Genomic DNA, 72,089 nt, shown 5'->3' with positions numbered 1-72,089 from the left:
TGACAGGCTGCCCCAAGATGAACCCCTTTGGCATGAAGACTATTTTGAGTTAAAAAACAATCAAAACCCAGCAGATGTAGGAAAAGTTCTTTACCTGTGCCCCAACTACCTTGATCTCTGAAAAGCAACAAAATGAAATAAAATACACTATCTAACTTAATTAAAACATTTCAGACAAACATATTACCACTAATAGTAAATTTCCTATCCCTTTTCAATAAGCTAATGTTTTTATTTTTTAATATTATTTTATAATTTTTTTTATTTTTTAAGTTTATTTATTTGAGAGAGAGAAAGCACGAGTGGGGGAGGGGCAGAGAGAGAGGGAGAGAGAAAAGGAGAATCCCAAGCAGACTCCATGCTATGAGTACGGAGCCTGATGCAGGGCTCCAACTCACAAACCGTGAGATCATGACCTGAGCCAACGTCAGATGCTCAACCAGCTGAGCCACCCAGGTGCCCCATTAAAAAAAAATTTTTTTTAATGTTTATTTATTTTTGAGAGAGAGAGCAAGAGCTGGGGAGGGGCAGAGCCCAAGAGAGGGATAGAGGATCCAAAGTGGGCTCTGTGCTGACAGCATCAAGTCCAATGTGGGGCTCAAAGTCACAAACCATGAGACCATGACCTGAACCAAAGTCAGACAATCAACTGAGCCACCCAAGGGCCCCTAAGCTGATGTTTTAGATGTCTGACTCCATGGGAACAGGAAGGAGAGAACCGGCACAGAAATGTCAAATTTGCAACAGTTTGTGTCTCCTCCTCCTCCTCCGGCACCCATAGGGAATGAACCATTGTCATTATCTAAGATTTCAGAGCCAGAACTTCAACAAGAATTTAAGAAATTGTAAAAAATGTGACTTTCTTGTAGGTGAAGCTGACGTTGTAGAAAAAAGATTTGTAGAAAAAAGAAGCAAGTGAGGAGTGAAAAGAAGAATATGGGTTCTTAAGGAAAGAAAAAGACTAAAAATGCACTCCAGTTTTCCTCACTGAAGGTCATGAGTACCCTTGAGGTGTTTTGGTTAGTTTCACTTCTCATTACTGGTGATATTTACTTTGATAATTATAGTGTAGAAAGGTTTTTAAAAGGGAACATTTTTCGATTCCTGTATTTATCTGAGTTATTATCTCTGTATGAGCTTAGCTATTGTTTAAGCCTGTCTCAGCCAAGTTTATTGGCAATTGAAATCTATTTGCCAACAACTTAAGGAGCACTCATTTTAAACTAAAGTACACCCCAATCCTTAGACGCAATCCTGCCTCACGGTTCATAAAGCCGAATCAATAGAATCATTCAAATCCAAGGTTAACTCTTATCTTGGAACCAAGCTCATTCCTATTGATTAAACTTTTTCGCCTTATTATGAAGAACAAAAGGACCTTGGGAGGACTGTAGGAAGAAAAGCACCATAAACAATCAATTTACGTCCCTTTCAAATACCAATTAATTCATATAACTTTTACTTCCGTCTTCATTCCAAATATAATAGTGTATCTTATTATTTATAAGAATTATTTTTCATGATTGATGAAAGGCTTTTCAAATGCCAACTGTTACTAGTATTTACTAAAATTATTTCAGGAACAAGAGGAATGGAACTAAATCAGATTTATTGCACAGGAAACAGTCACATAGGTTGTTTTTTTTTTTTAATTTTTTTTAAGTTTATTTATTTATTTTGAGAGAAATAGAGAGCGTACACAAGTGCACATGATCGGGGGGAGCACAGAGAGAGGAAGAGAGGATCCTAAGCAGGCCTTTCTCTGTCAGTACAGAGCCTGATGCAGGGTTCGATCCCACAAACCGTGAGATCATGATCTGAGCCGAAATCAAGAGTCAGACACTTAACTGCCTGAGCTATACAGGCACCCCTACAGATGTTTCTTTAAAACTGAAGAAGGGGGGACCTTGGTGACTCAGTGGGTTAAGCATCCAACTTTGGCTCAAGTCATGATCTCGCGGTCTGTGAGTTCTAGGCCCACATCGGGCTCTGTGCTGACAGCTCAGAGCCTGGAGCCTGCTTCGGATTCTGTGTCTCCCTCTCTCCCCACCCCGCCAACTTGCTCTCTGTCTCTCTGTCTCTCAAAAGTAAATAAACATTAAAAAAAAAAAAAAACTTGGGGAAGAAAAAAGTGTATTTGTGGGTGCTTATTTCTAAGAATTAATCTGTTTTTAAGGAATTCTAATTTAAGTTAGAATTGTAATTGGCACTAAAAAAGTACTTCATATTTTTATTTTCTCTGTCTTTTCTCTAAGGGCATTCCAATATCCTTTTTATTTTGTCTTCATTGACAAAAGCAAATATACAGATAATTGTAAGGATTAAAGATTTTTGGAGCAAAACTAAAGTTTACCAGAGAAGAAGGAACTCTGGCTCAAGATGGTAACAAGGCTGCAACACCAAGTCTTGCTTGAGTTTACACCCTGCTCTAGAAATTTCAGGCTGGCTAGCTCCCAAAATCATATGAGCCAATTCCTTATAATAAATAAATATGCACACACATTCTCTGAAGAACTCTCACTGAAATGGTAGGAATACACTGTATTTCCAACTACAAACACATTTGCAAGAAATGTCAAATTCCATTATTTCTTATAAATCAAATTAATTCCAAGTTCCTATCCCATGAGCCAGCAGGAAATTCTTCTGGGTCCCTAAGATTTCACAAGCATCCATCCTCTCATCTTTCTTTATTGTATTGCCCTGTGATATCTTCCAAGGCCACTGGTTCCTGAAGACAGAGAACTCTACTCATTCCATGTCAGACTTGAGCACTAGAATCTTTGTCAAAGCTGGGAGTCCCATTGTCATGGACCAGCTCTCTGGGAGCACCACACAGATGCCTTGCCAGTTCCTGAGGGTACTGGCAGGGACTAGACTGTGGATCATCACTATTCTTGAGGTTCATGAACCTCCAGCCCCACTCTTGGGGAATTTCTCTTCTGTCATTCACTTCCCTCAAAGGGATTCAACTCTGAGCTATTCTTTAGAAGCTCAGTTCTCTCCATAAAACAAAAGAAGAAAACAAGCTGTTTGCAATTAATATCTACTTTCTATGAGGTAATACAGGTTCTTCTTGAGATGAGGAAGAACAAAGGCCAAACTATCTGCTTCTAATGGAGGGGAGATACAAATATAAGAGGAGAAAACACAAATTAATGTAATAAAAAATCATCATATTCATTGACATTTTGGTAAATACCTACAAACCAGCTCTCTGTGGGGGAAATGAGGGGAAGAGAGGGGAAAAAAAAAAACCTCTGCTTTGTAGGAATTGCCTATTTCCATGTTGTAAATATTCCCATTGTGGTTGGTTTCAAGCTAATCATGTGGCATGACTGAATACAGTTAGAAAGAGATGCACACTAGCACATAATCATGCAGTGTTGCCACCATACAGATATAACACATATAATCTCACGAGTGTGGAGAAAGCTGAATATTTAGTACTTATATATCTATTACTTTAATAATATATACCATTTGTTTGCAATACAATTTATTTAATTGTTAAATTTGTATAATTTAATTTTTTAAAAATGGCTGTGTTTAACACCTGTACACGTAATTCCTAAAAATTGATCAATCCACTTTTAGGAACTAATACAAGCTGTAAGAAATATCAAGAGTGGAGTGCCTGGGAGACTCGGTTAAGCATCCGACTTCAACTCAGGTCATGATCTCACAGCTCTTGAGTTCGAGCCCTGCATTGGGCTCTGCGCTGACAGCTCAGAGCCTGGAGCCTGTTTCAAATTCTGTGTTTCTCTCTCTCTCTCTCTCTCTCTCTCTCTCTCTGCCCCTCCCTTGCTCACACTCTGCCTCTCTCTCTCTCTCTCAAAAATAAATAAACATTTAAAATGTTTTTTAAAAATAAATGCCAAAAGCAAACAGCTGGCTGCAGCCCACCACTGATCCTACCGCACAGTGAAAAGCCCCAGGCCTGACATTGATGGGAATCCAACATAATGAAAATTGACTGAGCTTCTGCAAACAAGGGCAACAGACCCAAAGTTCATTTTCTCTCTTCAGGATAGTCAGAAACCTTATCTGTTCAACTTAGGACATCTAAGTTTTCCAGTCAGATCTGTCTTACTGGTTACCATGTACAACAGCAGTTCCCCAATTTGTTGGTCTCATGACCACTTTGTGCTCTTAAAAATTATTGAGAAACCAAAGACCTTTTGTTTAAGAAGGCTAAACTCTCAATATTTAACATAGTAGAAGTTAATTCTAAGAAGTTTCTTTAATACATATTCATTCATTTTAAAATAACACTAAACCTCATACATGTTAACATAAATAACATATTTTTATGAAAAATGACAATAATTACCAAGAAAACAAAAAATAACAATATTTATCAGAACAAAAAAATAAATGGAAATAGAAATATTTTTGTAAATTCCTTTAAATATCTGTCAATGGAAGATGCTTGGATGCTCATATCTGCTTCTTGATTAAAATATGTGATGAAAATTCAGTCTCACACAGATACACTGTTAGAAACGAGAAGACACTTTTCTTAAAAAATTATTGTAAAAAACATTATTTGATAATACACCATGACTCGACAAATGCTAGTTTTTTAAAAAGGTTAGTTGTAATGTGGAATCTGAAAATATATCAATAAATTTTCCTAATCTGTTACATTAAAATGATCCATCTTGCACTTTTTAAAGTTATTTTATCCACTTGTAATTTTGTTAATTCAGGCAGTCGCTGGTCTTTATGGTTTGTTTGTTTATATTTACTTATTTTTAAGAGAGAGAGTGTGAGCAGGGGAGGGACAGAGATGGGGCTCTGAGCTGACAGCAGCAAGCCTGAGGCAGGCAGAGCTGAAAGTCAGATGCTCAATCAAATGTGCCAGTGAGGCGCCCCAGGCACTGGTCTTTTTAAATAGATCAGTTCAGGGGTGCTTAGGTGATTCAGTCAGTCAGTTAAGCATCCGACTCTTGATTTCAGCTCAGGTCATGATCTCAGGGTTGTGGGATGGAGTGGGATCAAGCCCCACTTAAGGCTCCAGGCTGAGCATGGAGCCTACTTGAGATTTCCTCTCTCTCCTTCTGCCCCTCTTCCCCACTTGCGCTCTCTCTCTCTCTCTAAAATGAAGAAAAAAAAATATATCAGTTCAATCACTTGTGTCGATTTTCCAAATGTTCATTCTTTCTCAAGTTTTTATTTAATCCATTTACAGTTAATTAACATATAGTGTAATATTAGTTTCGGGTATAGAACTCAGCAACTCATCACTTACATACCAAACCCAGTGCTGGTTATAAGTGCCCTCATTAATACCCTTCACATATTTAACCCACCCCCTCACAATCCCCCTCCAGTAACCCTCATTTTGTTTTCTATAGCTAAGAATCTGTTATGATTTGCCCCCCCCTTAAATTCTGTTTTGTTTTGTTTTTTGTAAATTCCATCTATGAGTGAAATCATATAGTATTAGTCTTTCTCTGACTTATTTTGCTTAGCATAATACTATCTAGCTCCATCTATGTCATTGAAAATGGCAGGGGTGCCTGAGTGGCTCAGTCGGTTAAGCGTCCGACTTCAGCTCAGGTCACGATCTCGCACTCCGTGAGTTCAAGCTCCGCGTCGGGCTCTGGGCTGATGGCTCAGAGCCTGGAGCCTGCTTCCGATTCTGTGTCTCCCTCTCTCTCTACCCCTCCCCCGTTCATGCTCTGTCTCTCTCTGTCTCAAAAATAAATAAACGTTAAAAAAATTAAAAAAAGAAAATGGCAAGATTTCATTCTTTTTATGGCTGAGTAATACTCCACTGTGTGTGTGTGTGTGTGTGTGTGTGTGTGTGTGTACATATCATATCTTCTTTATCATTCATCATTCAATGGACATTTGGGCTCTCTCCATAATTAGGCAATTGTTGATAATGCTGCTATAAACATTGGGGTGCATGTATCCCTTCGAATTAGTATTTTGGTATCCTTTGGGTAAATACCTAGTAGTGCCATTGCTAAGTCCTAGTGTATTTCTATTTTTAACTTTTTGAAGAACCTCCATACTGTTTTCCAGAGTGACATTCCTACGAAGACTGTAAGAGGGTGCCCCTTTTTCTGCATCCTCACCAACATCTGCTTTTTCCTGTGTTGTTAATTTTAGCCATTCTGACAAGTGTAAGGTGATGTCTTATTGTAGTTTTGATTTGTATTTCCCTGATGATCAGTAATGTTGGTCATCTTTTCATGTATCTGTTAGCCATCTGTATGTCTTCTTTGGAAACATGTCTATTCATGTCTTCTGCTCATTTTTCAACTGGATTATTTGTGTTTTGGGTGTTGAGTTTGATAAGTTCTTTATAGATTTTTGGATACTAATCCTTTATCAGATATGTCTTTTCCAAATATCCTCTCCCATTCCATAGGTTGCCTTTTAGATTTGTTTATTGTCTCCTTCACTATGCAGAAGCTTTTTATCTTGATGAGGTCCCAATAGCTTATTTTTGCTTTGGTTTTCCTAGCCTCAGGAGACATGTCTAGTAAGAAGTTGTTATGTCAAACTTGCCAATGTTAAAGAGGTTATTACCTGTGTTCTTCTCTAGGATTTAATGGTTTCCTGTCTCACATTTAGGTCTTTCATCCATTTTAATTTATTTTTGTGTATTGTGCAAGAGAGTGGTCCAGTTTCATTCTTTCACATGTTGCTGTCCAGTTTTCCCAACACCAACTGTTGAAGAGACTGTCTTTTTACATTGGATGTTCTTTCCTACTTTTTTGAAGATTAGTTGACCATACAGTTGTGGGTCCATATCTGGGTTTTATATTCTGTGCCATTCATCTATGTGTCTGTTTTTGTGCCAATATCATACTGTCTTGATGACTATAGCTTTGTAACATAGTTTAAGTCCAGAATTGTGATGCCTCTAGTTTGCTTTTATTTTTCTAGATTGCTTTGGCTATTCAGGGTCTTTTTTGGTCCCATATGAATTTTAGGATTGCTTGTTCTAGCTATGTGAAAAATGCTGGTCATATTTTGATAGGGATTGCTTTGAATGTGTAGATTGCTTTGGGCAGTATAGACATTTTAACAATATTTGTTCTTCCAATCCATGAGCATGGAACATTTTTCCATTTCTTTGTGTCATCTTCAATCTCTTTCATAAATACTCTATAGTTTTCAGAGTACATATCTTTGGTTGAGAGAATCTTACAGGTTTTGGTGCAGTTGTAAATGGGATCAAATCCTTTATTTCTCTTTCTGCTGCTTCATTATTGATGTATAGAAATGCAACAGATTCCTGCACATTGATTTTGTATCCTGCAACTTTACTGAACTCATGTATTGCTGTAGCAATTTTTTGGTGGAATCTCTCAGATTTTCTACATACTGTATCATGTCATCTGCAAATAGTGAAAGTTTGACTTCGTCCTTGACAATTTGGATGCCTTTAATTTCTTTTTGTTGTCTAAGTACTGAAGCTAGGACTTCCAGCACTATGTTAAATAACTATGGTGATAATGTACACTCCTGTCTTGTTCTTGACCATAGAGGGAAAGCTCTCAGTTTTTCCCCATTGAAGATGATATTAGCTGTGGGTCTTTCATATGTGGCCTTTTGTGATATTGTATGTTCTCTCTATCCCTACTTTGTTGAGAGTTTTTGTCAAGAATGGATGCTGTACTTTGTCAGATGCTTTTTTCTGCATCTATTAGGAGGATCATATGTTCTTATCCTTTCTTTTATTAATGTGGTGTATCACATTGATTGATTTGTGAATATTGAACCACCCTTGCAACTCAGGAATAAGTAAATCCCACTTGATCATGGTGAATGATTTTTTTAATACACTGTTGGATTTGATTTGCTGGTATCTTCTTTTTAATGTTTATTTAATTATTTACAGAGAGTGTGTGCAAGTGAGGGGAGGGGCAGGGAGAGATTAGAGAGAGAATCCCTAGCACTGATAGTGTGGAGCCCTGTGCAGGGCTTGATCTCATGAACCATGAGATCATGATTTGGGCTAAAATCAAAAATCAGACACTTAACCAATTGCAGCCACCCAGGATCCCCTTGATTTGCTAGTATCTTGTTGAGGATTTTTGCATCCATGTTCATCAGGGATATTGGCCTATAGTTCTCTTTTTTAGTGAGGTCTTTGTTTTGGCAACAAAGTACTGCTGACTTCATAGAATGAGTTTGGGGGTTTTCCTTCCATTTTTAATTTTTGGAAAAGTTTGACAAGAATAGGTATTAGTTCTTCTTTAAATGTCTGATAGGGACACCTGAGTGGCTTAGTTGGTTGAGTGTCTGACTTCAACTCAGGTCATGATCTCACTCTTCCTAACTTCAAGCCCCACATCAGCCTTGCTGCTGTCAGCTTGTCAGTGCAGAGCCCACTCTCTCTGTCCCTCACCTGCTTGCACTATCCCAAAAATAAATAAATATTTTTTTTAAATGTCTGATAGAACTCCCCTGGGAAGCCATCTGGCTCTGGACTTTTGTTTCTTGGGAGATTTTTTATTGCTAGTTCAATTTCTTTGCTGGTTATGGGTCTGTTCAAGTTTTATATTTCTTTCTTATTCAGTTTTGGTAGTTTACATGTTTCTAGGAATTTATCTATTACTTCCAGATTTCCCATTTTGTTGGCATATAATTTTTCATAATATTCTGTTATAATTGTATTTCTGTGGTGTTGGTTGTTCTTTCACCTCTCTCAATTCTTTTATTTATTTGGGTCCTTTCTCTTTTCTTTTTTTTAAATTTTTTTAATTGTTTATTTATTTTTGAAAGAGAGAGAGGCAGAGTGCAAGTGGGAGAGGGGTAGAGAGAGGGAGAGACACAAAATCTGAAGCAGGCTCCAAGCTCTGAGCTGTCAGCACAGAGCCTGATGCAGGGCTTGAACTTGTGAACCACAAGATCATGACCTGAACTGAAGTTTGACGTTTAACCAATTGAGCCACCCAGCTGCTCCTCTCTTTTCTTTTTGTTGAGTCTGGCTAGGGGATTATCAATTTTATTAATTTTTTCAAAGAACCCACTCCTAGTTTCATTGATCTGTTCTACTGTTTTTGTTTGTTTGTTTGTTTCTATATTATTTATTTTTGCTCTGATCATTATTATTTCCCTTCTTCTGCTAGCTTTAGGCTTCATTTTTTGTTCATTTTCTAGCTCCTTTAGTTGTAAGGTTAGGTTGAATATTTGATATGTTTCTTGTTTTTTGAGGTAGGTCTCTATTGCTATATATTTCCTTTTTATGACTGCTTTTGCTGCATCCCAAAGTTTTTGAACTATCATGTTTTCATTTTCATTTGCTTCCATGTAATTTTTAAATTTATTCTTTAATTTTCTGATTGACCCATTCATTCTTTACTAGAATGTTCTTTAACCTCCATGTATTGGTGGTCTTTCCAATTTTTTTCTTGTGGTTGACTTCAACTTTCATAACATTGTAGTCTGAAAATATGCATGACATGATCTCAATCTTTTTGCACTCATTGAGGTCTGATCTGTGACCTAGTATGTGATCTGTTCTGGAGAATGTCTTACATGCACTTGAAAAGAATGTGTATTCTGCTGCTTTAGGATGAAATGTTCTAAATATATCTGTTAACTCCATCTGGTCCAGTGTTTCATTCAAAGCCATTGTTTCCTTGTTGATTTCTGCTTAGATGATCTACCCATTGTTGTAAGTGGGTAGTTCCCTTCTATTATTGTATTATCATCAATGAGTACCTTCATGTTTGTTATTAATTGTTTTATATATTTTGGTACACTCAAGTTAGGGGCATAAATATTTACAGTTGTTAGATCTTCTTGTTGGATAGAACCCTTTATTATGATATATTGCCCTTCTTCATCTCTTGTTACAGTCCTTTGTTTAAAATCTAGTTTTTCTGATATAAGTATTGCTACTCAGGCTTTCTTTTGATGTTTGTATGCATGGTAAATGTTTCTCCATCCCCTCAATTCCAATCTTCAGGTGACTTTAGGTCTAAAATGAGTCTCCTATAAGCAGCATATAAATGGGTCTTGGTTTTATACCCATTCTGACACCCCATATTTTTAATTGGAGCAATTAGTCTATTTACATTCAGAGTAATTATTGATAGATATGAATTTAGTACCATTTTATTACTTTTGTCATTGTTTCTGGAGATTTTCTCTGTTCCTTTCTAGTTTTTGTTGCTTTTGTTCTTTTTTCCCCAAAGAGTTCACTTTAATATTTCTTGCAGGGATGGTTTAGTGGTCACAAACTCCTTTAGTTTTCATTTGTCTGGGAAACTCTTTATCTCTCCTTCTATTCTAAATGATAACCTTGCTGGATCAAATATTCTTGGATGCAGATTTTTCTCATTCAGCACATTGAATATAGCATGCCACTCCCTTCTTGCCTGCCATGTTTCTGTGGAAAGATCTGTCACTAACCTGATATGTCTTCCCTTCTATATTAAGGGTTTCTTTTGCCTTGCTGCTTTCAGGATTATTTTCTTATCTCTGTATGTTGCAAATTTTACTATGATACATCTTGGTGTTGGCCTGCTTTTGTTGATTTTGGTGGGAAATCTCTGTGCCTCCTGCATTTGGAAGTCTGTTTCCTTCCTCAGATTAGGAAAGTTTTCAGCTCTAATTTATTCAAATAAATTATCTGCCCCCCTTTCTCTCTCTTCTTCTTCTGGGACTCCTATGATATGAATGTTATTACATTTTGAGTTCCCTAAATCTACTTTTGTGATCCAGTATTTTTTCTTTTCCTCTTTTGATCAGTTTCATTATGTTCCATAATTCTATCTGCTATGTCACTTATTGGTTCCTCTGCTTCTTCCATCCTTGTGGTCATTATACTCAGTCAGTTTCAAATCTCCATTATTGCATTTTTCATTTCAGCTTGCTTGGTTTTAAGCTCTGTTATCTCCATGGTAAGGGTATCCTTGATGTCTTCTATGTTTTTCTCAAGCCCAGATAGTATCCTTATGATTGTTGCCCTGAATTCTAAATCAGGCATCTTATTATATCTGTTTCAATTAGATCCCTGGTCATGACATTTTCTTGCTCTTTCTTTTGGGATGAATTCCTCCATCTTGGCATTTTGTCTGGGTCTCTGTCTTCTCCCGTGTATTAGGAAAGCCTGTTATGTTTCCTGCTCCTGAGAGTAATGGGTTTATGAAGAAGAGTTTGTATAGAGCCCTGGACCTAGCACTTCAGGAAATGTCACTGGTATATGCTATATACCTTTTGCTGTTGTATTATGGCTTCTCTATCCCTCAGGTTAGCCCTCTTCTTAGTTTTTCCTTGCCTGCAGTGAGGAGTGTACGGACCTTTGCCAAAGTGTAGCGAGTTTTAACTAGGTGTGCTCTGGTCTGCTTGTTAAAAAAGACTTGTGCTATTCCAACTAAAGCTCAAGCTTTGGAGAACTTTATGGTCAGTAGACATGGTGCATGCATGGGTTTGTGCTGGTCTTCTGAGGGAGAGGCCTCCTGGGCTAGTTCTTGGGCACACCTGCCCATGAAAAGCACTACTGGAAGAGCACTGCAGGGTAGGATTTTGTGTAAGCAATTTCAGTGGCTAGTGTTGGTACTGTACTGTTTACTGAAGTTAGTTTATGCTGACAGGAGGGGGAAGGATATAGCACCAGCCAGCTCCTTCGTGCCCAGAGAAAGGAATTTGTGCTCCCTGCTGTCAGGGAAATTGTCCCAGAAAAGGAAATAGTTTCCCCTCCTGAGTCCTAGGTGTTTTTCAGATAGCTGCTTACACACTGTCTGTGTCCAGGTTGTTTGCCTGCTGGGAACAACACAGTGCATTCTGGGCTCTATCCCATCCAGGCCAGCTGAGTTTTAAAGCTCCAAACTTTAGGGACCTGGTGTGGTGGGGACCTGTGTTGGTCTTCTAGGAGAGGGTCTCCACACTCTAGGGTTGATGCAAGTTTGACTCAGGAGGGCAGTTGCACCAAAGCTCAGGAGCATGCTGTTTAGAAGCAAAGTACATAAAAGAGCCAGTGTCCAGGTTAGCCACTCTTAGCAGGTGTCTTTGCACCTATGCTGAGAGGCAGGGAAGGAAAATGGCACCCACCAGTTCCTTTGTCCCAGAAAGGAAATTCCACCTTTCTCAGATGCACTCCAAAATGTGGGAACCATCTTTCCTGGAGCACTGCAGCACCCTCAGGGCTCTATACCAGCCATGTCATAGGTCTCTAAAACTCTAGTCTTTGAGCCCCACTGGTTGCAAAAACTCACAAAAATCAGCCCCTCTTTTTGTCCCAATCAGTGGTTTGGGGAAGTATTTTCCTTGTGCAAACTCCTGTGCATTCCTCTCACATGCGTGCACATGCATGTGCCTCTCTCCACAACCAGTGCTCCCTCCCCTCCACAACACCTGTGATCTGTTTCTCCCCCAAACCACAACTCCGTACCTCCAACCTTTTAGGATGTGGCCTTTTCTCTCCTCTTAGTTGTGTAGTTTGTTCTTTCTTAGTCCTCAGATCAGTCCCTTGGGTATTCAGAATGATTTGATATTTATCTGTCTGTGTTCCAGGCATAAGGCAAGCTTAGGGTCCTCCTACTACTCTGCCATCTTAGCTCTTCCCTCCACATATTTATTAAATTATTTTAATAATCACAAATCACATTTGTTAATATTACCACCATGTCATTAGAAAAATCTTTAAGTATTATAAAGTTGTCAAGCCCATGATGACAAATCCAAGTTTCTCAAAATTCTATATTTTGCATGAAAGATTGAATTTTATCATTGACAACACATAATGTCAATGATTTTCCTTGAAGCTATTTTCTCACTTAGTTGTTTTCCAAGAAAATATTTGCCAAATACCCAAAATCTGAATAAACGTAGTTCATCAGTACCTCTTTCTTTGTTTTTAGTTTATTTATTGTTAGAGAGAGAGAGAGACAGATAGAAAGAGAAAGCATGAATGGGGGAGGAAAAAAGAGAGAGGGAGAGAGAGAGAATCCCACTGTTCATGAAGAGCCTGATGTGGGGCTTGAACCAATGAACCATGAGATCTTGACCAAAGCCAAGAGTCAAATGCTTAACCAAATAAGTCACCTAGTCGCCCCATAACAGTCCCTCTTTCAAGCAAAAATTCTGTTCCATAAGAAAAGCAACTAATTCCTCTTTCAATCCTAACAGTTGCATAAATGCTTTTCTTTAAGACGACCATTGTATTTCGGTATGCAACAGAAAAGCATTATAAATACTTTTGATTTTGCCACACAGAATGCCACAAAGACATGGTTAGGAGTCAAACTTTAATAAAATTAATAGTTCGTAATGTTACCAAAAATTGCTTTTGCATTATATAGTACAGATGTTAACACATATAAAAAGCAAATAAATTCCCAACTTTATTATGAAAATAAATTTGACCTCATGGATCCCCTAAAGGTTTTGGAGACTCCCTGTCACTAACATCTATGTACCTTAATTTGAGAACTTCTAAGCTACAACATTAGAGTACCAGGAACCAAGGAATTGACACTGTTCTCCCATTTATCTCCTGGCAGAAGTGGGTAACTCATTACCAAATAACTGCAAATTTATGTATTAATCCCCATGCCAGACTAAGCAGAATGCAAAGGCCAAGTTTGTATAGAACAGATTAGAAGAAAACCAGGAGGAGGGCATTTGCAAGCATTCAAAAATAATCTAATAGGAGGTTGAACCTAGGGTAGTAAAAATCACAATAGAAAAAAGGAAAGATATTGAACAATTTAAGAAGAATTGGAAAAGTAAACATGTTAATAATGCCTTGGCTTTGAGAAAACATGGCAGAGATGAGGTAAAATACAATCAATTTCTCAAGTCCAACATTGGTGGTACAAATAGAATAAAAAGTAGAATCAGGAGAAAACAATGGAAAAGAAAAATAAAATAATAATAATAATTATAAGTGGCATTTACTGAACTTTTACTATTATATTAAGCTGTATTCTAAGCACTTTAGTTTTAGACACCTTTTAATTTTTAGATTGGAGCTTTAATTTTTTTTCTTAATGAGGGAGGATGCTAATAAACTGACAAATTGTAAAATTTCTGTCCTGCCTCTTTGCTAGTGCATCTTTCTTCTTTCTCTTTTACCATATTACCACTATAGTATCTGGCAACTGTGTCATAAACACTATTAGGCACAAGACAAAGGGTAACATTAAAATCTTAGCATTTTAAATCTTTAATGTATAAAAACAAAAGTACATGCTTATTTAGTAAAGGGAATGTGGATCAGTCAACACGTTAGTCTGTGAAATTATTGCTATTAAATTAATAAATACAGATTATGTGATGTTGATAAAATGAATATCAATGGTCCCAGGAACCCTCTCCTGGTATTCATGCCCTATGTAAGTCCCTTCCCTTGAATGTGGGCTGAACTTAGTGATTTGCTTCACAAATAGAATACAGGAAAAATGGCAGACTATCACTTCTGAGATAAGGTTACAAGTCTGAGGCATGCAACTTGTTCACCCTTTCTTCCTCTCCCCCTTGCTCATTCTGATAGAAGCCAGCTTTCATGTTGTGTGTCCAATGAAGAAACCCACCTAGTAAGGAATCTGAGGGAAGTCTTCAGCCCACAGACTATGAGAAACTCAGACACTAAGCCAAACAGCCCATAAGGATATGAATCCTGTCAAAAACCAGGGTGAGCTTAGCAGTAAATCCTTCCTTATTCAAGCCTTCAGATAAGATACAGCCCTGACCACCCCTTGACTTCAGCCACAGGACTCAGTAAGCCAAACTCAGATTTTGGACAAACAGAAAATGTGACATTGATAGACGTTTTTTGTGTTAAGCTGTTGTGTTACTGAGTTTTGGGGAAATTCATTAAGCTGCCATCAAGAACTAATACAGATGGGAATAGTTTCTCAGCATTCATTCATTTGTTCAGTGAGTATATATTGGATGTCTTTGTGCCAGTCACTAAATCAAGGAGAGGAGAAGGCAATAAGACAATGACATGGGCCCTGCCTTCAAAAAACCAGTCTGGTGAAGGAGATAAATAGGTAAATAGATAACATGCAATATCTATAATGAAGACATAAGAAAAAATTACATAGGACTATAAGAAAGAAAATAACTAACTCTATTTGAGAAGACTTCATTTAGTAACTGACATTTGGTCTAGATTACAAAGTCTAAGCACATTCAGATTCTATTACATGTACTGATTCTGTTGAAGCTGCTAATTCCAGAAACCAAACCAAGCTCACTGCATGTAGTCATTTTTGAGCCACTTACATACAGTTATTAGATAAAGCCATGACAGAGAATGAGACTTTTTCAGAGAAAAGCAAAGACTTCAAGACACATGTAGGTAAAATACGGGAAGACAATGTTTGATAAGATGAATAAAAACATGGTTATAAAGTGCTTGTCTGGGATGACTTTGGACAAAGACCAAATTTTTCCAAACTGGAAAAAGCTTTCTGAAGGAGGTGATAATTTTAGGAATTGTTCAAATCATTTAATAATGAAAAAAGTTATTTTTTTCAATATGAAGGGGGTTAGTACCAAAATCAGAAAAATTGATTACCAAATTAAAACAGTACACAAAAACAAGTACTTTTGCAAGAAACTAAACAGAGAGATATGTAGGTTTCTAATTAGTTTAAAACTACAAAATGAAATCTTAAATTATAATTTAATCATTTTAAAAATCAATTTCACCAAAATAAATAAAAGCACAGTACCAAAAGTATATGGCTCTCAGTATATACAGGTTAAACTGAAAACTGAATACCAGTAAAATCTGTGCTGCCTAGTTACATAAAAGCCTAGACTTTGAAGAAAAGGGTTCGTGACTCCTTGACTTACATAGGTGACTCTAGACAACTAATGTGTTTTATATAAGCCTAAATTTTTTACTTGAAAACTTGAGGTTATTATAACTGCATCTTTAAAACCATATCTTTTGTGAGCTCATATTAAGTAACATAAGTGAAAGCACTCTGCAAATGTTTAAACCACTAAACAATTCTTGTAGCTGTTCAAGCAAGGCTATCAGACCATAAGCACCAAGACTAATTTTCAGATTACAGCAACTTAAAACCCTACTTTCTAAGCAACTGACAAAAAAATGTATTTTGATTTTTAGCCTTGACATATGGAAATGAAACATGAATTACACATTGGATTCACACATAAATGTCAGCAAATTTCCTTGATTTTTTATATGAGAGTTACTCCATTTGGAGAATCTGTTGCATTTTCATAGGAAATCAATAACTTGATCGAAGCCATGAAATAAAGTTTGCTGAGTTTACACTGACTTCTTTCACACAATGGCTCTTTGAGATCTGGGTGTGCTACCTACCTTTGCCTCACAATATGGAAAGGAGACCATTTACTAAAGGAGACTATTTGCTCTGTGTATCTTGAGTTTTGTTTGCAGTTGACATTTGAATTAACATGTTCCAATTCTCACTCCAATTTACTTGAGTTTATTGTACCTGGTTAAAAAAAAAACCTGCAGGTAAGTCAGATAATAAACTGTGATTTACTAAGCCATTAATTTTCAGTAATAAGTAGGAGTCAGAAAGCTGCACACACTATTGGGCTATAGCATTCAATAAGACAACTGATAGTGAATTAACATGTCACTTCCTATATCCTATTCTGTATGCCTCAATGAAGCAACTGGCATTTTCTTCCTCTAATAGAAGTTAGATAACTTACTCCTTTTAAAGAAAAATCCTTACCTTACAAGAACATACAGAAAAGAATATATTTTAAACACATTAAAAACCCCAATGGTGGGGCGCCTGGGTGGCTCAGTGGGCTAAGCGTCTGACTTGAGCTCAGGTCATGATCTCACAGTTCATGAGCTCGAGTCCCACATCAGGATCTGTGTTGACAGCGCAGATCCTGGCACCTGCCTCAGATTCTGTGTCTCCCTCTCTTTCTGTCTCTCCCTGGCTTGTGCTTTGTCTCTCTCTCTCTCTCTCTCTCTCAAAAAATAAATAAAAGCATTAACAAAAATTTTTTTAAAGCCAGTGGCATGATTTTCTTCAGCAGTATTCAATAGGAGATGAACTGAAGAGGAAAGGTCCATTGTGGAAAGAGACAGAGCAAGGAAGGAAAGACTGGTCTGGAACGGCTGCAGAATGCTTCCCAGTGAACTCAAAAGTTACCTGCCTATCCACCCTGCTCTCTTTACCTTTACCCAATGATTTTTCTTTTAAGTGGACTATGGAAAAAAACTTAACATGTTTTTACCTTTACCTCCAAATACCTTTATTGTACCCATTCATACTCCATTTCTTCTGATTTCATAGGGACTAGTATTGTCCCAACCTTTCCAAAGAAAGCATGTCTTCCTATGTTCTCCATGCAATCATGTTCAGTCCCCTTGACTTTGACTAATTCACTTATAATGCTACATCTAGGCTGTCTTTGCCCTCTCAATCCATAAACACATTCAAGCTTCCCCAATATCTTAGATCGTTCCTTATTTTCATCATTCCCTCAATCTACATTTTTTTCTTTTACTGCCAATATCCTTAAGAGTCATTTATATTTATTGTCTTCATATTCTATTTGATTTTTCTGTTACTTTCATTATTACAAATGCTAATATAATGGATTTCATTTAGATCACCAGTGCCCTCCTAACTGAAAGGGCGGACCTACGCTGGCTGACTCCGTCTTGTTCCGTGTCCTCCACCTTGACCACCCTCCTCCCCTTGAGTAACCTCCCGCTCACCGGTTCAAACTTCCCGATCAAAACACGCCCAGTGACCTGTGTAACAAGACCCCGACACTTCCCCAGCCAATCGGCTAAGGCCACAGCCATTACCTCACCAACTGCCCCTAGACCCCAATAAAACCTTTGTGTTTTTGAAACTCGCTCTCTCTCCCCAGCATCTCACCACTGCGTCGGTGCAGGTAGGGGATTGAGCTCAAGCTAGCTCAAATAAAGGCTCTTTTGCTTTTGCATCAGACTCGGCTCCCTGGTGGTCTTTGGGGATCATGAATTCTGGGCATAACACTAACCAGAACCAAAGGCCTTTTCCAATTGTAGTACTTTCACCCATTGCATTTGACACTTCTCCTCCCAGAAATTATCTTCTTTTGGTTTTGTCAGCACTGTTCTTTCCTTGCTTTCCTTCAACCTCTCTGACAACTTCTTGTTGTCTTGTTTTCTTCAATGTCTTTGTATGTTATCTCTTCCTGTGTAATGAATCACCATAAAACTTAGAGGCTTAAAAGAATAAATTTTAACTAACTCAAAGTGCCTGTTGGTCAGGGATTCAGGAGCACCTTGGAGTGGGGGGATGGGGCCATTCTGGCTCAGGGTCTCTGATGAGAGGCAGTTAACACATTGACTGGGGCCACAGTCATCTAAAGGCTTGAATGGGCCTGGAGGATCCTCTTTAATGATGTGTCTTCCACATGGCTTTTGGCAGAAGTACTCAGTTCCTCTCCACTTTTTTCAGATGATTCAGTTCCTCACCAGCTGTGTGCTAGAAGCCTCAGTTCCTCACTACATGAGTCTTTCTGTAAGTCGCCTGAGTGTCTTCACAACATGGCAGAGGACTTCCCCCAGATCAAGCAAAGAGACAGACAGACAGACAGAAAAGCTGCAATACCTTTTATGCCCTAGTCTCTGAAGTTGTACACTGCCACTTTTGCTTTAATTCTATTTGTTGGAAGTTAGCCACTGAGCTCAGCCCAACACCCCAGAAGAGAGGAATTAGGTTCTACCTCTTGAAAAGTATCAGTTAATTTGTGGACATATTTTTATATTACCACAGACTTGTACATTTCATCCCTTGAATGTTACTGTTACCTAAGGGTTTCATCTCCATGCTCTTGCACTCTTGCTTTATTCGCTCTTTCTTGGTGATCTCAACTACTCCCATGGTTTCAAGTGCCGTCTATATTGTTGAATATATCTGTCTATATTGAATCTCAAATCATTATTTGAGATTCATTATTCTAGCACTGACCGCTCTTCCAAAACTTGTATTTGTAAATATTTATTTATTTATTTTGAAAGAGAGAGTGTGAGGGGGGTAGGAGCAAAGAGGGGTGGGGGGGAGGGAGAACCCAAGCAGGCTCAGCGTTCTCAGCGCCGAGCCCAACACAGGGCTCAGTCTCACAAATTGTGAGATCATGACCTTAGCAGAAATCAAGAGGAAGACACTTAACTGACTGAGCCACCCCGTTGCCCCCCAAAACTTGTGTTTGTAATGTCAACTGCCTATCATACATCACCAGAAAGCCAACTCAGCCTTAACAAAATCATATTTTTGTTTTCCTCTCTCCTTGCTTCCAATTCAGCTTTCTTCTGTACCTTCAACCCAGTTATCCAAAATAGAAAACATGAAATTATCCTCAATTCACACCTCTCCTCACCTCTTATATTCTTTGATATATTCTCATTGTTTATACCTCCTAAATAACTCTCGATTTATTTTCTCTATCCATCATCACTATCTCTGTAAAGGGTGCCATCATTTCTCTCCAAGACTACTACAGTAGTCTAATCATTGATCTCTATGTCTAGTCTCTCCTCTTTCTAATTTATCTTTTGTCAGATTTATCTTGGCTAAAATATATATCTGAGATCATACATCTCTATAAAAACCTTGAACGGCTCACTAATAACTTCAATTTAAAGTCCACGTCCTTTAAAATGATATACAAGGTCCTTTAAAATCTGATCCTAAAACGTTTTTAGCTTCATCTCTTGTCACTGTGTTAACACATCTTCACCAAATCATTGGTGTTCCCCAAAAGTGTCATCTGCTTTCACAGTCATATGTTTGCACATACTATCTTCTCTGTCTGAAATACCCACTACTCCCCACTCTGCTTGGTAAATTTGTATATTCAGAGTTCAAACAGCACCTCCTCTAAGCTCCTCTCTCTGACTTCTGAGGTGTGAAGTCATTTTTATCACACCATTACATCTTGCATATACTGATGGCATATCTTTGTCACCTATATATAATGAACGTTTTTAGGCCTGCTTCAATTTCAGATGTTCTGTCTTTATTTCTGTACATGAATAAATTTGTCAGACTATGTTTCCCACTTTTTAATTCAGAAAATGTTACTCCTCGTGACATTCCTTGTACCCTCTAGGAATTCCAGAATAACTAATTGCAGGAAGACACTTTCTCTCACAGAATTTTTGGAATATTGTTAGATTTTATGTTGCAGACATGCACCATTAAAGAGGCAAAGAGTCATTTCAAGCCCAGAGCACAAGTAAATATTTTATTAGCATTTATGCCCTTCTCCACATTGCCCATTCCCCATCTACCACAACCCCCAACACACCTTTGCAAACCCACATTTCATAATAAGCAGCTGAGATGTCATCAGGAGAACTGGAAGAAAGGAAGCCTACAAATGTGTCTCTATACCTAATTAAAGATGTTTATCTTCAGAAATCTCATCTATTAATTTTGTCCTTTTCTTGTGGAATGTTGGCATTTAGTGACATATATAGCACATCTCCATAATTACTGGAAAATTCCCCAGATGGAACTGGATGCTCAAAACATTTTGGCCCAGAGGCTTTTATTAAATTCATCTCCATAGATAAATACCAAAACTAAATTTACTCTTACAGAGAAAATGGGAAGGAACTCTCATCTCTCACCTTAGTTCTCAGCCATCATTTACTTTTTTTTTTAACACATTTACGGAGTTCCTTCTAAGAGACAGGTTGTGTTAGGCACTTTTAAGGCAAGAGACTCAGGATCCCTACTCCCAGGAAGCCTACATCCTGGGGCAAGAGACTAAGAAACCAATTAAGAAATAAAGAAACAAAAGCACAAAGTAATTACAGATTGTGGCAAAAGCTATTAAAGAATTGAGGACTAATGAGATAGAGACTAACTGGGAGCAGGGGATGGGAGCCCTTTGTATACAATGGTCACAGATAGCCATTTGGAGGAATTGGTATCTGAACTGAGACCTCTGCCATGAAAATGAGCCAGGCACGTGGAGATCTGGGAGAAGAGTATATATACCCCAAAGAGGGAACAAGGGCAACCATACCCTAAATGGTACCCTAACCACAAAATGCAGGTTACCAGCAGATGGCAGTATCCATATATACAAGAAAAGAAACATAGACCAAGACTGAAATATCTAACAAACATCAGAATTTCATGTCTTAAATTGAATGTCCAGTGCAATTCATCCTAACTCTAAACGTGTAGCCATATTTTTAAACCAACTCCAAAGTCAAAATTACCCTGTCGACAACCTCCTACATGAAAGATTCTTCTTCCTAAGTATCCCTGTCACAGTTACCTCTTCTCACTTTCCTCCCTGAGCTGCTTTTTCTATATTTGCCTTTTAAATGTTGTTCCCCTGCATTCCTATTATTTTTGCTATATATTCCCTCTCAAAGTTGTCTATTCCCATTGACACCCATATGTTCCAAAGTCTCTCCTGAGTTTCCAATATGTCAAATATCCACATGCCATTGGATTTCTCCGCATGAATGTCCTGCTAGCACCCAAAATTCAACAGAACAAAAACTGTGTACATTACTGCCTGCCTTGTCTGCACACTCCATGCATTACCGATGTAACCTACCTAACATCATAACTGATTATTTGGCCATGCTTGACACATGGAAATCCTCTCCTTACTTTCTGACTTCTTCCCCCTCAGCTCCCACACCTAGTAAGTAGCCCAATCTCTCAATTTTGCATTCCTAATATTTCTTGGAACAAATTCCTTTAGAAATTAATGAGTCAACACTAACTTACTTCTTTACACTATGACTTGGATCATATAGTAATATAAACTAATAATGTGCCTACTATCTGCCAGGCACTCTAATTCACATGCATTAGATCATTTCATCCTTCTAACAGCTTTATAAGCTACGAACAGTATTATTATTTCACTTTTATACATAAGGACACCGAAGCTTTGAGGCATTCAGCAATTTGCCTAAAATCACTTACAGAAGTGGAAAGGATGAGGTTTAACCCACACACTTCTGACTCTAAAATTTGATTTTTTAAACATTGTATCACAGAGAAGTAGAAAGCTAACTTTCATAACAGAAAAATCAAGCAATTAACTTGATGGTTCTTTCCAGGAACAAACTTAACACCTCAAAGGTTTTAGCATTCTGGGATAATTGGCACTAAAAGCAGATATGTAGGTGACATGGTATTTGATTAATTAAATCAGTTATTCTAAAATGTGTTCAGGTAGCAAACGTCTGGAAGTTGTGGTGTTATTTGGACAAGAACAAAAAATATATACATTTCACAAAAACCTAGATATGTGTCTAACAGAAAATAAGACTATTTTATATAATATCCTCAGATTATTTGTAATGTATACACAACATTCTTTCATCGCATGAAGTATTTTATCCATTACTACTTGTTGCCTCTTTGTTCATTTCATGATCTGCTAACTAAAAATGTAGCAATCTACTAACTTTTTAAGAATAAATGTGAAGGAGAAAGGTTGAAATTGAGAAAAAGACTTTCTTGCAACAGTTCAAGCAAGAGATGTGGCCCTGATATAAGGTAGTAAGGTGAGAAGGGCAAAATTCGAAAAATATTTAAGAGGTAGAGTAATTAGGACTTGACTGGATTTGGAGGCTGAAGGAGGAACCAAAGATAACTCACCAAAGTTTCTATTTATGGTGCTTGGAGAAAAGGTAGACAGTTTCTGTTACATACATAAGGCTATATATGAAAAGCTCTAAGAGTGTAGAGAATATATCAGATACAGAGGGGATAGGAAAAGTTGACCTAAAATGGAGAGTATAAACTGAAATAACCAGATGAAAAGTAGACACTCTTGAGCTGAGGAAAGTGTAGAATCCTCAGTATTGAATTCAGAGGGGCATGGGAAATCATCAGAAAGCTATTACTAGGGAAATGACATGATTGATGGGAAATGGTTTTAACTTCAATGAAGCAAAAAATATTTGGAAATTGTACATCTTGATATCTTGACAAATGCCATAATAACTATTATCAGAATGACACCAAGGAATATTTCAAATAGCAACAGATAAGTCACCCACACAAGTCACCCATTTAAGAAAATTTTATGTCAGTGTAGGTTGAAGTGAAAGTTTACAGAATTGAAACTCAAACTGACAAGTTAAAAGAGATTTTACATGCTCTATTGAAACATTAGCAAATCTTTTGTAATAGTTTATTATTTTGGAGAGAAAAAAATGTCTTAAAGGAAACTGCCTACATGTCAGAAGCTTTTTGAAGAATCCAACACTTAAATCAAAATACTTTCTAATATGTACTGCCTCAACTCATAAAATGCATCGGTAACTTACACGTCCAGATTAGTCTTGTCTTTATGACAAGACTTTATTTAGAAAAGCTAGCAGTCCTGTCTCTGCTCACCATCAAAGCAACAGCCACAGCATAGATCGGTCCTTTATCAGTCAGGGTCTATTGCTAGAGCTGCCATAACAAAATATTACAGACTGGGTGGCTTAAACAACATAAATTTAGATTCTTATGACTCTATAGGCTACAAGTCCAAGATCAAGGTATTGGTTTCTTCTGAGGACTCTTTCCTTGGCTTACAGATGGCTGCTTTCTCGCTGTGGACATGTGGTATTTTCTTTGAGTGTAGGCATTTCTAATACCTCTTTGTGTGTTCAAATTTCCTCATCTTATAAGAATACCAGTTAGATTGGTTTAGAGCCAACACTAACAGCCTCATTTTAACTTAATCGGATCTTTAAAAGCCCTAGCTCCAAATACAGTCACATTCTGAGGTGCTGAGATTAGTGTTTTTAACATATGAATAAAGGGGGTATAATTCATCCCACGACAGAGTCCTTAGTTGCAGACAACTAAAATCAAGTCTAACTTAAGTCAAAAGGGAATTTATTAGAAAGATTGCTCACAGAATTTAAGGAATCCTGGAAATCTTAGTAAATCAGAATCTTGGGAAGCCTAGAAATTAGGCTAGGAAAACAAAAGCAGCAAGAGATAATAGCAAAGAATGTAATTAAAGTCTAGTACAGATGTTGCCATTGGCCTACCACCACTGGACTTGTAATACATTTAATGCTCTTTAGGGGAAGAAAGGAAATGGGTCGGAGGGGAGGGATATAAGCTAGAGTTTGTCAAATATAACATCTTTTGTAGCTTTGCTTTTAGAGCCATGTAATTATTTTATAGTTATGAAACAAGGGTTGTGTCAAAATGGCTCGGGGGTAACTTTCAAAACCTGCCAAGGGGCCAATATGGGACAATTTGAGGATCAGTGCAAATTATAACTCTATTTGTATGAAATTATACCAAAATAAAAGTGAGTATCATTCAAAAAGAAACAAAACAAAACGAACTCAACGCTTCCAGAGTCTTGTCTCATTCCTTTGAGAGCAAAAGCCTTACGCATAGGTAGGAGATAACAGGAAGAATCTGCCTAACTCTAAATTATGTATCTAGGATTTGGTTGAGATAAGGGAAAAGGAAAAACTTGCCCCCTTTAGCTGGTAAAGTAGGAATTTTAATGTAATGGGGAATTTCTCGCTCACACATACACACACAGGGAGGACCTTTGCTTTGTTTTCGATCTTGGATCTCTACCCCTTTCTCTTTCTTCCCCCATTTTTATTGATACAAGTAGCATATAACACTGTGTAAGTTTAAGGTGTACAACGTGATTTATGCATACACTGTAAAGTGATTACTACTATAAAATTAGTTAACACATTCATCTCACCTCACATTCACTTCACATAGTTACTTCTTTTGTATGTGAGAGACCTTTTAAGATCGACTACTCTCTCAGCAATTTTCTTTTTTAAAATTTTTTTTTTAACGTTTATCTATTTTTGAGACAGAGAGAGACAGAGCATGAACAGGGGAGGGGCAGAGAGAGAGGGAGACACAGAATCCGAAACAGGCTCCAGGCTCTGAGCTGTCAGCACAGAGCCCGACGCGGGGCTCGAACCCACGGACCGTGAGATCATGACCTGAGCCGAAGTCGGATGCCCAACCGACCAAGCCACCCAGGCGCCCCCTCTCTCAGCAATTTTCAAGTATATCAACTATGGTCAGAAAGGACCTTTGGATGTTGGGTAGCAAAAAAAAAAAAAAAAAGAAAAGAAAAAAAAATTCTACTTCAATACCAAATCTCCTAGAGCCTAGTGACTCAGGTTTGAAAAATACATTCTGATGTCTTCTAAAGATGCAGTTTTGGGAATGATATCCAAGGCAGTAAATTCGCAGCCTGTCCCTCAAATCAGCCAGACATTTTTTGCATCTTTTTTTTTTTTTTTTTTTTTTGAGCTTTTTTGGTGGGCATTTACTTCGGGTTTGGTCCTGGTCCCACTATTCCCTAATGTATTTCACTCATCTTGACACCCAAGTTTATATCCCTGCCTTCTGGGCATTTGAATTTGTAACCCCAGACTACAACATTAAACTTCATTTAGTGGAAGTTCACTTTGAATTATGAAGAAGTAGAGTAGAAGGTCTAGAATCCCTACTCCTACTGCCATTTTCTATTAGAGACCGCAAACAAGAATTACCTTATTTCAGAAAATAGTGAATTCAATGACTGAGACTTATTTCTAATCTATGAAGAAATAACTATGAGAGGGAGAGAACTATCAGAGAAGATACCACATTTAGAAATGTATATATTTCCACCTGAGGCCAGGAAGGATCTTTTTTCTCTACATATCACAACTTCAGGGCAGAAACAAAAGCAAAGGCTATAGGCAGAAGGTATAATAAGAATTATGAGCCTGGGGGCGCCTGGGTGGCTCTGTTGCTTATGGGTCTGACTGCGGCTCAGGTCAAGATCTCACAGTTCATGGGTTTGAGCCCTGCATTGGGCTCTGTGCTGACAGCTCAGAGCCTAGAGCCTGCTTCAGATTCTGTGTCTCCCTCTCTCTCTGCCCCTCCCCTGCTCATGCTCTGTCTGTCTCTCTAAAATAATAAACATTTAAAAAAAAAAAACAGAATTATGAGCCTGGGGCGACTGTTATAATTTATGAGATTCTAGATTCTTTGTATTTTCCCTATACTTGTTACTTATTATTATTAATTAGTTTCATGATTGCCAGTAAAAATTCTTCAAAAAACAAAGGACCCAAAGTGTATCTTTGAAAGCACTAAAAAAAAAAAAAAAAAAAAAGAATAAATTAAGGCAACTACATTCCACCCCTACAGGAAGTCTTAAAGGAGAGGATCTCCAAAGAATCAAACTGACTATAACACTGAATAAAGGGGGAAGCAGGCTGGGTCCCTCTGTGCTCTAAGAACAACTACAAGAACAAAAGATAAACAAGGAAGTAAATAAGTAAGTAAAAGACAGCATAGTCCATCAACCTGAGACAGGAGACCAGATGAAGTAAATTTCATGAGTGTATACACAGACAGTCCCCAACTTATGATGGTTTCACTTACAATTTTTTGACTTTACAATGATACAAGACTGATATGCATTCAGCAGAAACCATACTTCAAATTTTCAGTTTTGATCTTTTCCCAGGCGTTTATGTGATAAGATACTCTCTTCTGAAGCTAGGCAGAAGCAGCAGCCACAGCTCCTGGTCAGCCACATGATCACGCCATTCTGTTTTTATGCTTTCAGTACAACATTCAATAGATCGCATGAGCTATTCAATACTTTATTATAAAATAGGCTTTGTATTAGATGATTTTGCCCAACTGTAAGCTAATGTAAGTGCCCTGAGCACGTTTAAGGTAGGCTAGGCTAAGCTATAATGATCAGGAGATTAAATACATTATGTGCATTTCAACTTAGACGATATTTTCAACTTACCATGGGTTTATCAGGACATAACCATAAGTTCAGGAAGCTCTGTATATACACACTTCAACATTATCTATCTTAACATAGAAAGCTACTATTCAAATAATCAATTGCACTAAGTAAGGAGATTCCTAGTTCTCTTCTTATGGAAATTAATGAAAAAGATTTTAATTTTTTAATGCTTTAGTTTTAGTTTTGAGAGAGAGAGTGCACTCGTGAGCAAGAGCAGGGGAGGAGCAGAGAGAGAGGGAGACAATGGATCTGAAGTGGGCTCTGCGCTGACAGCAGAGAGCATGATGCAGGGCTGGAACTCACCCATAGACCAACCCCAACCGTGGGAACATGACTTGAGCTCAACTTGGACGCTTAACCGACTGAGCCACCCAGGCACCACAAAGAGATTTAAAACCTTTATCTATAAAGATGACTCCGGGCACGACAATACTTCCTAACAAAAACAGTTTAATAATCATGGAACAATAACAGCCAAGCATTATATATTTTTTAAAAAATAGCATTTTGGTTTATATAAATATTAATGGGCACCAATCACTCATTCAAGTATTTTTTCAAACAAGACCACTTTTGTAATGTTAGTGATAGGAATTTAGACTTCAGAGTTTAAATCCCTGTCTCAGCCTTTACTATGATCTTGGGCATGTGCCTTCCTTTCTGCACTTCATCTATAAAATGCAAATAGTAACAATTCCTACCTCAAAGTCCTTGTAATAACTAAATAAAATAATGTGTGCAGTGTTCCCAGTAGTTCCCAGACTTTCGAGCACTTCATGAAAGCTGTTGAGATGTGCTCTTCACACACAAACTACGTTTGGTTAATTTCACATTAAATTTGGGTTTTTAGGTTTCATCTAGGCACTTTCCTAAAATCTGAAAATAACTTGATAAGTATTGGACATCAAAAGATTTCAAGTTCCCCTTCTCTGGGAGGTTACTCCTGGCGCCCTTCAAATGAAACTTTTTCATTTCTTTATAAACCTTCACAGGAACCTGAAGCATGCTGTGCTCGCCAGCCGACTGGCCCTGTTCCATCTGTGCACGAGAAGAAAGTAACTGCATAGTTTGGGACCTGAGTTTTGGTGGCTGCTCGGTGATCATTCAGGATAGAGACAGTAAGGGCGACCATTAAACAAGCAAGCAGGATAAAAGAATCTCCCATCTTCAGCGAAAAAGAACGCGAAGGAAGGACCCAAGCGCAGCCGGCACCAACCAGCTCGCCTCACTGATCCTGAGGCCTGCCACAACCTAGAGAGCCAGGTGGAGGAGCGACATCACAAGTGACGCCAAGTCATTTTCCCACGTCCCTTCCCTGCCCCCTCCAGGCCTGCCGCGGCACAAGCGCACGCGCAGCTCCACTTCCGGGCTCCGCTCTTCGCTACCCACCATGCTCTGCGGCACCGACCTGTCGCAAAGGCCGCATTTCTGTGGTGAGTGAGTGCCTCGCTTTCCGTGCGGTGCGGCGGCGACGGAGGCCCGTGTCCTCTTCCTCCTGCCGCGGGGCCAGATCCCCTGACGGTGTCCAGCTGCGCTTAAGTCTGGCCGGTGCCACCTCTCTCCGCAATGCCCCCCAAGAAACAGGCTCAGGCCGGGGGCAGCAAAAAGGCGGAGCAGAAAAAGAAGGAGAAGATTATTGAAGTGAGTACCCACCCCCCCTCCCCCACTCATGCTGCGAGCCCTCAGGGAAGCAGCCTCCTGGTCCCCCGCTCCATGGCTCCTGCTCGCGTCCTCCGGGGCGACGTGTCCCTCTGTTTGGCTCTGTGTAGCCCACTGCCCCTTCTCCAGCCCCGTGATGAAGCTCGCTACCTCTCATCGCTATAGTGACGCTGGCTGGCGCCCCCGCACCCAGCCTTTGCTTTGCTTCTCCGCCCACACGCCCGCCTTCGCCGACCCCGGTTCAAGAGGGCACCCCCACTCCAGTGCCCGCTCCAGGGATTTTGTCCTTCTCCAGTCCTTAAAATTGAAGACGTTTCTAGGCTTGTGTTTTTAAAAAGTACGCTGAATGGGGTCGGGCTAGACTCCTTCTAGCAGGCCGGCTCAGGACGAGCTTTGTGTTTTTTTACCTAACACTTAGGAGTACTAGTTACTTCTTTCGAGCCAACAAATTACCATTTCGTGGTTTTCCGATCCATTTCTAAACTGGTACAAGTTGCATAGAGAGTGTAGGTTTCTTTAAGGTCGCAGCCCACCGATTTGTACGTAGCTCTTGATATATACGTTGTAAATTACATCGACAGTGCTTGAAGAGATTACGTTTCAATGTCACTAGCTGTGTTGTGTCGTATCTGAATTTATTACATATATTCATTTAGCGCACTGAACCTATATAGCTCTTTAATGGCAGAGAATACTGTTGACGTTCTTGAATGTGTTGTATTTGCCTTCCAACGACTGCTAGTGAGTTTCTGAAGAGAGTGAACCATCAGTGAGTTTTAAGTAGTTCTTCCTGAGCTTTGGATGTAATTGGAAAAAAACATGACCATTTTTCTGCGTGTGGTGTACCGGAATAATGGACAGTCTTTGTGGAATCGTTACTTTTTACTACAGCCCGACCAAAATGCCTGTTGGGTGTTTTGAAATGATAAGTTTATTTATAAATGTTTACTATTTTTAATATTTGGTATTTACAGCCGTGAAAAATAGCAATGAAAGCGCTCAGGGCTGCATAGTATAAACTTAATCAGTACTTGTGTTTGTTTCTTTTCACATAATTTTTAAGGTTGCTGGTTTAACCTGCCTATAAAGAATTCTAGTAATCTTGGCCAAGTTCCAATTCTGAAGCAGAACCTGTATTCTAATTGCCAATTTGTACTATTTAGAACTGTGAGGAAGCAACATAGCCAGAACTTTAATTTTTTTAATTTAAAAAAATTTTTTTAACGTTTATTTATTTTTGAGACCGAGAGAGACAGAGCATGAATGGGGGAGGGTCAGAGAGAGAGGGAGACACAGAATCGGAAGCAGGCTCCAGGCTCTGAGCTGTCAGCACAGAGCCCGACGCGGGGCTCGAACTCACGGACCGTGAGATCATGACCTGAGCCGAAGTCGAACGCTTAACCGACCAAGCCACCCAGGCGCCCCAACATAGCCAGAACTTTAAAGGCAGACTGTCATCTTCACATCTGTGTCTAGTATTATCGTTTTGAACAATCTGGACTACTGGCACTTAAGTGGATCCCTGGGAATGGTGATCTGCTAGCATTCAGTGCTGTGTAAACCAAGGATATTTTAGGGATGACATTTTACTTGTCAGTTTTCTTTACTGAAAATGAATTAACATGATACAAAGTGAAATTTCCTTGTAGATAAGAAATTAAATGTTACCTGACAAAGTACCTCATGCATTATTGAGCTTTAACTCTATGAAGTTACTTGTTTCATTTGTAATTGGTAGGCGTATTTTTGTTTTAAGTAATTGTGAATGAAAGTCATTGATAGTATTTATCGACTAAGAATGTCGATAATGGCTTTGTTCATCTTGTACAAGGTTATTCTTAAGGTAAAGAGGAAGCAGCCTTAGTTTCATTAATGAAGACTTAGCCAAAGAAAAAAACAAAATTAAGACAGTTGCATTCTTTCATTCTTTAACTGACAAAAAAATACCCTAACAGAGTGGTGAACTTAGCCTGTCCCCCCCACTCCCATTTATCATAAATGATGAGCACCTTTTTAAAAATTTTTTTTATTTTAATGGATGTAAGGTTTTGCAGATGGAAGTGTGTTGCATGGATATTTACTACCACTCGAGAGGTACAACAATACTGTGAATTAGTGTTAAGTTTTATCATTTGTTGTAAACTAGATTTATAGAGAAAATTCTGTTACCCAGCCTAGTTAGGAAATAATATATTCCTTCTTGTTAAATACTATAATAGGTGCCTTTTTTTTTTTTTTAACTTTGCTAAAGCCCTAGCATGTCTTGATGGTTAGTGCATGGGGTTAAGGATAAAAATTGATTATCCAGAGCTAAAACTGATGTACCTCTCATCAGCAAAATGGAGTGAATTTCTGTATTACAGAGTTATATGATTCATGGGTTAAATGAGATGACATGTAAAATACCTGACATATGATACATACCCAATAAATGGCAGCTACTATTATTTATTAGTATTATAAATAAGAACTAGTTAGGAGAAATAATCAGACTGACCTATACAGTCTGTACAGGGCTTACTTTCTGTCACTTGAAATAATTTCTTTCTGTTGCCTACATTTTTTCTTTCCTTCTTTAAACCTCCCAAAATTTATGAATTCATTTGGATTAATAGGTATTTTTTTTCTGAAATGAGTATATTGAAAAGGTTATAGTTCTGTTAGACGTTCATGCAGTTGTCCCAAATGGCATATAGCATTTGCTTTCTTATAGCTAACATTTAATAAACTGAAGTCAGCTTTGAGAAATAAAGGGTTTGATTATGGAAAGAGAGAAATAATCTTTGTGTTTGGGACAAGTAAATAAAGGACATCCAGCCAAGGACTTGTAGCAGCAAGGAAGTAGTAATAAGACACGTATAGAGATGGGATCTAGATGTGTGAAGGATAGAGGAAGAGAAATGATTGGTTGCCAATGAAAAACTTAAGTCCAAGTCAACTGTTGATTACTTGAAGCTAGATTAACCAGCTGCAGAATATCTCTTGTATGAATGGACAACAAAAATACATTAGACAGTAAGTACGTGGGGGGGGGGGGCGGTGGGTGAACGTGACCAATTAATGAAATAAAACAGTGCTAGCCTCTACTTACTCTAGTGACCCAAAAGGTAGACCGCAGTTATCTTGGAGCACTAGTCAGTATCTGCTTTCCCAACCCCTTCCTTTTTTCAGATATCTTGTTTAAGGAGTGGAGGCTGGCTGTAAAAGAAGCATGAATATATAATAAGGTGGGAAAGGGAAGAACGCTCAGTTTTTTTTAATGTTTATTTATTTTTGAGAGAGAGACACACAGAGTGTGAGCAGGGGAGGAGCAGAGAGAGGGAGACACAGAATCTGAAGCAGGCTCCAGGCTCTGAGCTGTTAGCACAAAGCCCGATGCAGGACTCTAAGCCATGAACCTTGAAGTCATGACCTGAGCCAAAGTCAGATGCTTAACCAACTGAGCCACCCAGGTGCCCCAGAAAGGGTTAGTTTTAAATGAAGTCTGGAGTTCACTGAATGTTAAGGCTGTGGATCCTCAGGGAGCCATCCTTTTTTAAGAAATACTACCTGTTTTCTAAACTCCTTTGTATTCAGTTTCCCAAATCTGAAACACGCACACAGACATCTACACACACTGTTCCTTCCTTATAACCTAACTTTTGGGGCCTTATTGATCCAGTAAGGACTATTTGTTTTATTTTAACCATGATTTGGATTTGATTGTAACCTCCAGTCTTCCTGTCTCATATCCCCCAGACCCCCAAATCCAGGATAATCTTCAGGTAAGTGTTTGTCCTAAATTCAAGAAAAAGGGAGAAAGTCCTTTTAAAGTATTCCAGATTATAAACCATTCTATTTTCACTAGGTGTTGTTGATTTCCCAGATCAACAATGTGGTATTCAGAAAGCTTTTTTTGTACCAACCTGCACAATAACCTAATTAGGTTTCTCTGGGAAATAGTTTTTCACAGTGGGAAGAACAAAGACTTTGCTTGGAGTCAAATATACCTTGGTTCACATTTCATCTGTGTCACTTAATAGTTAACTCTTACTGAGCCAGACATAGTTATCGATGTGTTGGAGAAAGGAGAGAAGACAGCCATCTACAAGTGATAAACTTATGCAGCTTCTTTAATTCTCTCAGTAAGATAAGTATTATTACCCTTTTTATAATTGAGGAAACAGGAACAGAGATTAAGCAATTTGCCCAAGGTTACTAAACTGGCCATTGGCAGAGCCAGGATTTCAACCCTGTAGGTCTGGCTGCAGAGTCCTGTTAACCAGTGTGCTATACGACTTCTTTATAGTGAATCTTTTAACTTTCATAACAATCCTAAGAGGTTAGAGTGAGACCCACTTTATAAATAAGAAAACTGTGGCAAAGAAGGTAATTTGCCCAGTTTTGTTTGAGATTAGAACTTTGGCAGTCTGACTCCAGAGCTCATAAATCGTCACACTATACAGTCTGACTTAAGAAGAATTATTGAAGATTTCTGAGCTTCAGTATCCACATTTACAGAGTGAGATAATAGTACATCATAGAATCGTTAAGAGGATTCAGTAAAATATTATTGAGGTGTTTAGGTTTCGTGAATGCTAAATGGATGTGTCCCCTGTCTCCGTAGAAAAAATAATTTCTGAGCTCCAACCTAATTAGAGACTTTAAAAACACAACTCATTCATTATCTCTTTTAGGCTGGTTAATTATGTGCTAAAGCAGTGTAATTAAACCTGAAAAACTGTTTTTCTTCAGGGATCTGGAGCTTATATACCTCCACCAGAATCTGTTGTCATGAGTACTTCTTTCTAGCTGGTCAAGTCCCCTTAGAGGACTTTTGTCTTTCCTAAATCTTTATATGTCAGTATCTGCCTTGATATTTGGCCTTGTTTATTCATAGTTTGTTCATTTTCTGTCGTTAACGTTTGGGGCATGGTTTGAACTCCAGTTATGCTTTTCTCTGGCAAGGCATATGTAGATGCTGTTGCACTTTTGATACTGATTTCTTTTTATCTAGGGTTTTCCATCTTCCCTGCCCCCCATGAGAGCTCACTTTTTGTGAAAGGAAAGTATGGCATTTCACACTAGTTGATGTATGTCCTCACCTCTCTTCATATGTCACGTTATACTTGACCATCTTTTCTTCTTACTGAATTGAATGTTAAATTTTCTTACCTAAAAACAAGGAAAACCAGCCATAAAAAAACTCAATTTCAGCTTGTATGTACCTTCTTTTTAAAAAAAAATTTTTTTTAATGTTTTTTATTTTTGCGACAATGCAAGAGACAGAGTGCAAGCTGCAGAGAGCAGGTAGAGGGAGACACAGAATCTGAAGCGGGCTCCAGGCTCCGAGCTGTCAGCACAGAGCCCAATGCGAGGCTTGAACTCAAGAACCATGAGATCATGACCTGAGCCGAAGTCGGACACTTAACCAATTGAGCCACTCAGGCTCCCCACCTTCTATCTTTTTTTTATATATACATAGGTTATAGAAAATTCATGTAGAATTTTGTAATATGGGATATTAAAACACGAGAATAGAAATTTAAGTAGGGGAAAGTGAAATTTTGATATATGGATGGATATAGATGTGATGAATGAATAAAAAGAGAACTTTGTAGAACTAAACCCCTCTTCAACTTGTAGTCTTAAGAACATTGATCTATTTTATTGATTCTAAGATTCTGCAAAGTTATGTTGTGTTGGAATGTCTTCACATACTAATCCTATCAATACTGTTGTTGTTTTCCAACTTGTCCACATAGGTATTCTTTACCTATAATACTTTCTTCCTATTATCTTGTCCCTTTCCTCAGAAATAATACCAAAGTAAAGGCTTCAAAATAGTCCCATTTATTTCAGACTAAATTCCTCTCAGAGGGTCTCAGGTCCCTTTCAAAAGTAAAGACCTTTTTGCCTCTTCTTCCTTTTTCAAACCCACCCATAACCGAGAATGAGAAAGAATGCAAACTCCATTTTAAAATTAAACATCTAGGGGTACCTGGGTGGCTCAATTGTTTAAGTGTTCAACTTTGGCTCAGGTCACGATCCTCATGGCTTGTGAGTTCAGGTCTGCTTCGGGCTCTCTGCCCTGAGTGTAGAACCTGCTTGAGATCCTGTGTCTCCCTCTCTCTCTCTGCCCCTTCCCCACTTGCATGCGCTTTCTCACTCTTTCTCTCTCTCTAAAAAATAAACACTAAAACAAATTAAACTTCTATTTCAACCTCAACCTACAAAGTTTGGTAGTGTATGGATAAGTGGGTAACTGGCTCAGTAGAACAGAGCATTCAGGCCTGACTGCCACCTAGGATTGTGTCATTAAGAACCAAGTGGATTTGCTCTGCAGAATTCTGGAAAAACTCAATAATGGGAGGCACTGGTTAATGCAGAAGATGAGAGGCTGGAAACTGAGGGTTACAAGTCTTAGAAGTAGCTGATGGTTCTTATCTACGAAGACTAAGCCAGATAATTTTCCCAGTGAGAAATCGGGTGGAATAAATCAAGAAGCCTCTGTTTCTGGAACTCTAGGCACAAAGGAGGTGGAGGGGAGAGTAGGAGTGGGGGTGGTTAAAATATGAGACTGAAAGGAGTCTGTGCAGTGAAATGAGCTAAGAGACACTCTCTCTCACCTGCTCTCTTCTCAAGATCTTTAGTCAGGCTTAATGCACTCCTAGGCAGAGGATCCTTCTGAGAAACAGAAAAGCCATTTAAAAAAAACAGACTTCAGATACCAGTATTTGGTGATTTCCTGATAGCCTTGCCACCCATTCATCTAAGGATGGAACCCACACAGCAAGCCTCCTGTATTAGTTTCCTAGGGCTGCTGTGACAAATTGCCACAAACTGGGTGACTTAAAACAACAGAAACTTATTTTCTCACAGATGTGGAAGCTAGAAGTCTAAAATCAAGGTGTAAACAGGGTCATACTCCCTCTCAAAGCTCTAGGAAAACATCTTTTCTTGGGTCTTCCAAGATTCTGGTGGTTTCTGGCACTCCATGGCATTCCTTAGCTTATACCTACTCAAATACACACTCAAACTTGTAGAGTGGCTTCTGAATGTTTTTGTACTAGATGCTTATGAATAGATAGCCAAAGATCATTAGTGCCTTGCACATAATAAGCATTCCATATGTGATAGCTGCTATCATATTAATAGCTTTCACAAATTACTATATTAATATTCCAAATTTAAATAAGGTATCGCTTTTAGTTAGGTATACCTCAATTTTAGTATTTCCATATTAACAACAGCTAGGAATGTGTACGTTTCAGTAATTTGAGTTCTATAGATTTAACTGTTTTGAAGGTCTCCTGGCTGGCTCAGCATGCAGCTCTTGATTGTGGGGTTGTTAGTTTGAGCCCCACATTGGGTGTAGAGATTACTAAAAATAAACTTAAAAAAAGTTGTTTCGAAAAGATAACTTACCAAAACAGAACAAAACAGTGCAGAACTTAATGTATCTTATGCAGTATTTCCCAAAATGTGTTCAGTACTACACAATCCTGTAGGATACTCTGAGAAGAATGCATTCTGAGGTAAAATAAGATGTGGAATTGCTCCTAACTATATCCCTTCTGGTAAAGGCTCTAAGATATTGTACGCTTAAGAATTAAAAATACTGTTAACCAAACATTTTCCTAAACTTACTTGACTGTAGGTCATCTTGTCATGTATCACAATTCTGCACATCCAGAATTTATATTCAGAAACAGACTTTGGAAAAAGCATCATAGAGTAACAGGTTTTAGTAATGATAAGTATGTATTGAATTGTAAAGAATCCTGGGTCATATGTTGCCTTGACTTGATGTTTTAGCGTTTTGCATGTCTATATAGCATAAGAAGGAATAGTTTTCTTACCAATAATTAAATGAAAGAATGACTTTTAGATATGACTGAAAAAAACAGATAAAAAATAATATAAATTGCTAAGTTATTTCTGTACTCTTTTTCATTCAGGATAAAACTTTTGGTCTAAAGAATAAGAAAGGAGCAAAGCAACAGAAATTTATCAAGGCTGTCACTCACCAAGTTAAGTTTGGTCAACAAAATCCACGTCAGGTAAATAACTTAAATTTCTGCATTTTCTTCATATGAATGTAATAAGGTGTCTGTTACAGATAAAAGTATTTGGCATGGTAATTGTATTTCAAAATGTAATCCTCCTCTAAAACTTTTCTGCATCTTCCCTTTGTTACTCAGCAATACTTCTTAGATATTCCTCCAAGCCATTTTGATATAGCTCTAATTTATTCTAATGGCTGCGTACTGTTCTAGGATGTGGATGTACTATATCCATCTGTTTCAGCTATTTATAAATGATCTCTTTGTTTCCAGCGTTTTGACACTAAGAACAATTCTGCGAGAAGTATCCTTGTACATGTGTTCTTATAGGCATTTGTGCTTTTTTTTTCCTGTGGCGTAAATTATCTATGACACATTTCTAGATCAAGGGAAATGGATTTCATTTTTTTTTCCAAAGGAAATGGATTTCTAATTTAATAAATTATGTCCCTTTCTGTAGAGATTGTAATACTTCACATTTTCATTTTCAGTACATGAGTTATAGATACTAAAGTTCTTTTTAAGGTTTTCCAATCTGGTAAGTATAAAATGAGATCTCATTTTTATTTTGTTTCCCTCACTACTGGGAGTTTGAGTATCTTTTGTTTTGGTTTGGTATGTTTTTGTTTTGTTTGAGTATCTTTTCATATGGTTGTTGACTGTCTGGGTTTGTACTTTTCTGACTTGTCTATTCATATCCTTTACTTTTCTGGATGTCTTTTTCTTGTCAGTTATGAGAGACACTTTATGTCTGCATTACAGATAATTTGTGATGTTTCTGTTATATTTGCTATACAACAATTTTCACTTTTTGTATTGTTAGATACGTCTGGATTTTTTAAATAATCTGCACTACTAGATCATGTATGTTTTCTTACAGTCTATAATTTGTCATAAATTTTTATGTCACAAAGTTAATTTTCTTTCAAATGAATAGCCACTCATACCAGCATCATTTACCACTGAATTGAGATACTACTATTGACATATAGTAAAGTCTCAAATATGTTAGGATCCATTTCTGGATTCTCTTTTATGTTCTATTTATTATATGTCCATAAACTAGTGTCACATTGATTTTGATTCTTGTGGCCTACTAACATATTCTATTAGATATTAAAGGGAGTCCTTTCCCCCAGATGTTACTCCTTTTATATTTTTCTTGGCTACCTTAGGCATTTATTCTTCCATATGATTTTGAAATAATTTTATCTATTGGCAGTGCATTCAAAAAAAGTTAGTCCCTTTTCTTCAAGTTATTTAAATCTTTCACTTTCTTGAATTTAAGATTTTACAGACCTGCATCTATACTTTTAAAATGTACTTTTTTCACCACTCTGTCCTTTTTCTTAACTTTTGGAAATACTTTTCTTTTCATCTGTGATATCAGAATATATATTTGTGATCCCAATCTGAAACAAATTTCTGTCACTCAGATTATCTCTTTAAATTAGTGCCTCCAACATAGAGGCACAGCCAAAAACTATTAATCTTCCATGGTGCTAATTTAGTAGCCTGGTTTAATAAAAATTCATGCTGAGATCTTGGAGTCAGATCAATTTGGGTATGAATTCCCCTATCTTCTTTGTTATATGATCTCAAGTTATTTAGCAACACTGGTCTTAATGTGTACAGTGGAAGGGCACTTACCCTTGTAAGGTTCCTATGGTGGTTAAATGAGAACATAACATAAATCTTCTGGTGTAATACAGGTGTGTGGAAATAATTCACTTTTCTTCCCTTATCCCTTTTTTCAATCCTATTCTGCTCTCCATATTTTCACTTGTGGGAAGTATATTGACTGGTAATTTTATATTTCATAGACCTGAGAAAGTCATAGCATTCGTGGTGGTGGTAATTAGGATTCGTAGTACATTCAGGATTATATTTTTTGATAATTTCTTGGGTACCTGGGCTTTTATCTGTGAAATGAGCAGCAGTCCTGCTGTTAGAGCCAGGCAATAGGCACCCTACTGTAGGCCTTGTGTTGCAGAGGATGACCCTACTCTTTTGCCTCCAGACATAGCTCTCCCACAAGCAAGGAGTCAGTGAGGTCAAGGGAATTTGCACCATCTCTCTCCACAATAGTTCAGGACCTACAGAGGTCATGTTACCCATGTTTATCTTAGAGTATCCTGTGCTGCCAATATGCCTGAAGTAGTCAAAGGTAGGGTGTGTGTTCACTTCAGTGACACATGTATGACAAAAGAAGGGTGTGTGCTAGGAGTGTGGGCAGAGCCTGAATCCACACCATATCCTACCCCATACCTTCCACCTTCATGCACTCACATGATGGGATGAAATTCAGGGTGGGAAGAGGAGGACGAGGAAGGCGTTGACTGTTGCTTTACTGCCATGCTCCAGTGTAGAACTCCATGGAACCTGAGCATTTTAAATTTGAACCTGTCCTTCCAGGTCACAAGGTATATTTCTTAAACATAGGTATAAACCATACTTTGTTTCGCATTAGCTTGATTTCTAACTTACAAATATTCTAACTTATAAAAATGGTTTATGAAGCCTCCGTTGTAGTCTTGCTCTAGGCCCCATAAATGTTAGACATGTGCCTAGTGAGCAAAAGATATTTTCATTAAGATAAAATGACTTAAATTTTTTCTTTTTAAAAAATGGTTTACAATTTTTCTGTTTAAACACATCCCATCACATCATCAAAGTCAGGATTTGGGATGTCTTTAACCTAGCATTTAGTTATTCCCTTCCTAAAATTTATTCTTCCATGAATACTTCTTTGCGCTGGATTTCTATCTATTTCTTTGATGTTTCTTGGACCCTTTTGTAGGCTTTTTAAGGTTCTTTTGCCTCATTTAATATTGGTATTCTTCAGGGAACTGTGCTCTTGTCACTTTTTTTTCCTTGTCACTTCTTTATGCTGTCCTATCTCATACACCCTAAAGTTTTAATTATCTATAAGCTGTTTCTAAAATTTTTATTTTAAAGCAGACCCTCTCTCCAGATACCAAGATCCATGTCCACTTGCCTTCTGAGTATTAGCTCTATCCAGATGCTCTGTAAGCATCTCGTACTCAGTATGTCTAAAACTGAGCTCATCTCTAATTTCTACCCTGAAACCTGTTCCTCTTGTATTCCCTGTCTCGTTTAACAGCACTAACCATAAATGTGATAATTCTAGACTCCGCCCTCTCGCTTACATTTTATATCTAGTCAGTCACTTAGTAGTGTCAGTTCTGCCTCTTTAAGAGCTCTCTCTCTCACTTCTCTCATCTTTTCTGCATCCTTGCTACTAATGTCTATGTTAAGCTCTTGTGTTTTCTTGCCTACAGCAGTTGCATTAGCCTCCTAATTTTCCTTGCCATTCTTTGGCTCCTTCTAGTCCACTTTTCACACAGTTGCCATTGTGATCTTTATAAAACACTGTCTGATTATGTCATTGACTTACTTTAAGCCTTTGAATTTTCCCTGTCACCTACTGATACAGTCCAAACTTTTCATTGATGTTTCTCATACCCTGTTCCTTCTGGTGCCTGTATCTTTGCATTGGCTGGCTCTCTCTGCATTCCTTTCCTTGCTCATCAGAAGAATTCATCCATAAAGTATTAGTTCAGTCTGATTTTTATAGGCATGTAGGTAGGCATTCCTTGTTCCCAGAGAACCACATATTATATTATAGTTGTTGACATGTCTGTCTTCCCACTAAATTCTGAGCTTCTTTAAATAAGCATCTTTATCTTTTCATCTTTGTATTCCCTGTCATCTAACATAGGACCTGACATATAAATATTTGGATGAATCCTCTAATCATATTAGGTATGTAAATCGTGTGCCTGGGACTGTGTCATATGTCATATTTGTTTTGTTTAATCTCCCACATTGACCTAGCTCAGTGTTTTCCCACAAGGGTACTGTAGGTATTTTGGGTGGTACAGTTCTTTATTGTGTGGGACTGCGCATTTCCTAATGTTGGCATTTCTGATCTTCAAAACGCACCCACATGTTTCTGGGGAGTGGGTGGTTGTCATAAGAAGAAAATCCCAGGTGAGAACCATTTACTAAAAAAGCTGGGCATGTAGCAAATGCTTAATAAATGCTTATTGCTGTAAGCTTTTGAATATGCTTTTTACTTGGCATGGTACCATTTATAAATTTTTTTAAAAGTCAACTGATATAAAATCTCGCAGTTTCGTTTAAAAGTTTAACCACACTATTTAATATATACCGAAAAGCCATTGTAACACTGATACTAAGAGGTAAGGACTATGTACGTGTACATGTGTGAATGTTTTGTTATGTTAGTGATGCTATAATGTACTATTGTATAGTGAAAACAATTTTATTATATGAAATCAAATTACATATTATACCTGGGAATATTATAGGTAGCACAAAGTGAAGCTGAAAAGAAGTTGAAGAAAGATGACAAGAAGAAAGAATTGCAAGAACTAAATGAGCTGTTCAAACCTGTAGTTGCTGCTCAAAAAATAAGTAAAGGTAAACTTTAAATGTGAGGGTATTATTTTTATCAAATAATATCAAATATCAATATCAATAATATCAAATCAAATATTCATGGTTAAAAACTCATAATTTATTTTATGAATACACAGACAAAAAAAAAATAGCAGAAACAGACCCATAAATTACAGAGAACAAACTGATGGTTGCTAGAGGGAAAGGGACTGGGGGGCGATGGGCAAAAGGGTGAAGGGGAGTGGGAGGTACAGGCTTCCACTTATGGAATGAATAAGTCATGGAGATAACAGGTACAACATAGGGAGTGTAGTCAGTGGTATTGTAATAGTGTTGCATGGTGACAGATGGCAGCTATACTTGTGGTGAGCATAGCATACAGACTTGTCAAATCGCTGGGTTGTACTCCTGAAACTAATGTAACATTGTGTTATCAACTATACTTCAATTAAAAAAAAAAGTCAATTTGTTTTAATGTCTATTTTCTTCAGATTATAAGCCAATGTGTCTGCTATGGAAGTGATCCTTCCTTTGTCAAAATCTGTATCAGTGACTTTTTTATGAGCCCTTTGTTTATCTGCTCAGCTATGTGATTGTACAACTATAACTCCAGCTACTAGCCCCCCACTTAAGGCAAAATTAAGGATTAGACCGTCCACTAATTGATTTATAATATCCATTCTTTGGTGGTGGCCAAGGCAAACCTATGGTTCTATAAATTGTAAGTTCTGAACTCTTGGCAGTATACCTCTGTGTATATTTCTCTTTTGCCTCTGCTTCATTGACTCCAACTAGACAATGACTATGGAATGTGTAGGAGTTTGTTTGGTTTCTCACCCCTGGAAATGAGAGTAAGAACGGTAAGAATAAAAGAAACAAATGCAGATATGAAATGCTGTAGAAGGGACTTTAAAGAAATGTCTTAACAGTCACTTGTAAGTGGTATTTTCCTCTCACATCAGTGAATAGAAAAATAACCAGTTCACCAACAGTAATTATATCTCAGATAGAAGCTATACTTTGTGATCTGGCAGATTGTAATACAAATATCGTGTGCCATTTGACATAGGTGCAGATCCCAAGTCTGTGGTGTGTGCATTTTTTAAGCAAGGACAGTGTACTAAAGGAGATAAATGTAAGTTCTCTCATGACTTGACTCTGGAGAGAAAGTGTGAGAAGCGAAGTGTTTACATTGATGCAAGAGATGAAGAACTTGAAAAAGGTATTTTTTTAAGACCTTTTCTTAAAACTATCTTTTGGTTGTTACCAAGATATTTAGTACTTGAAGAATATTTTGGTCTTTATGAGGGCTGTGTTTGGATGGATGGATGGATGGATAGATAGATAGATAGATAGATAGATAAAATTATTTTCCATAAAGTCTGAATTTATAGCATTATGTCCTTGATTAAATGAATTTTGAATTTTTCTCACCCTCTCTTCCAGTACCACCTTCTTACTTGTCTAAACTACGTAGGATTTTGGTGAATAATTTCATAACACTGTTTATTCCTACCTATGGCATAATTTAAAGAAAATGTGTTAGGTCATAAGTCTTATGATACAGTTTTCCTGTTTAAGGAGATATGCAATATGTTTTGGAAACAGTAGATAAAATTATAGTATTTAGTTTTCATATCTCTTTTTATTTAGATACTATGGATAATTGGGATGAGAAAAAACTGGAAGAAGTAGTGAACAAGAAGCACGGTGAGGCGGAAAAGAAAAAACCAAAAACTCAAATAGTATGTCCTTTTCTTGAATTGAGTTGCTGTGATATTTATCATTAGGGAGAATTATGTGGCAAGGTATTTGCTGCCATTTTCTACTGGATTATTTTTTAAATTATTGGATCTTTTGATAAAGATAAAGTGCATCAAGCTTTGTTTTTGGAATTTACAAGTGTAAGTTCTATAAAATTAGATTCTTAATTCAAAAGTAACCTTTGAAAACCATGTGACTAAAGTCTTCAAATACCATTTTTTGAGGTGATTTTACTTTCTATCAAATATGGATGAATACAATTACATATTCAGATAAGAATTCTTTCCTTATTTTTTGTGCAAAATGAATGGAAGGAGAATTAATAAACACTCTGTTTTAGTGGTAGGTAGACTTTAAATCAAGAAGGTTGAAAATGTTGTGACATGAATTGCAAAATGAGCTTTGGGTAGGTAATGGCTCTAGTATTCCAGGAAATGTACTTTTAAAAATCGGTGCCTGTTTCTCAGACCTTCCATTCATGTCCACATATTTATCTGTAGGGAGGTTATGGTGAAAAACTGTGGTGTGCTAGAAAATTTCTGAATACTAGTTTAACTTATATCTGTTGTATTTTTTCGGGAAAAGAGTATTGTTTGTTAGTCAGTTTTTCTTATTTCTGAAGTTTATTACATGAGGCTTCAATGCAGTTGTATCCTTTGTTGTTCCTTTTGTACTTTGCTTCCTTTCTCTCTTCATAGATGTGAGAAATTGCCTATAATTTCAGATAATTCAAATAATGTATCATTATTGCACGTAATTAGTTTTTAAGAAGGATCAAGCCAAAACAAAATCATTGGTTTTAGTTTTTTATAACCATTTATATTTTTTCACTTCTTTAAAAATCAGACTGGGTGTATATTTACAAAGGCTAAACTGAGACATGTCCTTTTGTATAATTCAGAATTTGGAACAGTGTTGAAAATTTTATGTAGATCCTCTCTAAAGGGAGTTTGCCATTGTATTAAAAATTTTAAGATTATATGTACATTTCTGCACAAAGTGTGCTCTGTACATAAGTGAGTAGCATAAGGATGTGAATAAGAATGTACTTGTTCCATAAACTTCAGCATTTACCTTGGAAATGGACTACACTGAGCCACTACTTGTGAATATTATTGTCTCTATAGGTGTGCAAGCATTTCCTTGAAGCTATTGAAAACAACAAATACGGCTGGTTTTGGGTATGCCCTGGAGGTGGTGATATTTGCATGTATCGTCATGCACTTCCTCCTGGATTTGTATTGAAAAAAGATAAAAAAAAAGAAGAGAAAGAAGATGAAATTTCATTAGAAGATCTAATTGAAAGAGAGGTAACTAGAATTTTCTCATGCTATGAAACTAAAGCAGTATTTATTGGGAAATTATAATATTTACCACTTGGGGGCATTAGCATGTTATGAAAGGGAAAGAGACCTTTTCCCAAAGTTGCCTTACTTTTTATTTAGTTTTTTTTGTATGTCTAAAATGTAAACCTAGCCATAATCGTTAGCCCATCATGACATTAATTTTGGGATTATAAAATAACTTCTAATGCTGTTGGCTTATCAAATAAATTCTTTCTATAAGATTGATATACTAGTATATTCATTAAAATAATATTCAGATTGAACTTGAAGTTTTAGATGTTTTTCCTGATGTCTTATTCTTTAGCTATTTTACTAATCAAATGTGTTAAAGGAGACAACTTCTACAGTTTTTCAGTTCATGTTTTTTCATCATTCCTGGACTCAAAGCACTCACTCTGTTGATAGAGGGGAATATGTCTCATTGAAGAGAATCTTCCGCTATTCATTTCTGGCTCAGCACAAAAGAGGTTTACTCCATGAAATAGTAGACACGGCTACTGAGTTAGATATGGCTTTTGGGAGTGACAGGAAAATGTTGAGATTATTGGAAATTCTAGATTTAGGGTTGGATATTTCAAATTATATCCAGTTTTCCCTTCTTTTGGATAACCTAAATAAGTTGTATAAATGTCTAAGGTTGGGATTATATATATTTGTTCTTAAATGGTCATATTGTTTAGTGTCTCACAGGAGGCAATATGCTATAATAGAAAATACAGACTTCAGAGTCAGGTATATTTGAGAATGTTTGTATCCTAGTTCTACAACATATTAGCTGTTAACCTTTGGTAAATTTCCAGTCTCTTTCTGTTCGCTTATTTGTGGGGATCAATGTGGTAGCATATGTGTATAAAGCATTCAGTACCAAATACCTGGCAGATGGTCAGCAAGTATTATTTTTCCATACATTTATTACTTGATTATTGGCTCTGAGGAGATGATGTTTTTGCTTAGTTTTTTTCCTCATCTCCTGAGGAACACAAATGAAACCTGGGTATTGTCATAGTGTTTTTCATATTTTTTTGTTTTCATCAGTTAATTTATGTTAAAACAATTTCTCCTGACAAGTTTTCCTCACTTTCAATTTTGAAAAGAAATCCAGCTCAGGATAATATATTTTACTGCATATAGAAGTGTTTGTTTTTCTGGGGCACCTGGGTGGCTCAGTCGGCTGAGCATCCAGCTCTTGATTTCAGCTTAGGTCGTGATCTTAGAGTTTGTGAGATCGAGCCCTGCATCAGACTCTGCGTTTACAGCATGGAGCCTTCTTGAGATTCTGTCTTCCTCTCTTTGTTCCTCCCTCGCCCGCACGCATGCTTGTGCTTTCTCAAAATAAACGTTAAAAAAAATAAACATTAATGTTTCTCAAAATAAACATTAAAAAAATGTCTCTCTGGACACTCGTTTTGCTCATTGCTACATAAAATGAAAATGAATCAATTTATTCTAAATTTGATGTCTTAGTCACAGGTAAAGACTTACTTGCATTAAGAGAAAACTCTTAAATACTATTAAAGGTGATTTGGTGGGAAATAAAAAACAACTCTTTTCTCTTTGCAGCGTTCTGCCCTAGGTCCAAATGTTACCAAAATCACTCTAGAATCTTTTCTTGCATGGAAGAAAAGAAAAAGACAAGAAAAGATTGATAAACTTGAGCAAGATATGGAAAGAAGAAAAGCAGACTTCAAAGCAGGGAAAGCATTAGTGGTATGTCCCAAACTCACCCGAATAGATTCTTTATTCTTTCTTTCATTTTATAATTTCTGTGCCATGCAAGAATTTATTGTAACTTAATCATGTGTATGTCTGAAATCAGTAACCAAGAAATGTTTGAAATTTGCCCTGAGTCGATATGTTTGTGTACCTGAATAGATTAGTGGTCGTGAAGTGTTTGAATTTCGTCCTGAACTGGTTGATGATGATGATGAGGAAGCAGATGATACCCGTTACACCCAGGGAACAGGTGGTGATGAGGTAAGAGGAAGCTTTGGCACTTCTGCTCATGTTGATGGAGAGAGCCAATAGAAAGTAACAGAGTAACATGGTTAAGAGTAGCAACGCTGGGACATTGGTTCAGATCCTGACTCTAACCTGAGAAATCACCTATACTATTGGTCTCCACACTCTTCTATAATAGAGACATGCAAGGTACTTGTGAGAATTAAATGGATTAATAAAATTATAATTCTTAATAAATTAGAACAGTGACTGGTATAGTTAAGTACCTGTATGTATTAGCTGTAAAAAGTATGTGTTTTATTTTCCCTCTAAAAGAAAAAAAAGATTTGTTTGTTTTCTAATATTTTATACTGAAAAAGAAAGTACAGAGTAGGAAGCAGGAGACAACTGCAGAATCATTTAGTTATAGGCAAACGTAGCTGACTATTCATTCTTGGTATGGTATAAAATTCTGACTTCTGTCTTTGAGTTGAAAATAAAAACATCATATTCTATATGTCAGAGGAAGAAGCTTGAAATATGGCATTGTTTTTCTTTTTCTCAAGTTTAGAAAAAGGAATGAATTTTGACAGTTGTCAATCATTTGTTTTCACTTGGCATTAGTGAAAATTTTGTTTCACTAAGATAAATGTCAGAGGTAAAAGGCAAGTAATTTATGAAAACTGTCCTCCTAAGTAACAACTTTCTTTTCTGTGTTTTTAAGGTTGATGATTCAGTGAGTGTAAATGACATAGATTTAAGCCTGTATATCCCAAGAGATGTAGATGAGACAGGTATTACTGTAGCCAGTCTTGAAAGATTCAGCACGTATACTTCAGAAAAGGATGGTAAGTAAGTTAACTTGTGTGTAATTTGAAGAACTAGGATTCTGTCTAAAGAGGGAAGGGGGTAGTTTAGACCACACTGGCAAACTTGGATGCCTGCAGGGACCAGACTGGCAACATAAATGTGTGGTTTGACTGTATATAGAAATAGTGAATAGTGGAAGCTGTAGAAATGGGTGACTGGGTGGATATTGAAGCCATTAACTGAAACTAGAAGGGGACAGAAATGAGTTTGGAGATGTAGGTAATCAGTTTGGGATTTCATGATATGAAAACATTCTAGAACACACTGCAAATCTCAGTGTTCTGGAGTAGTCAAAAGAGGGAAAGCTTAGGAAAGACACTGAGAAGGACAGAGGAAAATTAAGAAAGAAGTTTCAGAAAAATCAAGTAGGATGAGAACTGGAAATAATTCTTCAGTTGCTGTTAGGGAAGAAGTTGTAGGAACAGGGTGCCAGTTTTCATCAGGACTGCGATGATAAGAGGAATGAGGAGAAAAATAAGCACATATGTAATAGTGCCATGACTGAAGAGTTTGAAGAGAAGTGAAAGTTCAGCATGGTTAGTATGAGAGAAAAAGGTAGGAAGAATACTAATCAAGGCAAAGGTTGAGAGAGCAAAACTAAAACTTATTTTTACAATAAAGGAATACAAGTTATAACTTGAAAAACTGGCTTGCCTTCCTGAGATCCAAGTGCTGTAAGACAATATTATCTTAATGCCAGTATGGAGACCGATTTGCTCCTTTTACAAGTAGGACTTTGGTGACAGTAGGTATGATTGTAAGAACTTCCGAGGCTATAATCCCTAAGATTTTTGTGATCAGAGATGTTTGAAATAGCTAAAATCTACATTAGGCTATTAAAAATTATCTTTGTGTAAATATTGGTGTCACGAACACAAAAAGACTGCATTTTTGTTTTCTCAGTCTTTTCGAGCTTGTAAGGAAAAGTAGCTGCATAGCCCTAGTCTAGGTTCTTTTTTCACAGCTTGATGACAGGATGAAATGTTTTTGGATTCACATGTATTTGCACCATTACAACTGGTGTGATTTAACTACTGTTATCCCAACCAAAAGCTAAGTAGCTGCTTAAAACATTTTTTGATTCCATAATTATTTATTCAAATAAAATATGTGGAAGTTGACCATTTAAAACCTAATTGCTAGGTCAGGTAGGAAACAAAATTGTATAAGGTAAATCTTGTTCTCAAATGTATAGACTGTTAAGCAGTTAAATGTCTATAGTACAAGACATACCTTACACTAGGTCTAGGTAATTGTCACAAATAAGCTTAGAAAAAGAAAGATCAGGTCTTGGTGGAGTAATCTTAGGGAAGGCTTTCATGAAAAAAGGAAAAGAAATGTAGTATCAAGTCTGTGACTATCAATTGCTAATGGAATAGTGTTTTTTGTTTCTGGGCCTTACTGATTTCAATATTTATTTTTAGAAAACAAATTAAGTGAAGCTTCCGGAGGTAGGGCTGAAAATGGTGAAAGAAGTGATTTGGAAGAGGACAACGAAGGGGAGGGACAGGAAAATGGAGCCATTGATGCTGTTCCTGTTGATGAAAATCTTTTTACTGGGGAAGATTTGGATGAACTAGAAGAAGAATTAAACACACTTGATTTAGAAGAATGACACCAAACAAGTCTGAAAAAATTAAGCCAGCTCGGCATGAGTTGAAATTGACTACAGTAATTTTTTTCCACCTAGAATTCTTCAACAGGATGTTTATTTCCCATGCTGATTCTGGAGGGCTTACTCTCCTCCCAAAAAGGAATATTCTCCCTACGTCTTGTCTTCTGACTTTGGCTACATCTCATAGTAAGTTCAGAGTAGTTCATGATAAATTGAAAATATAATGGTCATTGCAGAAAATGATTGTTGTAACTGTCCATTCAAGTAGGAAGTGTAACTGCTTTTCCAGCTTTTGATTTTCATTGGGCATGTATTATAAGAACAACATAAATTTAAATTTAAAATACCTTTCATTTAATGCAGTTTTTAATGAGTGATTTCGTTTTCTTTGTATTTATATGTTTTGAAGACTGCCTTTAAAATATGAGCACTGTATTTCATAAAGGAAACTGCATATGCAGATTCAGTATTGTATATCTTGGGACAATTAGATGGACATATAAAAGGAAACTTCTTTAACCTGACAGAATCAGCTGCAATGCCCTGTGTTAAACTGTTTTAAATGTTTCCCTCTTCTTTTTTGCCAATAAAGTTGTAAATAAAGTCCATCATACATTAAAATCCAAATATGGTCCTTTTTTTTTTTAAGTTTTTATATGAATATTTTCTTAAAACCTCTAGCTTAAGGATTTTAATTAAATATTATCTCGTATAGTTACTACAGAAGGAACAGACATTTAAGGATTCTCTAAACTGGATATGGACTTGTGTAGAATACTGACAGTACTACTATGAGTTTAGTAAACTGTTATGAATTTGGCCTTAAGAAGAGACTGTAGGTAATGCTACAGGAAAGTCTAATTTCCTGAATTGATAGATACCAGCCTAATTAAATATCACCCTACAGTTGAACTAAAAACTGCTTAGCATCATTGTGGAGATGGCTGATATTACAGTAGTATATACTGAAGTTTGATTACTATGAAAGCATGTAAACAAATCCACCAAAAAACTGAGCTGAGGGTCTTTGTCATTGAGTTCCCATGAAAAATTAGGGTGATACTTTAAAATAATTTTTTTTGATGTTTATTTTTGAGAGACAGAGTGTGAGTGGGGGGAGGAGCAGAGAGACAGGGAGACACAGAATCTGAAGCAGGTTCCAGGCTCTGAGCTGTCCAGGCTCTGAGTTGTCCCTATGCAGGGCTCAAACCCACAAACCATGAGATCATGACCTGAGCCGAAGTTGAACCACCCAGGCGCCCCAAGGGTGATACATTTTAAATGGACATAATTTGCAAATGACAGATTTGTACTAGTTAACACCTTTCTGTCACTTTATTTTCAAATATTAATACAGTGCTGCTTTTGTTATCTGCAAGTATAAATGGATTTTAAAGTTATCAAGATAACATAGTATTAACATGTCGGGTGACCTGAGCCCTAATCTCATATTTGCCTCAGATAAATTGTATGATTTTTAAATCGGAATCTTAGTTTCTTCATCTGCCTATAGCAGTTAAAGTGCTTCTTAATTGTAAAACCTAAGAAAAGATTATTATAAATCTTGTCAAATGATATCAAAGTTGATAATGAAATAGACTTTCTATCAATTCAGTACTAGTACTGACACTTTTCAGATGTAGAACATGAGCCAAGTTTATTTTCCATATGCAATGAAAGTATACTGAAATACTCTGCATATAAAAAGACTGCTTGAGTTTTAAAGTTTTTATCTATGAAAGATTTGTTTCATTCTTTATACAAAAGTTTTAAATGTTAGTAATTACTATTTTAATAATGAAACATTTTCAAAATAATCCAAAGAGCTTAAATCTTTCTAAAGCTATAACCCAAGCAATCTTTTTGTTTTTTGAACCCATCTAACACTTTTCTGAATAATTATATTTACCTTAGACCCTACCTTTGGTCCATTTACTTTAGACTGTAAGGCGTTTGTGTGTATGTTTAATGTATATGGTATAAAGTATTACTAGCTTGGGGCACCTGGGTGGCTCAGTCTAAGTGTACGGACTCTTGGTTTTGGCTCAGGTCATGATCTCATGATCTCACAGTTCAGCAAGATCAAGCGCTGCATCAGGCTTTGCTCTGACAGCTCAGAGCCTGCTTAGGATTCCCTCTCTCGCTCTCTGCCCCACCCCCGATCGTGCATGCACACACACACTTTCTCTCAAAATAAATAAATAAACATTAAATAAATAAATACTGTTTTACAGCAAACATGATTTTGAAAACCCACATTTTCTTTAATAAGTGAGTCAAAGAGATGATGCTACAGTGGAGGCAATTTTTGATATCTACAGTTCCTTACATCTAAGGTGGTCTTCATCTATCTTGCCCTTAGGTTTCTTCCATTATAAATACAATAAAAACTGTTCAGAGAACGCAAAAGTATTTTAATATGAGAAAAAGTACAAAATTAAATCCGCTTCTAAAATACCATATTTCAGAGGCCAGTAGGTAGAGTTTTGTATTGTTCACAGTACAGTTACCTTATATTGGTACAGTAAATGTGAAAATGGCTCCTCTTTTCAAACCCATTTGCACTAAGTAGTTTTTTCTTACAAATCGTTATGTATATCCCATGATTAACAGTACATCTCTGTAATCTAATTTCAGTTATATGACGAAGCTTCATTTTAAAAGTTTGTGGTTTATGGGACTCCTGGGTGGCTCAGTCAGCTGAGCTTCTGACTTTGGCTCAGGTCATGATCTCACGGTTCACGAGTTCAGGCTCACTTTGGGTTCTCTGCTGTCAGCGTGGAGCCCACTTTGGATCCTCTGTCTACCTCCCCTCCCCAACTCGTGCTCTCTGTCTCTCTCTCAAAAAAAAAATAAATAAATAAAAGATTTGTGGTTTAAACATTCAGAACTTAACAATGTTAAGCCTTCCTCAGAAGGGGAACTATGGCTTTGCACTTATTTCCTTATAGTCTATAAAATGAGATTCTTTTCCCAAATGTAACAACTTCTCATTTTCTCCTTAACCTAGGAGATTTCATCAGCCCTCACTCTTTTTATCCTATTTACCATTTCTTTGGTAGTTAATCTCTAGGGAATACTAATGTTTTCAAAGGAACATACATCAGTTTCATTCTACATGTGCAGATTTCTACCTGTGAATCCTTGAAATTATCTCTTTTTTTATCTTAGTCTTAAGGATCTGCATTTCAGTGACAAAGGTCATCTTACCACCTTTACTACTCTACATATTTTAAGAATTTTATGGTGTTTCCATATTTAATAATTATTCATTTTGAGTAAATTTGTCTGTAGCATGTATAGAAATGTAGTATCAAAGAATGCATCATTGAAAGTACTTGAGTAATGGAGACCCCTCAATTTAAAAGTACAGTGTATAAGGGCACCTGGGTGGCTCAGTCGGTTAAGTGTCCAACTTCAACTCAGGTCGTGATCTCATGGTTTATGAGTTCGAGCCCTGCGTCAGGCTCTGTGCTGACAGCTCAGAGTCTGGAGCCTGCTTCAGATTCTGTGTCTCCCTTTCTGCCCCCCCCACCCTCCCGTCTCTCAAAAATGAAAAAAAAGTTTAAAAATTTTAAAAAGTGTAGCGTATAATACACTAATTGTGTAGATCACTTCATGTTTGTGCATTATTGTATATATTGTGTGTATTTCACTTAGAAAAGTTCTGTGTAGAAGAAGTAGAATCCATTGCATTAGTAGGAATGTTCATCCTTGAAATTTTACTCAGTATTGAATAGATAATGAAAATAAAGACTTAAAAAGAAAGAAAGTAAAGACCGTAGTAACTATATCCATTTCATAATTTTGTGAATTAACATGAGTGAGAAGCCAGTTAATTTGTGGAGACAATGTATAACTATACCAGCTGTCACCCATTCAGTTGTATTCAAGCTAGATTAGCCAACTACATTGGTGGCTCACTCCATGGATCATTTTCTTCTAATATGCTAAGAATTATTAGCTATTTCTATATCTCTTGCACTGATTACCCATCATGGGAGGAAAAGTAAATATTTAATTAACCTCTTTTATACTCCAGATCTATCTTCCACCCCTGGAGGGTGGAAATTAATTGCTAATAGCTGCAGCCTATTTATCTTCAATAAAAAAAGTAGGACCAAAAAGAATTAGGATATAATCTAGTTTGCGCTAATCATTGCCATTTGTTAATTACTTGCTTGGTCTTCTACATTTTTTTGCCCAGCTCAGTCTTTTAATGGGAAGGGTAAAGCCTCAACTATTTAATATGCAGCCTTCAAGAACCCTTAGATGTGTGAAATGGCTTATATACAGGAGACCCCATTCATCCCTGACACCCATCTTACCCCTCTCCTCTCCCAAGAAGATTTTTGGCAGCAAAGAATTCTTTTTAATTATTGATCATTCAACATTAGAGGTAACTAAAAAATTATTTAATTTGTAGGTTTATTACCCATGTGGTTTCAGATTGATGATATGTATAAAAGTCAACACCATATGAAGGATAAAAGTAGATACACTTTATTTAAAAAGCCAGTAGAATCACTATTAAAATTGATAAGGAACTATCAACACAGGTGACTTATTTATAAGAAAATAGTATTTAGAAGACTGGGAAGACATTCACTGGAACAAGTAGTTTTATAACTTGCTAGTCATAGAATTCTATGGGGGTGCCTGGGTGGCTCAGTCGGTTGGTTAAGTGCCTGACTTTGGCTCAAGTCATGATCTTGTAGTTGGGTGGGTTCGAGCTTAGAGCCTGGAGCCTCCTTCAGATTCTATGTCTCTCCCTCTCTCTGCTGCTCCCCAACTTGCACTCCATCTCTCTCTCAAAAATAAACACTTAAAAAAAAGAACCGTATATCCATATATAGCATGTTACTGTACAAACAATATTCTTTAAAAACAAGGGAAATGGTTTAGGATCAATTTTCTTAATTCATTTGCATGAAGTCAAAAGGTTTCATCTGGGCAAGAGCATAAATACACTTGATCTTTTACATGTGTCATGTGCATGTAAAAGGAAGAAAGAAATCGTTTAAGGTTTCTAAAACTGGGTATGAGAACGTCGTACTTGATTATTACAAATAAGCATGATGAATTCCACCTGATAAATTCACTTTAAATGAAATACATTAATGCTAACTATAACATTTGAAAAAGCACAGTTCCATGCCCCCATATTTCAAATTTGAAGAATATCACCAGACACTTAGCAATTAATTTCAATCAGCTATTTCTATTAAGGAGTAAACTATGATAAAATTCCCAAAATTAGAAGAACCAAACTTACCCTGTTCACATGTCTTTGTCCCCTCACACCCCACCCCACAGTTTATGTAAACACAATTATTCAAAGAAATACAAGATGAAATAAGGTAAACATTTGTTGAAGAGAAGAATATCAGATAGTATTCTGTTGTTTGCAAATAATTGAGTTTGAATTTTCAAAGGCTTGAATATCAATATAATAATAATAATAATATAATAATAATAAATAAGCCATACCAAAATGCTGTGTGGTTTTAGCAAGCACTCTGAAATTTTTCATGGAAAATTGGAAGTGCTACAGAAATGCACTCTAGAATTTTTTTTATTATGTTTGAAAAAACATTTCTTCAAATCATTTTTTTGATAGTATTCAAATCTTCAAAAGACAGTTTTCAGGTCATTTCTAAAGATTAATGTTTATTTTTGAGAGAGAGAGAAAAATATGAGCGGGGGAGGGGCAGAGAGAGAGGGAGACAGAATCTGAAGCAGGCTCCAGGCTCTGAGCTGTCAGGACAGAGCCTGATGTGGCGTTTGAACTCACAAACTGTGAGATCATGACCTGAGCCAAAGTTAGATGCTTAACTGACTGAGCCACCCAGGTGCTCCCATATCTGGAAATTTTAATTAGAAGAAACCTAGTATGTGGAGGAGATAGTGACAATGGTAAATATTTATCACTACCCCTTCCCCCCCACCCAGAAACATGCCATTCAAAGAGTAGAAACAGCAAAATTGTAATTTAAGTTTTCCTGAATGAATTTAGCCAATTAACATTTTAAAGTTAAGAGATATGATTGACAACAATAAAGCCTGTTACTTAAGCATCATTAGTCTTTATTTTGTCTACCTTTACTTAGCTGTATGTAATTGGAAATTGAACCTATTCAAATTTTTTTAGGTTTATTTTTTTTTAATTCTTGTTTAATTTACATTCAAGTTAGTTAGCATATGTCACCCTATTGAAATTTAATAGGAGCTTTCTATGCTGTCTAGAACTCTGCCAGTTTATTTGAATTCAAATGAAAATAACAGATTTTTTTTTAAGTTTCAGATTCTTAAATGCATAATGTGAGATGTCACTTACTGCTCATACTTCCTGAACAGAGTTGAGTAGTGCTAACAGTTTTCAAAAGCCTGTCCATCTTTTCATCTTCTCTTCCCTTTGATAGTTGAAGATCAGAAGAGTGAATGCAAAATTGACTCTCAGAACTTATCCAGAGGCAAAAATAAAAGCATAGGAAAACATTAAAGTGAGCCAATAGTATTTCAATAATATTTCAGAGGCTTTGACAAGAAACTTAGGCTGCCAACAGGTTTATTCTTGTACTTCTATTTTTGTATCTGATTCAATTGCATACGTAAGTAAGAGTCATCATACTTGTGTGTAGAACTGAAACTGAGCTTTTCTATGAGAAATAGAATAATATGTTGGAATTTGCTGCGCAGTAGCTGTGACATGGAGGTTTTTGCCCCAGGGTTTATATTCTTTTTAAACTTTTATTTAAATTCTGGTTATTTAACATATAGTGCAATATTGGTTTCAGGAGTAGAAGTCAGTGATTTATCACTTACAACACCCAGTGCTTGTCATAACAAGTGCCCTCTTTTTTTTTTTTTTTTTTCTTTTGTTAATGCAGAAAAGTAATTTTATTAAAGCACAGAGACTGGAACCATGGGCAAGAAGACATTCCTTTTTTTTGGACAAGTGCCCTCCTTAATATGTATCACCTATCTAGCCCATGCCCCACCCACCTCCCTCCATCAACCCTCAGTTCTCTCGTGGTTCATTTCTTTTTTTCCCCATCCCGTATGTTCATTTGTCCTGTTTCTTAAATTCCACATGATGAGTGAAATCATATGGTGTTTGTCTTTCTCTGACTTATTTCGTTTAGCATAATACACTCTAGCTCCATCCACGTAGTAGCAAATTTGCCAGTTTTATAGGAGACTGATTCTTTGAAATGTGAGCTTATAGAGTTATTAACATTTAAAGGTGTAAAATAAGCCAAATTTCAGAGGTAAATTGATAGAAATGTCTGAATTAATTTCTTTGATAAAACTAAATGGCTTTCTTTTCATAAGTCTTCAAAACAGATTTATTGAAGTATAATTGACATAATAAGCTATACATATTTAAACTATACAATTCGGGGCACCTGGGTGGCTCAGTTGGTTAAGTGTCCAACTTTGGCTCAGGTCATGATCTTGCAGTTTGTGAGGTCAAGCCCCACATTGGGCTCTGTGCTGACACCTCAGCCTGGATGGAGCCTGCTACTAATTCTGTGTCTCCCTCTCTCTCTGCCACTCCCTTGCTTGCTCTCTCTCTCTCTCTCTCAAAAATAAAATAAACATTAAAAAAATTTTTGACTATACATTTTATGTTTGATAAATGTATGTACCTGTGAAATAATCACAATCAGGATATATTGTATATATTCATCTCCACCAGAATATTTCTCATGGTCTTTGGTAGTCCTTACCTCTGCAAATAAGACCTCAACACATGGTTTAGTTTGCATTTTTCATAATTTTATTTAAATAAAATCATATGTACTCTTTTTTTAAAAAATGTTTTTTAAGTTTATTTTTGACAGACACTGTGAGTGGAGGAGGGGCAGAGAGGTAGAGGGAGAGAATCCCAAGCAGGCTCTGCACTGTCAGCACAGAGCCTGATGTGGGGCTTGAACCCACCAACCGTGAGATCATGACCTGAGCCAAAACCAAGAGTCAGTCCTAGATGCTTAACCGACTGAGCTACTCATGTGCCCCCTCTTTTTTAAATTTAACTCAGCATAATTATTTGGAGATATATCCATGTTACGGGAGGTATCAATAGTGTATTGGTTTTTTGTTGCTAAGTAGTATTTTCTTGTATGGATATAACACAACTTGTTTATTCATTAATCTGTTGGTAGATTTTAGGTTTATCTCCTAGGACTATTATAGTTACTGTGAACATTTACATACAAGTCTTTGTATGAATATATGGTTTCATTTCTTTTGGGTAAATACATAAAAGAGGAATGTGTAGTTCATATTTTTAACTTTTTAAGAAATTTCCACAATGTTTTTTTTTTTAATGTTTGTTTATTTTTGAGAGGGCGACAGAGCATGAGCAGGGGAGGGACAGAGAGAGGGAGACACAGAACCTGAAACAGGCTCTAGGCTCCAAGCTGTGAGTACAGAGCCCAATGTAGGGCTTGAACTCAAGAACCACAAGATCATGATCCGAGTTGAGGTCAGACACTTAACCCAGGCACCCCTCTACAATGTTTCCTAAAGTGGTTAATACTGTTTTATACTTCCACCAGCAGTTTATAAGAGTTCTGTTTGCCTCACATTCTCACTAACACTTGTGGTCTGTTTTAATATAGATCTATTACCCATTTGGGGTTAATTTTTTTATCTTGTCCAAAGTATAGGTATAAGTTAAATTTTTTGCACATGGTGAACAACCTAATTGTTCCGGCACGATTTATTGGAGGACTGTTCTACACTGAATTGCCTTTATACCTTTGTTGACCATCATTGACAATTCAGCTGTTTTTTTTTTTTAACTGTATTTTGATTCATGTATCTGTCATTACATCAATACCATACTTTCTTCATGACTGTAGCTTTATACTAATAAAGTCTTGAAATCAGAATAATTCCTCCAACTTTGTTAATCTTTTATAAAGTTGCTTTGGCTATTCTAGATTCTGTGCATTTCCAGGTGCATTTTAGAATAATGAGCTTGCCAATTTTTACCAAAAACTATGGAATTTTGATCAGGCTTGCATTAAATCTGTAGATCAGATTTGCAAGGAGTTGACATCTCAGTATTGAATCTTCTGATCCATGAATATGGTATCTATCTCCATTTTCTTTAAGTCTTTTTTAATATCAGTGTTTTGTAGTTTTCAGTATGTAGTTCTTACATATCTTTTGTCATATTCTTCAGTATTTCATATATTTTGATATTACTGTAATGGTACTTTTAAAAATTTTTTTTAATGTTTATTCTTGAGAGAGACAGTGTGAGTGGGGGAGGGGCAGAGAGAGGGATACACAGAATCTGAAGCAGGCTCCAGGCTCTGAGCTGTCAGCACAGAGCCCAATGCAGGGCTTGAACTTATGAACCATGAGATCATGACCTGAGCTAAAATCAGATGCTTAACTGACTGAGCCACCCAGGCGCCCCTGTACGTGGTACTTTTTAAAATTTCAGTCTGCAACTGTTGATGGTTAGTATACAGAAATACAATTGATTTTTGCATTTTGATTGTATTCTGTAACCTTGCTAAACTCACTTATTCTAGTAACTCTTTTTGTAGATTTCATGTCTTCTACATAGATGATCATCTGAGAGTCATATGTGAATAAACACAGTGTTCTTCCTTTCCAATCTGGATATGTTTTGTTTCTTTTTCTTGCATAATTGCATTATTGTGCATGAATCAAGAAACCTGTTTTTGTAAATGAAGTTTTATGCAGAAACACTTGTTTGTGTATTATCTTGCCCGCTTTCATGCTACAAGGATAGTTCAGTAGTTGCCACAAAGATCAAATGGCCCCACAAAGCTTGACTTATTTACTACTTGACCCTTTATAAAACATTTTTAAAAGGCCAAACTGCCTTATTGTACTGGCTAGAACTTTTATTAAGTATTGAATAGAAGTGTAAAAGCAAACCATTTTTACTGTGTTCATGATCTTAGGTGAAAAGCATTCAGTCTTTCACCATGAAGTAATGTTAAGTGTAGATTTCTTATGGATTCCTTATATAGATTGAGCAAGTTATCTTCTTAACTTACTAAAAGTTGGAGGAGTTTGTTTTGTTTTAATGAAGAACAGGTGTTGGCTTTTGCATCTACTGAAGTGATCATATGGCTTTTTCTTATTGTAACATGTTATGTGGTGAAACCAGCTTTGATTCCTGAAATAAACTATACTTGATTCTAATGTAATTTTTAAAATACACTGTTAAATTTGATTTGATAAAATTGTATTTAGAGGACTTATGGCTATGTTCATAACTGATGAGTTAGTCTGTAGTTTTCTTGTAATGTCTTTGGTTTGGAGATCAGAATAATATTGTTCCTGCATTATGGAATGAGTTGTGAAATATCTTGTGAAATATCTCCTTGTCTTCCTTTCTGGAAGATTCAGTGTATTATGTCTTCCTTAAATATGTATGGTGGAATTCACCAGTGAAACCACCTTGTGGAGAAAGGGTTTGTTTGTTTGTTTGTTTATCTAGAGTACCACTTGTGCGAGTGGTGGAGGGAGGGGGCAGAGGCATAGAAAAAAAATCTTAAGCAGGCTCAGGAGCCCAGTGCAGGGCTTGATCCCAATCCCATGACCTGGAATCATGACCTGAGCTGAAATCAATAGTCTACACTCAACTGACCGAGACACCAGGCGCCCCTATGGAAAAGGTTTTAATTACAAATTCATTATCTTTAATAGATATTGGGATGCTTACATTATTTCTTCTTGTGTGAGCTTTGTTAGTTTGTGTCTTTCAAGGGGTTTGGCCATTTCATAATTTTTTTTTAGTATCTTAGCATACATTTATTTTTTTCCTTCTAATTACTGCTTTAGCTGAATTTCATAAGTATTGATATACTATATCTTATAAATTTGCATTTTTATCCAGATTAAAAATACTTCCTAATTTCTCTTGGCCAGTGAGTTATTTAGAAATGTGTTATTTCAAAATATTTGGAAAACTTCCAAGAATCTTCTGTTACTTATTCCTAGTTCTATCATGACTGGAGAACATACTTTTTAAATTTGGATCCTTTTAAAATCATTGGGACTTATTTTATGACCCAGAGTATGGCTAATCTTGGTGACTATCCCATGTGCATTTCTGCTGTTGTTGGTTGGTGTTCTATAAATGTTTATTAGGTCAAGTTGGTCAATAGGGTTTTTCAGCCCTTTTGTGTCATAACTGATAAGTGCTAGCATTTATCCTATTTGTGTCTTTATATATACTTTTAAAGTTCATTTATTTTGAGAGAGAGAGAGAGAGAGCGCACTGTGCACACACACACATACGCACACATGAGTGGGGGAGGGACAGAGAGAGAGAGAGAGAGAGAGAGAGAATATCCCAAGCTGACAGCACAGAGCCTGATGTGAAGCTCGATCCCACGAAACATGAGATCATAACCTGAGCAGAAATCAAGAGCCAGACGCTTAACTGACTGAGCCATCCAGGTGCCCCTGTGTCTTTATATTTAAAGTGGGTTTATTTTAAGACAACAAGTAGTTGGGTTTTACTTTTTTATCTAATCTAATAATCCCTGCCTATTAACTGAGGTGCTTAGACCATTTACATGTAATGTGATTACACATACAATTGGGTTAAAGTCTACCATCTCGCTATTGTTTCTGTTTGTTCTTTGTGTCCTTTTTTCCTTTTACTACCTTGTTTTTAGGTTGAATGTTATGTATGATTTTATTTCTTCTCCCTTCTTAGCTATAATCTGTGTTAAGTTTGATTAAGTTTTATTCTCATTATGGGTTATATTTTCCTTCTTTTTTCACCTGAGAATTTTTTATTAGATATTAGACATTTTGAACTTTTCCTTGTTGAGGGCTGGATATTTTTGTATTTCTGTAAATATACTTGAGTTTTGTATGTAGTTAAGTTACTAGGCACAGATTTAGTCTAGGTCTAATTTTCCCCACAAGTGAGGCAAAAACTTTATGAGTACTGTGCCAGATGCCCCATGAATTATGAGATTTTCCTCTCTGATTGTTGAGAGCAGGAACTATTTTGGCTGTATATCAACTCTGGGTATTATTCTTTCTAAAACTTTTAGGTGGTTTTTCCCTCCAGCCTTGTATCCTGAAATGCTTGGGCTTGTCAGTACTACTTAGTTGAAGACACAAGGGGGACCCTCTGTATATCTCTAGAGTGGCTTTGTGTGTGGCTTTCTTCTCTCTGGTACTCTGTCTTGCAAATTGTAGCTGCCTTCGCCTTCCTGGACTCCCATCTCCTCCTGGGTTTCCCGTTCCTGCCCTATGGCCTGGAAATTTCAGGCAATAAGCTGGGAGCAATCAAGGGACTCACCTTTGTTTTCCATCTATTAGGGATCACTACCTATTGTCTGATGTTCAGTGTCTTGAAAACCATTGTTTTATATATGACATCTTACTTTTTAATTGTTTCAAACAGGAGGTAAATCTAATTCATTGTCACATCTTGGCCAGATATGGAAGTGAAGTCTAAACTTAGATTTGCACTACTTCTTTGATACAGAATATATTTGATTGAACCTTGGTGATGAATTTTCTCTTCAAAACCTGACAGAACTGGGGGGATTCATAAAGTACCAAATCCATCCTCTCCCCCCCCCACATTAATTCTTCACCACAGATCCTTATGTTTACCCAGGTAGCTTATGTTTCTAGGCAGTACTACTTGTAAAATCTACTTGACAGAAATAGTTTTGTAAATATAAGAGTGTTCATATTAAAAAAAAACAATTTGCTTTATTCTATTAAGATTCTTTTTTTAATAGCTAAACATTTAGTAGAAAAAGTCTGTATGTGAATATAGTATGAAATATTAAAATCTCATGAAAACAACTCAGGTGTAATATAAGTAAATGTCAAGAACTTAAGGGGAAATTAACAAAAAGGTCTACAGAGTGGCTGAAAGTACGATCTTGTTACAGTACATAATTGCTTTGAACTCACTGTTAGAAAGATCTATCTGTACTTAAAGTGATTCTGTGAAACTGGGGCGCCTGGGTGGCTCAGCTGGTTGAGCGTCTGTCTTCAGCTCAGGTCATGATCTCACACTCCATGAGTTCAAGCCCCACATCGGGCTCTGTGCTGACAGCTCAGAGCTGGATGGATCCTGCTTCAGATTCTGTGTGTGTCTCTCTCTCTCTCTGCCCCTCCCCTGCTCATGCTCTGTCTCTCTCTTGTCTCAAAAATAAATAAAAACATTAAAAAAAAAAAAAGTGATTCTGTGAAACAGAAAAGTTTCCCCCCAAATTACTGCTTTATCTTTCCCAAGACTTTTCAGGTAAAAGCCATAGTAACTACCAACAAATTATTTAAAACTATAGAAATTTATAGAAACTGAAATACTTAGTGGATTGCCTTCTCAGAGAAGACACATACATATTTTTATGTTTTGTTTTTATTTCCATATATTTGGATTAAAAGCTGTTGGTTATTTTTTTTTATTTTATTATTTTTTTTGTTTTGAGAGAAAGAGAACAGAGGAGGGACAGAGGGAGAGAAAGAATCTTCAGCAGGCTCAATCTCACAACCAACCATGAGATCATGACCTGAGCCAAAATCAAGAGTCAGATGCTTAACTGACTGAGCCACCCAGGCACCCCAGAAGTTGTGGCACCCCAAGAGCTGTTGCTTTAAATTGGATCTTAAGAAATATTTTGGCACATTTGACCACTTTTGGTTTCTTGGCTCATTTACTTGCCTATACGTTAATGATGAAAACTGAAGTTAATGCCATCCTAAAAATGGAGAAAACATTTGAAGTGAACAGTGAAGTCTGTTCAAGATCTCCACCTTAAAAATTAGGTTCTGGAATGCCTGGGTGGCTCAATTGGTTAGGTGTCTGACTTCAGCTCAGGTCATGATCTCACTGTTCGTGAGTTTGGGCCCCACGTTGGGCTTCTACGCTGACAGCTCAGAGCCTGGAGCCTGCTTCGGATTCTGTGTCTCCCTCTCTCTCTCTGCCTCTCCCTTGCTTGCACTCTGTCTCTCTCAAAAATAAACATTAAAAAAAAATTAGGTTCTAGAAAGTCAGGGAACATATAGGATGGCAGTTTATTTTGCCATATCCTCTGAACATATCATTGACATAATCATTTAGGTGTTTAATCCTGGAAAAGAGAAAACTTCTCAGTATCTGTGTAGGCAATTCTTTACTAAGCACATTGCCAAAAATGGTTTACAGAATTTTTGTTAATAACATGAATATTGTAGTCCATTTTCAAAAAAAACAAAGATGAGGCCATTAATGTCAAACAACATAGTGACTGGCTAGAGCTATTTGTTGACTATTGACAACTTATTACTGTATGTGTTTTTTACCATCAGGAATAAGCTTCCCATGGTGACCATACTACAAATTTTCAGTTTTACATGTGAAAAATCCCAGTGCCAACCTGGAAAGATTGGTTGCGTTGATGAGTAATGAGCTCTGCATATTGCAGATTACCATGTTACCTAAACCCATCTCACAATATTGGTAAAGACTCTGAATTCTTGACACATATATTTTTTTTCCAAGCAGGTATTAAAAGCACATCGTCTGCTATTCAGAGAGTCTTAGCAGAGTTGCTGTGCAATTTGTCTTTTTGACGGTAGGTTAAGGTTTGGAATGTATTGAAATTGCTTGGAAAGATTCATTATACTGCTCTTTTTTCTCCTTCGTAAATTAATTCCTAGTGGGCTGTCATTTGTTTTCAAATAGATGGAAAAATATGTTGTCTACTTTAAACTGTTTTTACTCCCAAAAGTGAATTTTGTTAAATGGAGGGGAAAGATAGCATAGAAGTTGCAAAGTCACTGTTTTTAGACTTGTAGTTAATTACAAATGTTGGTATTTACTGAAACATCCAAAGTTTTTTTTTTAAAAAGAGATAAGTTTAGGTCGCCTGGCTGGCTCAGTTGGTAGAGCATGCAACTCTTTTGATTGTGGCATCATGAGTTCAAGCCACACACTGGGTGCAGAGATTACTTAAATACATACATATGTACATAAACACATAAAAGACAAGTTTAAAAACCATGCGGGAACTCCTGCTATTTAATTTCAACTTTCTGCACAGTTAAATGAAGTTTTGCACTTGAAATGCTTTCATGGCTTTGTTTTAAGGGCAGAAGAATATGAATTTGTCTTCTAAAATGTAACATTTTAAGTGTACTTTTTTCTCATTTATCAAAACAGCCTTAAGATTATTTTCTCATTTATCAAAGCAGCCTTAAAATTAAATTCAAATGTCTTTTTATAAATGTGTATCAATTTCATATAGTAATTTTAAGGTGTACCTGGTCTTCTGTGGGTGAGACTTTCATCTCTATATAAATCAAACAGTGAGTCATGGGCTTTCACATATGAAGGCTAAACAATTTGTCAATATACCATGTAGTTCTGAATGCGCTGGTAATACAGACCTAATTCTGTTCTTTAGTGTTCATGTCATCACTGATAAATTGTGGGCAAACCCTCAACTTGACAGTCTATGGCAAGTTATGTGGGAAACAGTATTATTATCCTTATACATATGTTAATGTACAGGAAAGTGAGTGACAGAGAATGTATATACTTAGGTGGTCCACGTCATCTACTGTGATATTTACCTTCTATCTGGGGCGGAGCAGAATATGCCACCCCAAACTATGCCATGTCAGCATTTTGATTGTTTTGAATTGAAGTTACTTAACAAGGACACTCTGATCCTCTTGTGTCCCTCTGAAAGCAAGAAATAAATCTCCCATGTGAAAGTATCCTCCCTATACCAAGAAGGTAGAATGTATTCTTATCACCAGAGATAGGGAATTCAGGGCCAGGAAGGCTGCACACACACATTTTGTTACTTCTTCATTAGTTTGTTACCTCAAGCCCAAACCTCTTTGTTTTGTCAAATCTTCACAAATATTGTTTCTTTGTCTGGAAGATATACTGCCTGCTTTGGTCACTTTTTGAAGTTTCTTATCTTTGGGGCTCCCATGAGTACAAAATTAAATTATTTTTCTCCTGCTAATCTGTTTTATGCTGATTTAATTATTAGACCAGCCAAAGAATCTAGAAGGGAGAAAGGGAAATTCACCTACATATCAATCACTTCTAGTCATGGGCTAAGAATATGTGTATAACCTAACACTTGGGAGGAATTCACATTCAAAAGAAAAATGTTGATGCAAATGTCATGAAATGATAACAAGCAGGGAAGTTTATGAAGTTGCCCTTTGGTTTCTTGACCAGCTACTTTCAGACTCATTCCACATAGGCAGTTGTTGATAATTTTGACTGGGCTCAAGATGATCAGGTAATTGTAGAATTATCTATTAACTATCTATTAACTTAGTATTTACAATTTGAGAAATCTTCTAGATAGGCCTTCCTTGAGGTCCTCTAGGCCTCTTTGCCATCTTAAATTATTCCCTATTCTTTGGAAATCTCATTCACTTTCATGATTTCAATAATCACTTCCATATGGGCAACTGTATCTTCAGCCTCACGTTTCCAATAAGCTACCACACAGCTCAACTTGAATATCCTGCTGGAGCATCAGATTCCAAGCTAAAGTCAGCATTTTCTCTCCTAAATCTTCATTCTTATTTTCTTTCTTTTGTCCTCCTTGTTATTGAGATTTCATTATCCAGCTACTTGAACTAAAAAATACCTATTGGTTATTCTACCACACCAAGATTTCTCTCATACCCATCCTCCTATATTACTACCCTGTATTACTCAGGCTCTCAACTCTCTTCATAATTAATCATATTATTTATTTTCCAAACTGGTACATTTTTGAGTGTGAAAGAGATACCATGGAGAGTGAAGAGACTCTTTTAATACTTATACTAGGACAACTGATATACATTGAAACTGCCCGTTACAGTAGTAATAATGATGATGATGATAGCACTTTATTGAGCACTTACTGTGTACCAGTAAGCATCATGCTTTATTTAGCATCATGCTAAATTCTTTGCATGCTAGTCTCCATGTATTCCTTACAAGAACACTGTGATCTGAGTACTATTATCCCTATGTTCCATTAAAAGCAAATGAGTCCCAGAAGGTTAAGAAAATGTCCCAAGGCCAAATAGCTACTAAGTGTCAGAAGCAGAATCAAATATCAGTTCAGTCTTTTGGGCATTATTTTATGAATAGCTCTTTATTTTCAACCTTAGCTGGTGTACTGTGGGGGTATTGTGGTTATCAATACAAAAATCAAAATTACTATGATTTAATTAGAAGACTATCTGAGTATTCAACTACTCACTTCTGGGCAGTGGATCTGCAAGATGAATTAACTGGGCAAAGGCACAGCAGGTTCATTCAGAATGAATGAACCCTGGGACCCAAATGATTATGCACTGATACCAGTGAACTCCCAAGGCAAAAACTTAGCCATTTAATGAATCCATTCATTCCATTTTTTGTGATCTACTCATTTCCTTCTTTTCAGTGTAACATTATCCTCACAATAGTCTTTATAACTAGAACTTTATAGTTAGAATGACCAAAATGTGCTGTGATTATATACAGCTTTAATTAGGTGCTGTCATTATATATAGCATTAACTGCAGAGTATTTCACCTGAAATCATTATAGGAGAAGGAATCAGCATAGAAACTGACCACTGTTTACTTACCAATGACTAGTTCAGTCAAGCATGGAGGAGAAAAAAAATAGTCAAATGCCCACAGTTTTGTTCCTTTGTTAAGCATCTTAACTTTTTCATTTATTCAACAAACACTTGTGCAGGTATCATGTACAAGCACTGTGCTAGGTATTGGGGATAACAGAGGTTAAATTAAAAAAAAACAAAAAAACAAAAAAAAAACCTCTTCACGAGGCCCCAGTCCAATGGGGAAGATGGAAAAATAAATGGGTGAATTTAATATAGTGTCATAGATACGTACGTGTGCTATGAGTGGATGTGAGATGAGTGCCTAACTCAAACGGGGAGGACCTGAAGATACCCAACAAGAAATAATACTTTAACCAAATCTTGACATGCAGAGGGACAGAAATGTGAGCAGTTATGGCCCGTAGTTCAGTATAATCAGAGGAGAGGAGGAGTCATGAGCGATTTCTGATTTCATGGTTGAAAACATTGTAAGCATAAGGAAACCATAACAGATTCTGGATCATAAAAATCCAAAAGCAAGTTTGCACGGTCAAATGACATTGCTGAAGGAATATTGTAAAGGAACATTGCAAAGGAATATTCTAGGCTTGGTATTTTTTCCAAAATGATCCAATTCTTGGATTCTTCTAAGGCTTTTTAACAACTTAAGTAAATCAAGTACTGCTGGCCTTTAGATAAGGCCAGAAGTAAGATTTGAAGTCCTGAGGTGGTCTGTGCAGGAGAATGAAGACTACAGTAAGGCTCATTCCTGAGATGGTTCAAGAAAAGAGCCCACACAGCAGAGTTAATCAGCTCCTGTTTCTTAAAATGGCTAAAAAGGCCTTGCTGCCTACTGAGTCCTGAATGTTACCAGATATGGTGATCTTATTTAGCAGTCAATTCCCAAACCCAAGAAGCAGCCAGGTTAATTCTATTGACTATGTTGCACCATCAGAAAGGGTCAGATTTTGATCTCTAATATGTGGATTTTCTCCCTTACCTGCATATCCCATGCACTCCATCTTCCTCCAATTCTTAATGAATTACTCAGCTGTTGTTAGTGTTTCAGTCGAATATACTAAAATTGATAGACATTAGCCCATGTACAGAGCATAAATTAGATTTGCTTTAACTACATTGATCAAATTTTCTTGTATTTATTGAGTTAGATAACCCAGGAAAAAAAAGAATTAAACAGTACTATCTAATTAACCTGTTAAATAAAAATTTTGAAACAATGGATTAAGTTATACATATCCGGTGTAAAAATACAAAATTTATTCTTGAGTTATTTCACATATTCAACATTAAATGAAAAAAAAATCTTATTTCCAGAGTTGACCCCAATTCAAGTTAATTTCTAGCAACTTTGAAGGTCTTTAAAACATTTTACTTTAGGTTTTTCTTTCTATAAAAATAGTAAAATGACATGTTAGAACTTAATTATTTCCCATTAAATTGGAAGGTGTTATTATAAATATGTTTTGGAGTCTCATGTTTGAACATAGAAGAAATGTTGCTTTCTCCTTACATTCTTCCACACTGCCCCCCATACTTACGCAAGGACCACAAATTGACAAAGTTGTGTATTCCATAACTGGATAAAGAAGAAAGATTAAAATTATTTTTATATCATGGTAACTATTTTAAATCTTGGTAGCCATGGTTTCTCGCTTCTTCGGGTCCCTGAAAATTGCATCATACCCAAACACATTCACAACAATCATAGGTGCCTCACCCAGTCTCCAGAAACCATATAAGCCATATAAGCAAGGCATGGCTCCCAGCACTAATAAGGGTTTCTTGAATCTGGACCGTCGGAATCCCAGAGTGGATTGAAGAGTGCAAAAGCGCAGGCCTAAGGGCCCTCTTGGCTTCAGAAGCGAAAATTCATTGCCAGGGTGTCATCCCTCTCCTCCCTGAGCCGTGTTGTCGTCTTGTTTGCCAAGTGGTTTTCCCACCCATGTACAGATACTGCTGTATATGTGTGTTGAAAGGTGTGGCTAATTTGGACTTGAATACGCTTTTTCTTGGAATCTTTCAACTATATGATATAACACCATGAACAACTTCCTTGTTATATGAAAGGAAAGCATGTAACACACTGGTGGTCCTAAATGGAGATTGGCTGCTATTACAAATTCTTGAGAGGGCAGAAACAAACAAACAAAAATGTTATATGGATTAAAAACTTGTTTTTAATCGGCACGGCACAAAATGTTAACGGAGGTGAGGACATTTTCAGCAACAAATGAACGAAACGTTGGATCTAAAAGGAAAAGTAGGTATCAAACTAACATGGCTAGAATATCAACAATAAATCTTGCTATGGCACCAGCCCAATGAAAACCCCAAATGATGACTTTTTAAATATATATGTTTTTCATAAGAATTACTGGAAAATTTTTGTGTCCATTTGTATCTCAGTACTGAGAATATATAAAGTATTTTGGCATTGATTCAAAGAATAGCAATGAAAGTAATTAATATGCAAGACATTTTAATTTAGAAGACATTTAAAGGATTAATTGTACATTGGTTGTGCAAAGGATTTTGAAAGCATACCCTGCCCTTATTTCAGTTCTCTTATTCCACGAAGGAGGTAAGCTGGCCCACTTAAATGCCTGCTTTGTGCCCAGGATATATAGCTCATCCCAAATAGCTTTTGCATTGCCTGGGAACTCACAAAAGAAGGGGCACCTCAAGGATTTCTAGAGGCTATGGACTAGTTTGAGTACACCATAATCTCTTTGTACATAGTATCCAACGGAGTGCACAGCCCAAATAGACACTTAATGAGTAATGTTACTTGAATGAACTAACCTGGTTTTTTACCATAATTTGAAGTGAATCTCTCTTGGGACAGATATCAAATTATCCTTCTTTAAATGTCTCTAATATACTTTAAACCACAATGTAACGGGAATAATCATAATTTCTTAGACATACACTGTTCGAAAATTTTTGCTCACTAAAAAGAAAGTTCAGGGAGGCTCTTAAACCAACACTTACCCTAGATACTAAATTTCACTGCATCTGATAAAAACTGATGAGTTGATTTTTCTGTTTGTAGTTGATTCATATCCTTCTCCATCATAGAATGGGTTCCAAGAAATAGGTGGGTTATTGTCCCCGTAAGCAGTAACATTTTATCACTCTTTAATTAGTTAAAAGTGCTGATGGAAAATTTCTTCTGTTCCTCATATTTTCACAAAAGCCTGAGTTGCAAGATTTTAAGCTCAATGGTAAGAACACAGCTACATATTATCACCCTTGACATTTGCAGACTGAAAAGAATTTTTTTTTCCCCCGCTTGGTTTCTGGCTTCACTCGCTGACTCAATAAATAGTACTTATTTATTGTAGAAAGATTTAAAGACCAAACCCAGCATGGTGAAAATGGCTTGTTTTGAAGTAACACAGCCCTAGTCACAAGTGCTGACTACTCCCGTGAATAGCTCGATGACCTTAACCTTCTGACCTTCCTCATCTGTAACTTGTGGAGGAAAAGTCTGCCCTGGGGTTGCTGAATTTTAAAGAAGAAAATGCATGTGAAGCACTTGCACAAAACCCAACAGTTTATAACTGTCAGCTCCCTTCCCTTTGTCTCCTTCCCCTGTCTTTTCTCTTTTCATGTTGTACAACATAATAATGTCTTTAGAAGAAAAGATTAAACAATATATTTCTCCATTCTTTGTTTACACAAATTACAGTTTTCTTTTTGCTAATATTCATCATTATACAATTCTACCACATTAGAATATGAACAATAACACATTATGATTAAAATATACTAGTACTAATGATATTTTTCACATACCATGCATTCCAAGTCGTTTGCCAGATATTGTAATAAGTTCTAAAGGGCATGATTGCCTCATGTAACAGTCCGAGGGTACGGCTGTCATTAGGCAAGGCTTAATCTAGATGCTCAAAAGATGTCATCAAGAACCTGGTTTTGAAGTTTTAACTTTGTCTACAGACTAAGTCCTCTCCTGGTGGCCGTGATGCTGTAAAAGAGAAGAAAATTCTTTGAGATACTGGAGAAGGCAAGAAGGGATGAGCAGAAACATTTGAGCAAATTATCTGGAGGAAGGACATTCTAGACAGAGGGAAATGAAATGCAAAAGTAACGGAAGGAGGAATATATTTGGTATATTTGAGAAACAGCAAGGAGGCTAATGTGCTGAAGTAGAGTGGACTACACAAAGAATGAGGAGAGATGAAATCCGAGGAGCACAAAGCCAGTTGATGTAAGGCCTTGTAGGCCATCATTGCACAGATACTGACTGTTGCCCTGAATAAGATGCACAGCCCTTGGAGGATTTAGAACAAGAGAGTGACATGATTTGACTTACATTTCAAGAGGATCACTTTGGTTGCTGTGCTGAACTAGACGAGAGGGAGATGAGAGAAAGTGGGGAGACTGGTCAGTAAATTTACAAAAGAGTGGGTGGAAGGTCCTTGGACAAAGAGATAGTGACGAGAATGGGAAGTGTTGAGTCTTGAATATATTTTGAAGGTAGAACCACCAGGGTTTTCTCATAGACTAGATGGTAAATATGATAGGAAGTAAAGAGTTAGGGATATTTGGAGAAGTCTACAGGAGCGGGAACCCGAGGGAGAAAAATTGGAAATTTGATTTTGAACATGTAACATTTGTGATGCCTATTAGGTAGCAAGTTTCTGGCTGATTATGTAAAGTGCTTATTCTGTTCCAGATGCAGATTTAAGTGCTTATATATATTAGCTCCGTCATTTAAGTGCTTATATATATTAGCTCAGTCAACTCTCCCCAAAACCCCATAAATTGGGGGTTTTGAATTGAGGCATCATTATTAGTTATCAATATTAATTAAAACCACAAGTCTGGATGAGATCACCAAAGAAAGAGAGTATAGATACAGAAAAGAAGACCAAAGATGGAGTTCAGTCCATTCCAGTGCTTGGCATTTACGGACGTGAGGGGGAAACTAGTAAACGGAGATTAAGAGTGGCCCATTAAGGGAAGGGGGAGAATATTAAAAATGGGTGGCCACAGGAACCAAGTGAAGTAAGTCTATCAAAAAAACTGAAATATCACTGTGTCAAAAGCTGCTCACATTTCAGGTAAGATGAGGACTTTCACATTTTTGGTGAAAGAGGGCAAACCCTTGGTGCAAATAGATTCGAGAGATGGGAAGCAGGGAAATAGAAATGGCTAGTGACTATAGGCAGCTCTTTTAAGGAGTTTGTCTCTAAAAGGGAGCAGATAAATGAGGTTGTGGTTGGAAGGGAATGTGAGATCCAGGGAGGTTCTTTGTTTTGTTTTTGCTTTTGTTTTGCTTTGCTTTTAAATTAACTATTTTTTTAGATCAGTTTCAGTTTATAGGAAAATTGAGAAGGTACGGAAGTTTCCCATACCCCCACTGAGCACACATACACATAGCCCTCTCCACCATCAAAATCTCACATTAGATTGGTACATTTATTACAATTGATGAACCTATATTGACATTTCATCATTCTAAATTCATAGTTTACACTGGGGTTCACTCTTGGTGATATACGTTATACAGGCCTAGACAAACGTACAATGGCATGTATCCACCATTAAAGCATCCCACCTAATGTTTTGATGGACCTAAACACCCTATGCTCCATCTATTCATCCTCCTCCTCTTCCTCCCCCAAACCCTAGCAACCATCAATCCTTTGGCCTTCTCCATAGACTGGCTTTCCCAGAACCAAATTCCCTAAAAATCCTCCGCACTCTGCTTATTCGTATCTTCACCCCCACCCCACCCTTGAAACAGCTGATCTTTTTATTGCCTCTACAGTTTTGCCTTTTCTTAGAATGCCACATATTTAGAATCATACAGTATAGCCTTTCCCAGTTGGCGTCTTTCACTTAGTAATATGCATTTAAATTTCCTCCATGTCTTCTCATGGCTCAATAACTCATTTCTTTTTAGTGCTGACTAATATACCATTGTCTGGATGTGCCACAGTTTATCCATTCAACTACTGAAGGACCTCTTGATTGCTTCCACATTTTGGCCATCATGAATCAAGCCGCTAGAAACATC

At 36.9% G+C, this 72,089-nt stretch overlaps 1 protein-coding gene across 2 annotated transcripts; it reads left to right on the top strand.

Annotated features, from left to right (window-relative positions):
* Positions 1-28,115: 28,115 nt before the first annotated feature.
* On the top strand, positions 28,116-55,308 carry ZC3H15 (zinc finger CCCH-type containing 15). Of its 2 annotated transcripts, XR_007454335.1 has the most exons (11): positions 28,116-28,383; positions 36,342-36,443; positions 40,802-40,913; positions 41,962-42,114; positions 42,546-42,637; positions 43,784-43,966; positions 45,563-45,709; positions 45,875-45,976; positions 46,665-46,788; positions 48,235-48,611; positions 52,633-55,308. XR_007454335.1 is itself a non-coding variant. In XM_049615377.1 (10 exons), the coding sequence occupies exons 1-10, from the start codon at positions 28,309-28,311 to the stop codon at positions 48,423-48,425; spliced, it is 1,281 nt and encodes a 426-aa protein (XP_049471334.1). In that variant the 5' UTR covers positions 28,116-28,308; the 3' UTR covers positions 48,426-49,012. The 2 variants fall into 2 exon arrangements, 1 of the variants encoding a protein (XP_049471334.1); XM_049615377.1 differs by lacking the exon at positions 52,633-55,308 and having other exon boundaries at positions 48,235-49,012.
* Positions 55,309-72,089: the final 16,781 nt, after the last annotated feature.

This window comes from Panthera uncia, assembly GCF_023721935.1.
Source record: "Panthera uncia isolate 11264 chromosome C1 unlocalized genomic scaffold, Puncia_PCG_1.0 HiC_scaffold_3, whole genome shotgun sequence".
NCBI classification, from domain to species: domain Eukaryota; kingdom Metazoa; phylum Chordata; class Mammalia; order Carnivora; family Felidae; genus Panthera; species Panthera uncia.
This window is presented reverse-complemented; position numbering and strand designations above follow the sequence as displayed.

What these genes read in the sequence shown, in the direction of transcription:
- ZC3H15 (XM_049615377.1), top strand. Translation starts at nt 28,309, where the DNA reads ATGCCCCCCAAGAAACAGGCTCAGGCCGGGGGCAGCAAAAAGGCGGAG. An exon ending in TGCTCAAAAAATAAGTAAAG is followed by an intron (nt 40,914 to 41,961) that starts GTAAACTTTAAA and finishes CATTTGACATAG; the next exon opens with GTGCAGATCCCAAGTCTGTG. An exon ending in AGGGAACAGGTGGTGATGAG is followed by an intron (nt 45,977 to 46,664) that starts GTAAGAGGAAGC and finishes TGTGTTTTTAAG; the next exon opens with GTTGATGATTCAGTGAGTGT.